Source organism: Vitis vinifera, chromosome 9 (assembly GCF_030704535.1).
Source record: "Vitis vinifera cultivar Pinot Noir 40024 chromosome 9, ASM3070453v1".
Taxonomy (NCBI): Eukaryota; Viridiplantae; Streptophyta; class Magnoliopsida; order Vitales; family Vitaceae; genus Vitis; species Vitis vinifera.
In genome coordinates this window covers 7,720,259-7,792,347 of record NC_081813.1, presented here as the reverse complement: position 1 = coordinate 7,792,347, position 72,089 = coordinate 7,720,259, and the positions used below count along the sequence as shown (strand labels likewise).

Sequence of the window (72,089 nt, the reverse complement as noted above, 5' to 3'; positions counted from 1 at the left end):
TTCGACTTGGGTTATGATTCATGAGTAAAGTTCTTTTCTTGGAGCCTTCTAGATATTAAAGTGGAAGCAATATTTGGAAGATCGGTGCTTCTTTCTTTCTTCTTAGTTTTTTTTCTTAAATTTTTTAATCATGTTATATAAGCATTCTAATTCATCATACAACCATCAAAGAAAATAAAATTAAAGAGATTTTGATCAAGTTACTCTAGATATTCAAGATTACTTACTAGTGTAAAAAACTAGTTGAAGTCCCTCAACATGTGTGCCAAATAATATTTGCACCTCGAGCAATATTATTTAAAACTTTGTATATGCTTTCAAATGTTTATGAAATTCATCGTTGTCCTTTCTTTATAAATCTTTGATATGGATTGCAGTTTAAACATTAGAACTTGTAGAGATGATGATAAAAGAAGTGTTTTCATGTACTCACTTTGCCTTATTCTTAATAAGACAAGTTTAGGATTAAAAATAAATGGATTAGGGATGAGTTTAAGACTTTTATTTTATATTTTAAAAATTCAGATTGGAAACAAAGGGGATTATTTCTTTGTCCCACTCTACCTTACCCGATTATATATATATATATATATATATATATATATATATATATATATAAAAAGATTATATTTATTTTTAACATATATAAAATAAGAAATTTACTTTTCTTAAAAAAAATTGTTTAATTTTTTTATTTTAAATTATATTTATTTTTTATATAGTTTAATTTTTTTTTAAAAGAAATTGATTTTTTAAAAAAAAATAAATAAAAAATAAGCTAGAGAGAGTTAGTGTGAGAATTTCTCATACATGTCCTACCTTGTTATTTTTTATTTTTTATTTTTTTGGGTAGGGATGAAAATAGATAAAATAAATGTAATTTAATTTCTTTTTAAGAAATTGAAAACAAAATGGGATTGTCCTAGTTTTTAAATTATTTATTTATTTTAATTTTGAGTTTATGGGGTATAACATTCAATTAATACAAGATACAAATAATTATATTTGATTTCCATTGAAGAGAATAATTTATCATCTAGTAAAGGTTTCACTCTCTGTCCATTTTTTTCAATGGTATCATGGGCATGGGCATGGGCATATATAGAACCTTTATTTAATACTCTTATCTTTCTATGCTCCAAATCTAAAAGCTATGTTTGAGTCCTGAAAAGTAACAAGGAAAGAAAAAAATGACCAAAAAAAATGTTTTTTTTTTTCATATTTGGTTTTGCTTTGAAAAATAATAAAAATCAAACCAAATATAATTAAAATTAGTTAATCTTTATTTAATAGAATAAAATAAGTAAAATAAGTTTGAAAAAACCAATAAAAATAATTTATTAACTTTAAATCTATTTTTCATTTTTCTTCATTTTTTATTTCGTTATACTTTTCTTCTCTATTTTTCTTCCCTCACATTTTCCCTCAAATTTTCCGGGAACTAAACATATCCAAAGGAAAAAAATATCAATCCCTTTTGCATATAAATCTTTTAAAGTGGCAACACATATTCTCTTAAACAATAAAATTTTGGAGCTCTTCTATGATAGCTAGATATACTAGAATTTTTTAATAAACAATAAATTTTAGCATAAAAACCAAAAATATTTTTTGTAATGAATTGAATAGGAATTAAAAGAGAAAAAATTTATTACCTTCTCACTTTTAAATCTTATTTCATAAACATTTATTCATTTTTTTTATATATATATTGGGTTTTAATTTTACTAATATTGATCTTTTTTTTCATATCTCATTTTAAAAAAAAGAAAGAAAAAGAAATTTATGTAAATAAAAATGTTATAATAAACTCAATTTCAGAAAAATAATTATAAAAATTCTTTTACAATTACTTTTTTAATTTTAGAAAATTGACATATTTTATATTGTTGCATTAAGAATATTAATAAAAGTAAATAAATTCATATCATTGAAAATAAATAATATGGATCCCTAATTGGCTGTCTAACTTCCCATCACAAATTTAGAAATATTCCAACCACATTTAAAATAGATCAATCTTCTTTTAATTCCAAATTCTTTATCACATCATATATATTGCAATTATTTATGCATTATTGAAATTATATATACAACAATTTAAAGATTATTTTTCAAGGACCTTGACCTTCATTTTAGTCAATGCTTTTATTTATTTTTCTATTTAGTATAGTTTTTTTCTCTGTATCAGCAATTTATTTCTTCAAAATGATGATACCAATAGAAGGCCTTGGCTCAGGCCCACGGGCAACTCAACGCCCAGCCTTTAAAATCTGGCCCAGGCCTCCAACTCGGGCCAACATGGTGTCTAGTCTACTTATTATAATAGATTCCATTAGTTTGATGGAGTTTAAATTTTTTATATTATATACAATTTATATTACTTGCATAATCATTCCATTAATGATCTTATATTATATTTAATATAAACGTGTATAATTTAATGACATATAAGTTGTAATAAATTATATTGACTATGTAAAAATATAAAATCAGTGTCATAAATAAGAAAAAAGATTTAATTGATCATGTCTTCCTAATAATATTAATTTTTTATTCTGTTAGCTATATATTTAAATGTAATCTACCTAAATATTTTTTTTGCAAATTTGTTAAGATTCTATTGATGCTACCAACACTTGAATTTCTTGATTTTAAAATAAATATGAATCCGAATTCTACCATTTCAAACTCAAGAAATGGCTTCTATAGTATTACATAAAACCAATTTAAGAGGATAAATTTTATTTTTTTGAATTGCTTTTCTAATTATTTATTCTTTTTTTTTTGCCTATTAAGCTCCAAATTATTTTAACATTAAAAAATTCCAAAAAAATTGAATTTGTCGTTATGTAAGTAAACACCATTCATAATAAATAGTAACCTTGAGGGTAATGTGTTTGATATTTTGAATAAAAAAATACATAAAAGAAAGAAATATTTGTGCCAAAGGAACAAAATAATTTTTACATTGGAAAAACGACCTCTAATTATTGAAAATTATAAATATAATCCCAGTTTGACATTTTTGCCCTTATTTATTATTATTATTTTTAAAAGAAGTGTTTGCATTTGAAATATGGATATAAAAAATATAGTTGGAGGGTATTTTTATAAAATAAAAAAAATATTTATTTTATGTTTTTAAAATATGAAGGTTATTCTTGTGAATATGTGATTTTTTTAATCTTTTTAATTAAATAACCAACAAAAAAAAGGAATGATACATGAAAATAAAAACAAAAGATCGGTGAAATTGACGTAAAGATAAGATTGCAATTTTTACTTTTAACTTGTATCAATAGTTAACTAATTTAAAAAAAAAAAAGGCGACAATCACATGTATAACCACTTTCTTTTCCATGTCAATTAAAACCACAACATTAGTTAGTTTAAATATAATCTAAACTAAAAATTTATAATATAAGGTTATAATATTTATAATAAGAATGATAATAACAATTACAAGAAAAAAAATAGTTAGTTGAGAAAAAGGAAAAAGACAAATTAATAATAAAAAAGGAAAAAACAAAAAGGAGGAAGGAGTAAGGTTACGAGAGAAAAAAAGTAAATAAAGAAAAAAAAACAAAAATGGTAGTTTTGTCTTTTCACCTATTATGGATTTGCTAGTAAAATTAAATTGAAACCCTTCATAGCAATTATATTTATTCACACAACCTATAAAATATTTATTTAAAAAAATGGTAATTTAACATATTGAAACGTGATTTCAAGGATCTTGACATTTGTTTTAACTAATGTTTTTATTTTGCTTTTCTATATAATATAGTTTTTGAGATGACTGCAGTTCTGGTTCAAAGTCCTACTAATACCTTATACCAATATAAATTATATTGGCTGTGTAAAAAAATAAAGTCGGTGTGATAAATAAAAAAAAATATTTAAGTGATCACATTGTCCTAATAATATTAATTTTTTATGGTGTTAGCTATATTTAAATGTGAACACCATTCATAATAAATAGTAACCTTGAGAGTAATGTGTTTAATATTTTGAATAAAACAATACATAAAAGAAAGAAGTATTTGTGCCAAAGTGACGAGATAATTTTTACATTTGGAAAATTAACCTCAATTATTGAAAATTATAAATATAATCCCAGTTTGACATTTTTACCCTTATTTATTTATTTATTTTAAAAAAAAGTGTTTGTATGTAAAATAGGGATATCGAAGATATTGTTGGAGGATATTTTTATCCAAAAAAAAGTTATATTTGTATGAATATGTGATTTTTTTTAATTCTTTTAATTAAATAACCAATAGAAGAAATGATATATGAAAATAAAAACAAAAGATCAGAGAAATTGATGTAAAGAAAAGATTGCAATTTTTACTTTTAACTCATATCAATTGTTAACTAATTGAAAAAAAAAAAAGGGTGAAAATTACATGTATCACCACTTTCTTTTCCATGTAATCAAAACCACAACAATAGTTAGTTTAAATATCATCCAAACTAAAAAATTACAATAAAAAAAATTGTTAGTTGAGAAAAAGGAAAAAGACAAATCAATAATAAAAAAGGTTTTAAGAAAAAAAATACAAAAATGGTAGTTTTGTCTTTTTATCTATCATGGATTTCCTAGTAAAATTAAATTACATGTACAACCACATTCTTCTCAATTAGCCACTGTGCAGCCCCACTTCTCCCATCTTGCTTAGAAACATGGCATATTGGAGCAAGGGGAGTTAGGTAGCAAGAACATGTAATATCCAGTTTTCTTCTTCCTTCGTCTTCTTCTTTTTTAAACTCTGGCACAGTTGTTGTTATCATTTGCCCATCCCCTGAAATTGCATTTCCAAAACAAGCTACTTACAGGTCCACCTTTGTCTGCCTCTCTGTCTTCTTCTGCCATCCATGCTTGCATAGAAACATGGTAATATTTGATTTCTCATTGTCGACTAAGAAGGGATAAAATGACATCCTTTGGATATCCAAACTACTGTTTTAGTGTTCTCCAGTATTGCTATGGGCTTGAGTCATCAGTTTGACGCATGGTCTGATTACTCGATTAACCTTCCATTACTGTTCAAGCCAATTTCCTCCGTTTTCTTCATCCTGTATCTGAAATGACTTCTTCCCAACTATGCGACACCAATATTGCCATTCAGGCACAGTATCAGTAATTGATCTGGCTCTCAACTACAGAAATCACCATTTTTTTTTCTGTAGGCGAACATAAATAGTGGTAACCTAGGTAGACAGGAGGCATACAAGGAACACTGGAGCAAAACAAAAATAAATGCAGCAAAAACCCAAACTAAGAAACAACCTGTCCTTTTTATGCTAAGCATATATATAGTGCTATCTGCATACAAAATCATATATGTGCTATCTGCACAATGGCTAATTGACTAATTGAAAAAATGGTGACAATTACATGTATAACCACATTCTTTTCCATGTCAATTAAAACCGCAACAATAGTTAGTTTAAATATCATCTAAACTAAAAATTTATAATATAAGGTTATAATATTTATAATAAGAATGATAATAACAATTACAAGAAAAAAATAGTTAGTTGAGAAAAAGGAAAAAACAAAAAATGGTAGTTTTGTCTTTTCACCTATTATGGATTTCCAGGAAAAATTAAATTGAAACCCTTTATACCAATTATATTTATTCACACAACCTATAAAATATTTATTTAAAAAAAATGGTAATTTAACATATTGAAACGTGATTTCAAGGATCTTGGTATTTATTTTAATTAATGCTTTTATTTTGGTTTTCTATATAATATAGTTTTTGACATGACTGCATTTCTGGTTCAAGTGATAATATCAACACCACTCAAGGTTGTCTTAATGTCAAGCCCATGCCTCTCTCATGGCCACTATGGTGTCCAATCCAATTATTGATAGATACTATTGTATGATGGAATTGAAAACTCCTACCAATACCTTATACAATATAATTTATTGTTACTTATATAAATATATTACATGACTATAAATATACATATATGATTTAATAAATGTGTAGCATATTATTATTATTATTAAACAAAAAGGGTCTATGTCTCAAACAATTAAGAAAATTATTTAATTGATCATATCATCTTCATGCATGTTACAAACACAAGGACTTCCCGGCTGATCATATGTATGCTTGATTTTAAAATGTATGTGACATGCAATTCAAGCTAATAAAAAATCAAAACGTGACTTCCTATATTTGATATTTCAATCAATACTATAAGGAATGTGACTAACAAATTGAAATATTATTTTGGAATTCCCATTTGTTATACTTAAGATGACAAATTATACTTACTAAAATTGTTTTTTTTTAATTATCTATTCTTTTCTTTCCTTTTTTTCCTCTAATGTGAACTCCAAATTATAATAATTCTAAAAATTCCTAAAAAAACTTGAATTTGTCTTTGTGAAAATAAATATCATGCTTTATAAATAAATAACCTTGAAAGCAATGTGTTTAGGATCTTGTATTAAACACTACATAAAAGAAATGATAATTAAGAATTGAAACAAAAGCTAAGAAAATTTAAGCAAAGATAAGGGTGCAAGTTTTAACTCATCCATCATTTACTAACGGAGGAGAGAAAAGGTGGTTGTTGCCTTCCCTGCATAACTTTCCATGTCAAGGAAGCCAATAGTAGTTAATTATATAAATATTATTGAAAACAAAATTTCTAATTATTCAAAATATGTTAATAACTTGGAAAGAGTATAGGAAATAAAATAATAGCAAAAGTATGTATATTTCTCGATAAAATTGAACTATCTTTGACACCAATAAGGGTTAATGTAAAGAATTATTGAAATTCCTAATAATATCATGATATATGATGTAGTAAAACTTGCAAAGAAAACTGCAAGATCGATATTATACCATTTTGCATCACTTTCTTCCGAAGACTCTAATGTTGGGTAAGGTGGTTCAACATTTATGCTGCATTTTCTCTTTAATGGTGGTCCACAAAGGAAATGATTATTTTCATAGTTACTTTCATCAAATGTTGCAAATTATGCATTCATATTTGAAACTCTTCAGAAGATGCTATTGTGAGTCACATTGAACTCCGCTAAAAAAGTTAGTCTAACCAATTTTGGAGTAATTTCTCCACTTAGTTTATTATTAAAAAGGTCTAAACTCTCTATTTGAGAAAGATTGTAGAAACTCTTTGAAATGGAGCCCTTTAGTTGATTGTGAGACAAGTTCAATGCATGAATCAAACTTAACATTCCAAGTTCATGAGAGATTTCACTTGTTAAGTTGTTACATGACAAGTCCAATCCAAACATGAAATTAAGGATGCCACATTTGTAGGAGTCATGTCTGTTCTTGGTGACAAACTCAACTTCATATTTTTCCTCATATTACAAACTCTGGTGGCCCAAATATGCCATTGAGTAACCTGCATATACACAATGAAAATCCTATTCATACATGGGAAAAAAAAGATGAGAATCCTCATCTTTTTCCTCCAAATTGTGAATTTTAACCTCTATCAAAAGAAAGATGAACCTAAATAAGGTTAGCAGTAAACATTTTTATTTTTAAATAATTTAAGTGATTAAATAATATGATCTGGAGAGATTTTTAATTTATTTTCCCTTTTCTTGTATTGTCATTGGAAAAATCTTTATTCAAAATTTGTATCAAATGAAGAAATCTATATAATTTATAAAATTGAGGATTTTTTATGAAATGGTAGAGTCATTTGAGTCTACAAGTTTACCTACACTCAAAATTTTTTACTTTCTTCTATATTGATCACTTTAGGTCTAAATCTATTAATAAGGAATTTCAATATTTTTCTGACCACTTTAGAGTCAAGAATTCTTTCCCCTATATTGAAATGAGAATTAATAATATTAATGAGTTCAATATAAAATTTCAAAGAAGGTTTCATCATCTTTCATCTCTATGTTTTCAAATTTTGTAATTTGAATTTACAATTTTGACAACTTCACAATGGAAGTACCTTTATGTGTTACTATAGGAACGTCCCAAGCCTTTTTTAACATATTTACATGTTACAATCCAGTAAAACTCATCACAGTGGGTATTTACATGTTACAATCCAGTAAAACTCATCCCAACAAATCCCATTGAAAATACAGATTGCTTTAGATTTGAAGGGATATGATAGAATATTGATATGTATATGTGGACCCAGCTTTTTTTTGGGAGAATTGTGTTTTGGGCCCAGTTAGGCCCAAAAATTAAGAGAAGGTCCATGTAACTTACCTAATTAATGATAAGGATATCAGATGTTAACAGACGAAAATGCCCTTTCCATTTCCAACTCAAATGGTTGTAAATTAATAGGTTTCACAGCTAGTAAACTTGAAATGCCATGTCATCAGATTGAAAATTATGAATCTTCCTACCCCTTCCTCTCCCTCCGTAAACAGCATACGCACAAACAATGACGACTGTGACTGTCCCCCAATCGCTTTCTTCAGCAGCCGAGGATTGTGAGCATTTCAAAAAAGCTTTTGTAGGTATTTTATCATCATCATTCCCAAATCCAAAGGATGGAGGGGGGGGTCTGAATTATTTTCTGACATTTTGATTTGATCAAGTTGAGGCATTTGTAGGTATTTTATCATCATCGTCCAGAGAGAATAAATGGGTTTCATCCAGACGGTGAGCTTTGGGGAAGAAGATTGTCCGGTGATGATGCAATTCATCCAAAATAGCTATCCTTTAGATCAAACATATTTTGACAGCAGAGAAGTTGGTCCACCCGACGAAACAGAGAAAATGAAGAACTCTGATGAAGGTTTAGGCCACAACTGTGGTCGTGATGATGGCAGTGGCCCAACAACCTCCTATGAAGATGGAAATATGCTAAATAGGGTATATGCCCTATTGTGGGGTAAGCATATTTTCTAGAATTCGAAGCTAGGTTGATGGAGGATTGAGTGTGTTTTAATTATGTTTAGGGATGAATTGTGACATTCATATTTATGAAAATTATTCTTCTATGATCCAAAACACAACCCTAGTAATTATATGATTGAAACTCCTTTATGTTTGAGTAGAAGATTATTAATATGATGAGTAGTAGTTAGGGAACAAAATGATACTTCAGTTTTTCCTTATTTTACGAACCAAAAGATTGCAAACATGATTAACCTATGCAGGAGTAGACATTCAGTAGTGGTTGTATGGAATTTCTGTCTGTGTATAAGGTACATGTGCTTAATGTACAAGGGTGTACAAAGGTACCTATGTTGAAGTATTTGCAATCGTTTTAAAATCATTTCCATTTTGAAAGGATGAGGAACATTCCCCCACACACATTCCTTGATCACGTACTCATCCCGTTCAATTTTATTACTTCATATATGTTCATTAGATGATCAACCACAGTAATGATGAATAGGAACCTATATTGGGTTTCACTTCCCCCTTTTCCCTTAGGCATCACATTGGAACATGGTAGCTCACCCATATGCACGCTTTTAGTTGTAGGTATGTCAAATTTTTTCCATTGTATAAGACATTTACACTAAGTGTGCTAACTGTACAAGTGTGTACAATGATACCTATGTGTAAGGATTTCAAATGGTTTTGAATAAACTGCTTGCTCATTTGTTTTTTCTAAGGGGGACATTCCTCATAGTCATTCCTCATTTCCCTTCGTACACATTCATTGGATGAGATAGCGCACTTATAATGAATAGGAACCTAAATTGGGTTTCATTTCCCCCCTTTCAACTGAGCCATGACATTGGAATGTGGTTAACTTGCCCATATGCACTAGTTCTGTTCTAGCTAGGTCGAATTTCTGCAATTGTACAAGGCAGTTACACCAAGTGTACAAGGCCAATGTACTAAATGTACACGGGTGTATAGGGGTGTCTATCTTAGGGGATTTCAAGTGATTTTGAAGAACTTTCTATCTTACTATTTCCAATTGTGGGGGACATTCCTCGCACATATTTCTTGACAACACACTCATTGCATGCATTTTATTTGATGTTTACCATGTTAATTCATTCTATTAGCTTCCCTAGTAATGATGAATATGAACCGAAATTAGGGTAAAGTTTTTATTCATTTTCCCTAATCCATGAGAATGGAAACATTGGTTACCCACCCATATGCACCCGTTCGATTGTGCCTATGTGGGATTTCATGACTGTACAAGGCATTTACACTAAGTGCATAATCCAAATGTGCTAACTATACAACTATGTGTAATGTTACCTATGTTGAAGGATTTCAAATGCTTTTGAAAAAATTGCTTGCTCATTTATTTTTTATAAGGGGGACATTCCTCATTTCCCTTTCTACACATTCATTGGATGAAATAACGCACTTATGATGAATAGGAACCTAAATTGGGTGTCATTTTCCCTCTTTTCAGTGAGCCATGACATTGGAATGTGGTTAACCCGCCCATATGCACTAGTTCTGTTGTATCTAGGTCAAATTTTTGCAACTATACAAGGCATTTACACTAAGTGTACAAGGCCAATGTACTAAATGTACAAGGGTGTACAAGAGTGTCTATCTTATTTTTTCCAATCGTGGGGAACATTCCTCAGACATATTGCTTGATAACATACTCATTGCATGCATTTTATTTGATGTCTACCATGTTAATTCATTCTATTAGCTTTCCTATTAATGATGAATATGAACCGAAATTAGGGTAAACTTTTTTCTCATTTTCCCTAATCCATGATAATGGAAACATTGGTTACCCACCCATATTCACTTGAAAATAAGTACTTATGTGGGATTTGGTAACTGTACAAGGAATTTACACTAAGTGTACAATGCAAATGTGCTAACTGTACAAGTGTGTACAAGGCTACCTATCTTGAAGGATTTGAAATGGTTTTGAAAAAATTGCTTGCTCATTTATTTTTTCTAAGGGGGACATTCCTCATTTCCCTTCGTACACATTCATTGGATGAGATAGCGCACTTATGATGAATAGGAAACTAAATTGGGTGTCATTTTCCCCCTTTTAACTGAGCCATGGCATTGGAATGTGGTTAACTTGCCCATATGCACTAGTTCAGTTGTAGGTACGTAGATCGAATTTCTACAACTGTACAAGGCATTTACACCAAGTGTACAAGGCCAATGTACTAAATGTACAAGGGTGTATAAGGGTGTTTATCTTACTTTTTCCAATCGTGGGGGACATTCCTTACACATATTGCTTGACAAGACACTCATTGCATGCATTTTATTTGATGTCTACCATGTTAATTCATTATATTAGCTTCCCTAGTAATGATGAATATGAACCGAAATTAGGGTAAAGTTTTTTCTCATTTTCCCTAATCCATAGAATGGAAACATTGGTTACCCACCCATATGCACTCATTCAATTGTGCCTATGTGGGATTTCGTGACTGTACAAGGCATTTACACTAAGTGTACAATGCAAATGTGCTAACTGTACAACTGTGTACAATGCTACCTATCTTGAAGGATTTCAAATGCTTTTGAAAAAATTGCTTGCTCATTCCTCAAATCAAATGATAATAACCTTTCATTGATTGATATCCACGTGGGCCTCCTCATGATTGTCTTCAACCTGATAAAGGGTATGTGTTTTTTTTTCCCCTAGTGAGAAAGCAAATAAAGGCATAATAGAGAGACGAGTGTGTCGGCTGCCAAGTAGGTACTGGTTGGTGTTTGATGATGTTAAAAGCCTTTGTAAAGCAGCCTCCAGTAAGCACTGATTTTGAGATTTAAGTTTTTATGAATTTGATCATTTTTTCTTTCTTTTCCAAGCTTTTTCTTTCCACCTTGGTTTTCTGAAGAAAGCTTGCATTATTGGAATGATTGTTATTTAATGTCGTTGTAGTTGCAAAGGACACAACTATTCACCAAAGCCCAACCTCTGTTCTGAATCTGATCCAAGGTTAACACTTCGTACAGTTCAAGTCCTTGAAGGCCTTTTGGAAAGTGAGCGTGCAGCACGTGCATAAACAAACAACAGGGCAAAAGCTCTTTCTGTTCAACTACAATCCACACAAGGAAAACTTGATTTACTTCAGCAACAATTAACATTAATTTCTTTAAATAAAACAGCAATGGACGGTAAGCTCAACACTACTTCCCATGGGCAACGTTCGAGAGTAGATGACTTTGACCCGACTATTGAATCTGTTCAAGATATGGATGTTAATCAAAGAATAACAAGAATAAATAAGATGTCAAGGATCACAACTATCCCTTTGAAGTTCACGCAGTCAGAAGAAGGTGTTTAAATATTCAAAGCCAACGAGAACAACAACAGCCAACATACAAACCCAAAGGACTATACAAAATTCATTGTGCTGAAACTTATGGAAGAACTCACAAAACATCAATATGGGGTTGAGCTGCTTCAGTTCAAGAATCCCAACAAGAGAGACATCATTGCTTTGTATGAGAAACACATGCTTAAAAAATTGTAATAGTTGTAAGTTAGGATTTATAGAGGTAGCTTGCCTGTAATCTAACGAGAATTGACTTGATAGATTAGCTTTTTAACCAAGTACTTAGTGTTCAAGAAGGTGTTTTGTGCTTGAACGGTGTCATTCCCATTAGTACAAAGCTTGGAATATCTTTTACTACAAATTGTCATGTTTCCTGCCACTGACATCATTAGCAACCCTTTAGGTGAGGTATATCATTTGTCTATTTTTACATTTGTGTTTTAATGTATTTCCTGCTTCTGTTAGAATGTTTCATGGTAGACCTTCCAGAGGCCATATATATTTAATGGTGTTATCACTGTGGTTGGAAGTTTCCAGAACACCATTTGCATTTATGTCCCTATTGTATTTTCTGCTCAATTGGGTAGCAATAGGAAAGCACTAGGTGAATTTTAGAAAGTAATGTATTGAGTTTAGAGTTTTATTTTATTATCATTTGTTTTCTCTTGTATGTATAGGAACTAAGTGGATGTGCAAGCAAACTTAGTACTTAATGTTGAATTATGCTTTTAAAGTTTTGAACTTCTAAAACTCACTATTTAATTCTTTTAAGTATTAAGATTATTTATAAAAAATGAACTTATTCTTTTTAATACTATTAAATTGACATGTCTGTTTCATTAATGAAATAATTAGATATATAAAAAGGGGGAAAAAAAAAAAGGAAAACCTACATGGATTATTAAGGTAAATGATATTTGGGATTTAGAAAGAGTTAATTATTTGAACTTATCACTTATTTTATTTCTAAAGTTGTTATATTATGTTGTTTTGCCAAATATCTTAATGATTTAAGATATGTTATTGAGCTTCCTATCTTAAGTGTTCGAGTGAAAAAAAAAAAAACAAATGTTGAATGTTTTTATCAGTATTATACTTGTTCGGGCCATATATGTATGTTGGATATGAGTTATAATCATTTTTTGGAATTCGCAAATGTGCAAACTGATGTATTCTTAATTTTGTATTCCTACAATCCAGTATGGGTAGAGAAACTCCGAGCTTAAAATGTGACCGAAGTTTCTGGTCTCCCAATTATGAGGGCTAAAGTTTTTCTGTTGTATTAAGAATGTCAAGCAAACACTAATTTCCAAGGCTACAATCATCACATGAAAATTCTCATACTCAAAGGCTTCAAGGTTATCCATAAATGATGTTTAAAAATCAATTTGAAAAACTCAGTTACGAAGTTGCTGTTTAAATTGTTTATTGTTGGTCTTTGTATAAAATTGTTTCTCTACAATCCAAATTAGCTTACAAATACAAGCATCATGCACCCTCTAAGAGTAACAAAGAGTAAGGTCTTTCATTCTGTTGTATAATTCCAATTACATTAGGTTCATGTAACAATGAACACACATATACAATCACAAACGAAGGCTTCAATTCTCCCTATTCACTTACAATGCAATGATAATCAACTTAAGTCAAAAAACAGTCAAACTCCTACTAATCCAATACTCCCAATGTTCATTTCCGCATGTGGCACCATAAAAAAAAACATTTAAAGAACTACGTTTGTCCACCATAAATTAGATGCAAATGTGCTAACTTTATACAGTCTCATCACAAATTACAATCCCCATTAATCCTTCCGGACACGCTATCGGTGTGTATTCTGTGGTGAAAACAACAAACTCCCCATAATCTTCAACCTATAATGTTTCAATTTCCCCTGCATTCATTCAAGTTTATAGCAACAAATAAGAAAATTAATTAATTAGGCTTTTCTAACTATTTTAACATTAATGAGATGGTAATAGATAATTCTTCATGCGTACCACATCGATTGATTTGGAGAACTCGCCCATTGACCACAACTCCATGAATTTCATTACAAACACTCCGCAATCGTGCCTACATCAATATCATGACCAAAACATTATTAAGTGTGGAATTATAAATAAGAGAGGAACTTAAAATAAGTTGCAATCCATTTTAATATCATCCCGGATTGCAAGGTCAACACTCACTCATTAGGTTGGAGGGGTACATCAGGTGTTAGGAAATTGAATGTCCTCAATTCATAAGGTGATACCTCTTTCTTGTGTGCAGCCAACCATAGGACAACCTTAGCCTGAAACATTTATTAACACAACAATTGAAATTTTTATGGGAAGACATACCTAACAAATTATTAGTTGTTTCTTGTTACTTTACCAGATTTTGTTGTATTCCACTCAAAGTTGTCTTCTTCCTACTAGGATGAGAATCTAGCAGTTGGATTCTCTTGTTTGATAGGTCATATAAGTAAAGTGTCCAATGGTTCTTTATGAGAATTGGTAAGAAGACCTGCACCAATAGACTGCCATTAAACATACATCTAAATATTAGACCTTCATGCAATAAAAAAACAATTCCAAGCATGAAACACAGGAATCCACCTCGTTAACATTCACATATGGAATATCCATCGGATACACATGTGGTTCAAATCGTCTTATAACTGCCTCCCTCACTAAGTGTTTTGCCTAGGAGTGGATTACCATTTCCTGCATATCAAATAAGGGATAGCATCAGATTTGTCATTGTAGGTAATGCATGGTTCAAGACATAAAATAAAGTTCAACAATGATTTAATGGATCAGTCATCATTACAACTATGTAGGGGGATAGAAACAATTTCATCTTTGGTTCATGTTCATACTACAACAATCTAGAGTAGGCATCGACAACCTAATTTCGTATATCATAAAAGTGTAAGCAACTAGTTATATCAGAACCACACTTTAATTTTCAAACTTAAAATAATGCATAAAGAGGGATAAGAAGTCATATGCACGTCGTTCCCTATCCAGCCATTCCCTTCGAAGCAGCCCAAATTGCCTCTGGTTAGGATAGTGTCATGCATAGACACTAGTTCTTCACTGTTACAAACACATACAATTTAGTTTTTGTTTTATCACTATCATACAATGAGAGGAGTGTCTCTAAAGTATGTTACCTAGCATCCAAATCCTCTCCAAATACCAGTGCAGCTGCTTATTTTAGGTCCATTCTGATGGCAGATTGTTTGGTTTGTGGTTGGGATATGTATGGGGACAAGAGGTTTAGAGCCATTCGACGCACTCGGCGTCTACGAACGTTCCTATTTGTGGGGACAACATCACCTTCTAGTTGTTCCTCACCATCTGCAATATGAGATTTAGCACTAGTCAGCAAAGGTATACATTATGATTGGGTACTTGGGTTGTTTACCATATGGGTGTTTGCATAAATTTTATCACTTACCACTTACTGGATTAATGGGTACACTGGGTTGCAACTCATAGTCAGGGGCGACAACGCGATCTAGTGTGTATATCACATGGTCTGCACCATGCCAAGCCATGTCCTCTTCACCAGGAAATGCATGGTCATCGGCTGTGGAAGTGTTGGCTGGTGCATAGCCAGAGTGACCAGCAACATCTGAATTTACCCCACTATGTCTTCGAGCCCCTAACTTATGCATAAGGCCACACATTATTCTCAGCTGCTGTTGAATGCCCCGTTAATATTGGTCGATTGCTCGTTCCGCATCATGATATTGATGTCATATTTCCTATCACATGTAAATTAATGTGCACACAATCATTGTCAATCTTTGAGCACAAAATGTCACAACAACATATTTCTTTGTAGTTAAGAAGTAAAAATAAATTACAATGACAATGAAATGAACATTTATTAATTTTTTAAAAAAATTAATAGCTTACATCACTATTTTTAGCCTCAACATTTGTGTCATGGTCCACATTAGTCTCTGCCTCCATAGTTGTCTCTACGGTTGAAGATCTCTGGGATGCCTATAATTAGCACTGAAGATTAGTACTTAAATAATGAGTGTTATGCTGGTAATGACAATATATTTATGCATGCATCAGTTAAAAAATCAACCTCAGCATGTCCGAATGCTCTAAACTCCTTAATCTCAGCGGCTAGTCACCGCTTAATCAAATCATCAGTCCATGCCAATGCTGGGGGCATTGTAATGGGGACTTAGACTAAAGGAATTTGGAATTTAATGACATAATGCAATTGCATAATAAATACAAACATTAGCAGGCAAATGTTACTTAGTTATGCAATAAAATTATATTAAAAAAATGGAAGACAAATACTGAATAAGTTCACTACCTGTATAAATAATACACAGCCATGTACCCAAGAGGTGTTAGACTGTTGATATCGCCCAATTCCCTCAACCAATTGGTCAAGCACAAACTGGGCCCAATTAACGTCATTTCGGAATCCATCCTCATGGATGGTATGCCATAAGTTACGACAACCATTGAGCCTAGATGTGGGAGCCAACAATGTGGCACATGCGTAGTAAATGAATGCTCTACGAAACTCCTCCCCAACAAGTAAGTTGAGGATTTTCTCCTCGCATGCCCGAACAGTCCCAAATGGATGCTCTGATTATGTAGAGGTCACTTGCAGAATCTGCCCTTCTGTTGGGAGGCTAAAAATGAGGCCAACATCGATGGCTGTAACAGGATAGTGTTTCTGGGCTGAGAACTCTATCCGTCTAAATCCAACATTGAAATGTTGGATTAGACAGATACAGATGTTATGGAGCACTTCTATGCAGTTTAAGTTCAATAGACCTCCAAATTGGAGGTCTCTTATGGCTTGTATTTTTTCCTCTAGTAAACGATTGCAAATTTTCTTAAATCTTGTAGTTGAGCATCGTGTAAACATTGATGGGCCCTGCATGCAATGTTTGACAACATGGCCATGTTAGGAATAGCAACATCATTGCAGTTGGTGATGCAAAAACCAAGTCAAAAAGTAAAGATGTCATTTCCAATAGTTACAGAATGAAGTAGTACCAAATGGATGATTAAGGAGAGCAGAGTAAGGAGAGATAGGGGGAGAGAGAGAAAACTGTAGTATCATTAGTATCATTAGAGCCATTAGTTTTATCCATGCACAGAAGATTCTGCAACCAATGGACCCTGCAAAAATACATAGTGTCAGGAGTACCAATCCCAGTTGATGATGACTGCAAATAAATGATGATGAGTGTTAGTACTTGGAACTTTAAGACAGAACATCACAACAATATCTAGTAAAGTAGGAGGATTTTGTGTCCGATTCGACATAATACTCCAGAACATATATATATATAGACCAAAAACATTGGAATTATGGAACTATAAGACATTCGATAGGAAATAATCCCCCACGTTTTATTAAGCTCTGATCTATACTTACACTAGGTAGAAAACAAATTCTCATTCTCACTCAAACCCTTAGACAATTTCTGTTGGTACTACTATATCAGACATGCCTACAAACTTATTCAAAGAGAATGGAGATATTTAAATATTAATTATAAAGCGTTGCTTTGCAAAATAATATGAAGAGATAATACCCTAAAAAATGCAACAAATATAGAATTCTCTTCTAAACTATCATGTCCTACTTTAGATGATCCATACAAAACCATAAACAATAGTTGAACACATTTAAGGTTTAAGGGTTGTAAAAACTAATAGATAAAAAGAGATAAATTTGTTACTTGTGCCTACATCTCAAACCAAGGCACCATAAGAAAAATTTAGGTTGAATTAGATTCCTTGACCATGCAGTATAAAGTGACTTGGCTGATTTCAAAAGTTTCAACTTTATAACTCTTTCCCTTGATAGCTCTGGCATAAGCTACAAACAAAGGCATACTTCCTCCTACTCGTATACAACTTGTAAATGGACTAGCACAACTTAGAATAACTCAAACTGTCTGACTACCAACTTTGGGCATTTGAGATGAGATCTATCAAAATCAAAGACTTAATTCCAATTTTGTGTTGCTATTCCACCAAGATTTTGAAGTCTTTCCAACAAAAATATTTTTCAAAATATAAATACTCCAAAAGCAAAAATTTTCTTTTTTAAAACATTACAACAAATCTATAATGTCTTATTTAGAATTACAGAGTATGGAAATCCCTTTCCAGGATATTTCTACAGCAAAGAATTCCAAATCACCTACTTTGCCTCAACTGTTCATTTAATGTCCTTAAAATAACACTCACCATTCACTTCGTAAACTAAAGGCAGAAAATAAGAATCCCTTTCCTCATACCAATGAGGATTAAACAAAATATAGGACTAAGAAAATCTAGGTCGAGATTTAGGCAATCTACTAACCTCAAATATGCAACAAGAGTCTGCACCGAGATGAACACACCGAACTGAAATCGAGAGAAAGATTACATCAATGTATTTTGGGTTGAAATAAAATGCTTGGCAAAGACGAAATCGGGAGAAAATGAAATTAGAGAACCTACTAACCTCAAATAGCCAACGACGGTCGGCACGAACGGCAACACTGATGCGGATCGATGATGAAAAAAAGACATCCAACTGAAATCGAGAGCTTGATTAAAACAATATATTTCGTCTTAATTCAAATTTTCGGGAGAGACGAATGCGAAAAAAAAAATGAAAGAGGCACGGAGATGAGATGCAAGCGATGGAGGAAATGGGAAGGAAGAGAAGAAAACGGCTGTCTAGGCTTGAAATGCTGAAGAGATAGCAAAATTAGGGCAAAATTCCAACCTAGATATTTTGGTTTATTATTATTTTTTTATCATAATCAGCAAAGGTTATTTTTGGAATTAATAAAAGTACATATCCTTCTTTTTAATTTTGACATTTCCTATAGGTTTTCAGCTTAAATGGATCAATTACATGGACCAGAACACAATTTTTGGGCCCAAAACACAATTCTCCTTTTTTTTTCATCACTTTTTGCCACGTGTAATAGTTTTTTTTTTTTTTTTTTTTGTAGGATAAGTGAGCTGTTAGAGAGAACATTCTCTATAGTGAAGGTTAGTTAGAGACCACCTTTTCAGAGAGTGGAGCAGTGATTTTCTAAGGGGGGATCCAGGGAAGAAGACATAGCACAGGCTGTTTGGAGCTGCAGAATGTCTTGAGGCTAAAAGAAAAAAGTTGTGAGGAGGAGCTATGGGAGGGACAATGGGGAATGATGAAAGCAGGAGTATTTTGGGATTTTTTTAATGGAGGTTTTGGGGGGCACTAGGACTGTGAGAGAGAAGTCGAGAAAGACACATTAGAGAGCAGAGAATGGAGAATTATGATATTATAAGATAGTAGGTTTTGAGAGAGAACAACAGAGAAAAGTTGTGCTATGGAGGAGGAGGCAAGAAAACACTTGAAGCTGAGCAAGCTGTGCTTGGAGAGAAGACTTCCAGGTATGGTCACTGTGAACTTTGCGCTCTATCATTTTCACATTATTCTGTTCCATTTTTCTGCAAATGTCAGGAAGTCATCTTGTTGATTGATGTGGCCATCACGAGCTATTTGGTCTATTTTACCGAATATGTTTATTTGCATACGTGCTCTCTTTGATCTTATCTTGGTTTTCTTGACTCCTGTAAGTAGCTAATGCACGACTTCCTCCCTGAACTTGATATTTATAAGAATCATACTTGTGTACTTTGTTAATTCCACCAGTTATTAGCCTAAATATGTCACCTGAAATGAGGCTATGTACATGTTTTGCTTGATTTCCTATTCTCTCAATTTTTACTTTGGCTCCTATCCTTGCTTTTTATTCCTTTATTTTTGGTAAGTTTGGGGAACTGAGCATCTAAGCTAGGTTGATCATCTTGATTGGGATGTTTTCTATGCGAGCCCCATAAGAGCAACTTTTATACAGATCGATATTTCTGGATACTTGTAAGCCATGTGAATCACATTGAAACGCCTAGGGATGTAATGGAGGAATACAGATGAGGATGAGGATTTTGTTGAGAGTACTCGAGCCTAGAACAATCTAGACAACGAGTTGCTTTGCTAATACCAGTCCCCTCATCTCTTTGTGGTGTTTTTATTGGAGAAGAAACAATTGTTTATTGCAGTGCCAGTGCATTCAAAGCAATCCCAATCCGACCTTCAAATATAAAGGCCTATGAGAGGGTTGATGTTCATGGTTTTGGATACTTACTTGGGTCTCAACAAGGGCAAGGTTGTTGGCTAGTCAGCAGATACGAGATGTTGGCACTTTGGGAACATAGGTTGGATGTTCAACTAAGACTATTAGCAGAGAAGGAGAAGAATGTTACAGAGAATTTGAACTCACTTGAGGAGAGAGAAATATCTAAATGCAGAATCAATCTCTATAAAGATGTTTATGGGGATGGCCAACATGTCAGCGTTGATGTTATCTCATTAACTTTTGAGGGGTAGTATGTTGTTAATAGGCAAAGGAGTTTATGGACAAGATGCCAATGGAACTTGATTCAGTGATCTAGAGTGCTTTTCTTGGAAGTTGTAGGAAACATAATGAAACCAAGTCGGCCAAGTTAGCTGAAGTGAAACTAAGGGAGCTCCAGAACAGAAATTTGTCAAAAGATATTCAACGCAAGCTGGAGATGAATAATCATAAATCCTTGAAGAAGCTACTCCTTTCCTCTCCACGTGCATGAAATAATAGCTCCTCATATGACCACCCTTTAGTTGTTGCATAGCCACCCACTCCACTAATTGGTTCACCTAAAGAAAACCTAGATAGCAATTCTGGTCCAAACCCATCCTCGGCCACTCTGATCTTCTAGAAGAAACAGTGACATGTTCCTCTGCCCCCTCTCACAAGGTGTTAAGCAAGATCGTTTTCCAGAAAGAGATGGTGGAATATTAGGTCAATCCTCATCCAAGATTCGAGCATGAAGTCATCGATAATCTACATAGATGGGTGATTGAAGTCAATGAAGCTCCAGGAACTCTGTACGCCAACGAATTGTACCAGCTTCAGGTGGATTTTCCCAAGAATTACCCCATTAAAGCATTACAACATACTCTCCATGTTATCTGGTTCGACTGTGAAACAACTGGTCCTATAGAAATGGACCTTGATGCTCTGAGGGGTCGGGTACACTAAGCAATCTTTGTTGTTTAGAATTTTCTTACAAGAAGATTAAAAAAAACTCACTTCAATACATGTTCAATTCTGTTGCAGACACAAGGTGCCAGTTATGGGAAGAGGCCTATGAATATTTTGTGCATCGACCAGGCTTCAACCCAAGCAAAGGGGTTCACGCAATTCTTAGTCATGAGCCCTAGTTACAGAGGCAGTGGTCTCTCATTTAGAGGTATTGGTTCACTAGATGATATTATCAAATCATTTTGATTGCATGCTACAGGCGGTGGTAAGGATATGTATGACACAACTAAGCATAGAAGGTTCAACCCTTGCTAAGGTTGGTTATATATGGACCAAGAATGGCAAAGCTACCTACTATTGATTTTCTTCAGATGAGAAGTCTCTAATTAGTGCCAGACATGACAAGAGAGTTGTTCTCTAGAACATGGATAGCCTGCAAAGAGAGAGCACCACGGAAGAACACCAGTTTGTAATAACGGATATCTTTTTTAGGCCAAATTCAACTCAACTGAGAACAATTTTGTATGATAATTCTTTGCAATTGTGGAATGCAGCCAAACCAACCTATCGTTTGATTGTTTTTATTGTGCACAATTCATATGTTATATCCATGGATCTCCATTGGCCAATCATTTGAGAAAACTGATGGATTTGGAATGAAAGCTCTAGAATTTGACAAAAACAGTTAATCAGAAAGAAGGCCATACTGCTACTCGACACTTTCAAGCAATGCATCTAGCTCACGATATGTCTCAGTTTTTGTTCATCTCAGGGACCCAAGAAGATGGTTCACATCGGGAAAACGCTTTATACAGATGTTTCAGGCGAAGAGCTATGGATAAATATTTTGCATTAAGTCTCCTAAACATGGCCTTGCATCCAAATCTTAGGCAGATTATCTTCCTTTAACAGAGAGAGTCGGGAAGGGATCCCGAACAAAAAGAAAATTTGAAAAACAAAAGAAAGAAAGAATAAGTCTACTTTTGTATACGTGAACATGGCTGGAGATGTAACCCCATTTTTTTATTTTCATAATGCAACACACGGAGGACCACATCCTCTATTTAAACACAAAAAAACCTGGGATAACAAAATTACATTTTTTCCAAAAACAGATTACATAGAATCCGTATAATTGGTAGCAAAAAATCCAAGACTATATGAGAGTAATTTGATTTATTCTGTCTTTGAGATATGCTGCGTCAACATTCCAAGATATGCTTTGCAAGAATACTCAAGATATGCTCTGTTTTGAATCCAGGATTTGCTCCATCAATTTGTTGAGATTTCTTTAACTAGTTGAACTACCATTTCGGGTTGAAGTTGTTGCCATTGATACTCCTTCATCTTTCAACGTCTCTATGCTATTGTAGCATGAATTGTGGGAGTTTTCAACCTTATCACTTCCATAGTTATGCTCAACCTTATCACTCCTTTGAGTCCCACAATTCACGCCAAGATGTTGGATTGTTCCAATACCCTCCCTCAAACTGTGTCGAGATTAGAGGCAGAGTTTGGTTCAAAAGTTACTAAGTATAGCTTTTGACATTGGTTTGGTGAAGAAGTTTGCTACTTGTTTTTCAGTGAAGATATGTTGAGTGACGAGAAGTCCAAGTGCAACTCGTTCGCACACAAAATGGTAATCCAACTCGATGTGTTTGCTACGAGCATGAAACACCGGATTTATTGTCATGTGAAGAGCACTTATGTTATCACAGTAGAGAGTTGGTGTAGATGCCAAAGGAATGTGAAGATCTTTAAGAATAAATGGCATTCATGTGAGTTCAGCTGCTATATTTTTTATGGCTCGATATTCCGCTTCGATGCTCGACCGAGAGATTGTATGCTATTTTTTTGCACACCAGGAGATGAGATTTCCTCCAAGAAACGTACAGTATCCAGTGACAGATCGTCATGTGGTTGGACACCCCGCCCAATTTACATCAGAGAAAACACAAAGATCAAGTGTTGTATTGGAAGTAAAATGCAAACCGATGTTAATTATGCTTTTGACATATCTTAAGATCGTCCAAACCATTTTTAAATGCACGACGGTGGGAGCATGCATGAATTGTGATGCATAATTCACACTGTATGAAAAATCTAGTCTCGTGAGAGAACAAGTCCTCTAAAATAACTCAGATCTTTTAGCAAGACATTATTTGATGATGTCTTAGTTTTGGCTTCAAGAGGTGTGCTCATAGTCTTGCAATCGACCATGTTGGCTCTCTCAAGGATGGTAAGATCATAGTGAGATTGGGACATGTGAAGACCATTAGATGTTTGAGAGATCTCGATGCCAAGGAAGTGATGAATTTGGCCCAAGTCCTTCATCGCGAATTCAGAGCTCAAGAGTTGAATGAAGGTTGATACTAGAGTTGTGGAGGAACCTATGAGGAGTATATCATCTACATAAAGTAGGAGAATTAGCGTTCCAAGGTTAGAGTGAAAAATAAACAAAGATGGGTCGGCTAGGCTACAAAAAATCCATATTTAAGAAGAAAAGCACTAAATCGATCAAACCAAGCAAGAGGTGATTACCATAGAGTGAAACTTGCACACATGTGTTGGATGTTTGAGATCAGCCATTCCTGGAGATTGTTCCATGTGTATGTCTTCTAAAATTAAACCATGAAGGAATGCATTTTTTACGTCAAGTTGACGTATGGGCCATTTTTTAACAAGAGTTATAGTGATGACCATTTGAATAGTTCCAGGTTTGATGACTGGAGAGAAGGTTTCGGTGTAGTCCAGACCATCCACTTGATGATACCCTTTGGCCACAACACGAGCTTTAAGGCGATCTAATGAACCATCGGGTTTAAGTTTTGGTTTGAATACCCATTTTGATCCAATAACATGCATGTCTGAGGTGTGTGAAACAAGCACCCAAGTTTTATTTTTATGCAAGGCTTCGAGTTCTTCATCCATTGCTGCTTTCCATCCCGGATGAGCTAGAGCAGCTCATATGTTGTGAGGTTCATGAGGGATACTGGTTGAGTTTGTGGTGGAAGTCAAGGCATATTTTGGATTGGGTTTAATGATTCCTCTTTGAGATCGAGTGATAATAGAAGGTGAGGGTTGTGTTTATGGTGGTTGTTGTTAATGAGTTTGTGACTGAATGATCATAGAAGGTGAGAGTTGTGTTTGTGGTGGTTGCTTTTGATGAGTTTGGGATTGCAAGTCGAGTTGATTTGGTTCAATATCATTATGTGGAGTGTTGAAGGATTGCTCAAACAATTCAACCTACAAGGAAGATAACACATCGGTCTCAGGTTGTAATGTTTCGTTTGTAGAGGGTTACAACACATCGGTCTCAAGTGTAGTCCTGAGTTGCTGACTTTCATGCATGTTTGAGAAGGAACCTGTGACAATGTTAGAAACCGAAGTGATTAATGGTATCGCAAGTAGAGGACTTGTACATGGTGGGGTTAATGTTTGGGATTCAATTTCAACATTGTGAGTGGAGTTAGTGTGAGGCAACCATGAGTAAAAAATGCTTATGACATGAGATGTAGGTGGTACAATGCTTTGGTTCTAAGTGTTTTTATAAGGAAAAAAAGTTCATCAAAGCATTGAACTTGTGTTGTCTTGTATCCCAAGTATAAGGAAAGCATTTGGAACCAAATACATGAAGTGAAGTGTAATCGAGATGAGTGCCATGAAGTGCAAAGTATGAAGTTTCAAAGTTAAGAGCAGATGAAGGCAAGCGATTTATTAGGTAGATAGCAGTGGAAAAAGCTTCTACCCATAGAAACAGAGGAGCTCCACTATGAAATAACATGGTCATTCCAAGTTCTCGTATTATCCTATGTTACCTTTCAACCATACCTGTTTGCTCTGGAGTGTATGGACATGATACCTGATGCATAATTCCGGTGGAGAGGAAGTGAGATGATAACTTGAAGTTTATGAATTCTCCTCCTCCATCCGAGTGAAAAACCTTGATCTTTTTGTTAAATTGTCTATTGACATATTGTTCAAAAGCTAAGTAAGCATTTACAAAATTAGATTTATGTTGTAAGGGAATTATCCAAGTATACTTAGAAAAATCATCAACTAAACATGCATAATATCTTAATTTTCCAATAGATAAAATAGGAGCAGGTCCCCACAAATCACAATGGATTTTTTCAAAAATGCTAGAACTTAGATGTTTAAAACAAGAAAAATGTAATCTACTAAGCTTCCTTAATTGACAACTATCACAAATATGTTCGGATTTAACATTGCCAATAACATCAATCAACCCTTTATTTTTTTAAAACTGTAAAGCAGAAAACTGGGGATGTCCTAAACATTGATGCCAAATGTTTGCGGAACTGGATTTGAAACGATGAGAAAAATAGAGCTCCGACGAGTTGGGAAGCACATAGAGATCACCCTTGCGTCTCTTTGTGATCATTGGTTGTCCTGTTTGTCGTTCCTTTACATAAAAATCAACATTAGTGAATTCACAATTAACTGGAAACTGAGTTGTTAGTTGACTTACGGAGAGCAGATTTTTTTCGAATGAGGGACTAGCAAGACATCATGAAGCGATAAGAATTTATTCTTTTGCTTAATGCTAGAATCTCCAATACCAAGAATTGGTAGAGAAGATCCATCACCAATAAGAACTAAATCTGAACCAGAATAATTTTGAATATTAGTTAACATACCTTGCTTACCTATCATGTGATTTGAGGCTCTTGTGTCTAAAGTCCATTCCATTTCAGCAATTGTGTTATCCAAGGTAAGTGTTGCCAGTGCTTGTGGTATGTCATCTTGTTGTGTTGGCCTTTTGGGCACTCACCAACATATTTTTGCAATATGTCCTACCATGCCACAGTATTGACATTTTTCTTCACGATAGAGGTCTCTTTCAGTAGGTGTCATACGTCGCTCTCCAAGTGGGGAAGGATCATCTTTGTTTAGTGTTGGACTTGGGCTAAGGGAGTAGTCACGATTTTGGTCCTTTGATTGTTGTGCCTGAAATCCTCTTCCTGTTGAAGGGAATTTTTGTTTGTTGCCTCGATATCTTGTGGAGGATTATGGATATCTTTGTTGTTGTTGTCCGTAGAAGGCCATTTGAGGGGTGAGTGCATGGGTGGCATTTGCATGGTTTAAGAACCAATTTCGTCTTTGATCAAGGCTTTGAAGTTGTGAGACAAGCTCAGAGTATGATGGTCTTGGTGGTTTGAGCATGGTAGTAGTAAAAGTTTCATATTGAGGACCAAGACTAGTAAGAAGATAAAATACATTTTCTTTGTCTGGGATTGGTTTCCCAATTGCCGCAAGACTGTCGCATAGGCTTTTGAAGGTTCGAATATGTTCTCCAATTGTTTTGTCATCTTCTTTTCGAAGATATGTTACTTGTTGCCTGAGTGTGAATTCTCGTTCTTGTGAATCTTCAGCGTAGGCATTTTTCAATGCTTCCCATACGGCATTTGTTGTATTTAAGCCCATGACGAGGCTAAGTGTTTCTTCAGAGAGTATTCCAATTATCTACCCTCGAAGAAGACGATCGACTTTTCGCCATGCGATGTATGCTTCGGTTATTCTTGGTGTAGAAGTTTCTGCAGTTGGGGGATTACTGGAATCCGGTATGGTGTATTGAGATGGAACAGGATCTTCATTAGTAAGGTGACCGAGCAATTCTTGGCTTTCTACAAGGCCCATCCAATCATGATATGTCTTGGTTCAAGGCATGATAATGAGGAATTCTGCAGAAGAAATTTTCCAAATCAAAGGAATGCACAAAGGGTGAAGCTGTGCATGTCTTGGGAGGTCCTCAAAACCTGATTTTATGATCTCCAAGTTGTTTGGGATGAGTACAGATTCTCGTTTGGTGTTGGGGATATGAACCATGGTTTAATATGGTGGTTTATGGATATGACAACCTATCAGATGTATCCCATTACCCATGCTATAAGCCACCTTTCAGTGAGTGATGCCGCTCAACTTTCTAGATTATCTCAATCATGACGATAACCTAAAAAATCTTCCCAAAGAGAGGAGTGAATTGGTAGCAGGTAGAAAAATGGGAAATATGAAGTTGGTGGTGTTTTCAATGGTAGAAATGATGGTCGGCCCAACCAAGTACAGTTGCAGCAGAGTCAACTTCTGGGAATGCATAAAATGGGTCCGACTCCGGAAAGTAACAAGGGCAGAAATTTGTGGTAAGTGATGAATATCTTCATAGGATTATTGCCCAAGACTCTTTCCACTTTTTCCTCCCGGGCCCCATGTGTGCATGGCCACCTTGGTGCACACTCTCCTCCTCCGGAGGCTTCTTTTTCGTAACTTACAATTTTTGAATTAGATACCCAAACCTGTTTTCAACTGAATAATCCCAACTTTCAAAGATCCATCCTTAGATTTTCCTTAAGCAATAAAATGTTGATTTCAATAAATTTTTGCTGCCAAATTGATCTTCCGCCATGCATTTTCATATTTTCTTTAGAATTAATTCATGTAAATAAATTGGGTTTTGGTGGGGCCCAACATTTGTGATTAAATATTAATTGACTTTGATCTATTTTGTGATTTACATGTGATTACTCTATACTTGTGCACTAACCCTGTTTCCATGTAAGCGCTCTTGTTTGTCACTCAGGTATGCTCTCATCTCCATATTGCTTGTTTATTCATTCTTGTGCATACTTTGCTTTATTCTATATCCCAATCTTTGGTATCCACCATTAATCAATCAATTGCTACACTTGCCTTAGCCAATTAGTAGAAACCTAATTTTTAGGGCTTAGAGGGAAACTACTATGACTTACTACTGTACATTTTCAATAAGTAACCTGACCTTTAAACCCCAACTCGATTTTTTCAAACCTGTTTTTCCTTTTTAGGAGTCACACTTACGATTTTTCTTTTTTATTTTGTTTTTTTCTTTAAAAATAAAACAAAAATAAGTGGTGATTCTAAAAATAATTTTCAAAAAGTAGTTTTTCAAATAAAAAATGAGTTTTGCCATTGAATGGGAACACATGCAAAAAAATTCGGGTCCACAATATATCCAAGACTATTTTTTCTAAAGGGATGTGATATCTTTGTATATTATATCTAATGGATATGATATTCTGAGGTAGTATACATAATAAAATATGCTATGTTATGTTAATATTTAGTTTGTAAAATGAATAAAAAAATGAAATGGAATATATATTTTTTCCAATGTTCAATATTTGTTTAAAATAAAAATTATATTGCATTCCAATATTCACTATTAAAAAAATGGAAATTTTCTTTTGTTTAACAATATTTAAGACTAAAAGATTTAAAATTTATAAATCATTTTTTCTATATTATGTTATTCAATATATAACAATAATTTAATATATATTAAATTAGGGTTACAACTTAGGCCGGTTAGTTGGGTTAATGGCTAACTCGATCCTAACCCAAATTAAAAAACAATCAACCCAAACTCAATTCAACCCGATCTCTAACTCAAGGTACTCAACCCAACGTCATTTTTCTAAGCGAATTGGGTTAGTCAAGTTAAAGTTGGGTTGTTAAACTCAGGTTGATTGTGCTAAACATGTTAAACTTAGGTTAATTGGGATGATTAGGTTGCATGATTCAAAATCTATCCATATTATTTATAAAAAAAAATTATATATATTTATACCAAAATATAAATAGTAAATAATACAAATTTTCAAAATAACAATAAAAAAAATAAAAGTAAACTTATGTATCTCTCTTAAAAAAAAAGGTATATGATATAATTATAATTTTTATTTTTTCTTTAGAATCTAAAATGAAAATGAATATTATTTCAAAGGATATAAACACTATAAAAATGTTAAATCAGGTTCAGGTTAGACTTAGGTTGTTCAAACCTGGGCCAAACCCAACCCAAATTGAACTCGGGTTTAGAGAACTTGAGTCAAGTGCAACCCAAGTATTGAAAATGTTTGCCCAAACCCATCCAAACATTGGATTAGGTTTGGGTTGGGTCGGACCAACCCTTCCAAGTTGCACCCTTATATTAAATAATACATATAGTGGCATTATTTTACAATATATCTTATAAATATTTTTTAGTTCTTTTATTTTAACCACGAATTTAATTTTTTAATCATTTTTTATTTTGAAAAATAAATAATATAAAAAATAAATTTATGATACATAATATATGTATACCCTACATACATAGGTGATCTCTATATTATTTTTCAAATTAAATTCTTTATTACCTACTTTTGCTTTATCCATCTATATTAATTATTTAGTGAAAGTAACAATCTCATGTACAAATAAACAAAACTATTTCCACACAAAACATAGGGTGTAACATATAAAAACCACCTATCAACCTAGTAGGATTAAAAACCCACATGTAGTCACTCAATTATAGTACACAGTTTTACCTTACTAGATGCACCTACTCCATAAGGTCTTATATTATCAGCACCTACACTCTTTTTTTATAACCTTAATGTAACACTCCCTTGTAATCCTTAGAGGATCCCTCAAACTTTTTACGATGAGATTTCTCACCTTTGTTTAAAGTAAATGTACTTTCATGGTAGATTTTTGAAAGGTTTGAGAAACGGAGGTTCAAGTTTTTTATGATCAATAGGTATACTCTCTTAGGTTCATGAAAGTTCAATTATTTTTAATAAAATATTTATATTTATACTTATAAAACTCTAGTATCTAATTATAAAGATTTTACTAATTTTAAAACATTCCAAAAAAAAAATAACTTTTTAGATAAAACACCAATTTTAGAGATAAACATAATTTTAAAACTTATGCAAAAAATTTGAAATTAAAATATAGTATAACCTGAATTAGGAAATACCCATTATGAAAGCTTTAGTAACCATAATTACATACTTACCTTAAATTTTACGAATTCGAACAACTCAAATTTGAATATAAAGAAGAAGTTGGAAGTTATCATGAGATAGATAAGACCCATCAAAATAAGTTACATCCAATATGTAAGAAAGGAAAAGAATTACTCACCATCAATGGTAAAAATTTGAAGTTGGGCAGAGTGGATACCATAACATCTTGTGTGAACATGTTTTCTAAAATATGTTACTTATGAAGAGTAATAAATTTTATATCTTCGGATATGAATCATGTCAACCAAAGACATCATTATTGATGGTGCATGTTTATATGGTCAATCCAAGAAATAAATATTTGAAAAAAAAAAAACACTTTCCTTGAGTGCACGATTGGATTGGATCATCCCCCAAGAAAACCCACATGAAACAACAAACAGAACTCCCAAGAAATAAGAAATACGCAAGATTAAATTGTAAAGCAATCATACTTTTGTCTGCAAAATATTATTAGTATTCTCGTTTTATGTTTCATTGTTCCATTCGTTATTCATAGCCAGTTCATTTCTTATGCTATTTCTCCTCTTTTTGCAAATTTCAAACCCACTTCTTCATTTGTTAAACAACCTTTTGATGCAAATTGAGGTTTCTGTTTTTGATGCAAATTGATACATTTTATAAGTTTTGTCAAATGGTAAGAAAAAGATCAAATCCTTATTTTTATTTATTTTTAATTAAAATTACTAATTCCATTATAGGTATTAAGGCACATGTTTGGAAATTTAATTGGAGAAATTTTATTTGAATGGAAGATAATTAATTTATTTCAATTTTTGTGGACATGAATTTTGAACTAATATAGTAAATAATTTCTTATCCAAATTTTATGATTTTAGTGAAAACTTTTGTTTTTTAAATAAGATATCTACACAAATCTATGGAGTTTAAATTCATTGAAATTTTGGATGAGTTATGAGAGAAAAACAATAGTTACATTTAGTTGAATTTCTATTTTAATTAAAAAAATATTAATTTATTTTAATTTTATTTATTACCAATATTAGGTGATGTACTTTTTCTCTAGTTTGTTTTTAATCTTTTTTTCTCTTTGATTTAATGTACATTTTTGTAAACATTTAACTACAATTGGTTAGTATGGATGGTGGGTAAGGGTTTGGTAAATTGTTATGCTTGACTATCTAGATGGTAAACTATTTTTAATCTCCACACTTGGTTAGATCTAATTTCCTATTTCCTTTTTTAATTCATATTTATATATTTTTGTATTATTTTACTTATTTATCTATTTTCTGTTGACGGTATAGTTTTGTTACATAAATCAACCACGATTTAAGGATGTGTAAAATTAGGTCATGGACATGATTATGATGAATTCAAATATGTTAAATTCATATTATTTTTTAATTGTGTTATCAATTGGTCATATCAAATTGGTAATTTCTTTGCCCTTATCTAGATTGACATAATCCATTCAAAAAATAGTTTTAATAATTTACTAATTCATGGTTCAATGGTTGAACCGGTAATTGAATTATAGTTGAACCAGTAATATCATAAATATACAATTTATATATTATTAAAATAAAAAATAATTATATAACTTTAAATATATTAATATTTTAACATTTTATTAAATAAAAGATATGTAATGTTTAAATGTGAAGATATTTAATAAAATTTAATTAATTTTACCTATATATTAAAATTTATATAACCTATTATTTTATAATTTTTAAAAATATTACATTATTTTTACTTATATTATTTACACTTCTATTATTATAAAAATTTTGAAACGAATCATGTCTATTATTATTTTGGTTTGCAATATTAAATACAAGGCATAAAGTAATTGAGTGTAGGGATGGCAACGGGGCGGGTTCGGGACGAGTCGCCCCCATCCCAACCCTGCCCTGTTTATTAGAAACAATTTCCATCCCTGTTCCATTTAAAAAATTAAACGGGACGGATGGGTATGATAAATTCTCATACCCATCCTGTTTAACTTTTAAAAAAAATTTTTTTTTAAATTACTTTTAAAATTTTTAATTATATTAAAATAAATATATTTTATAAATAATTAAATTATTATATTTTTTATAACTTGTTTTATTAAAAATATTTATTATTATCTATATATTAAAAATAATAAAATAAAAATTAATTAATTTTAATTTTAAAATTAAATTTTATTTTAATTTAAAATTAAATTTTATATATAATTGGGACGGGACAGGCGGGGTGGCAATACCCGAACCCACCCACCCCGGGTTTAAAAAAAAATTCTTAAACCCATTTATTAAAATTAAACCCCGTTCCATTAAGGACGAGACGAAGTGGGTACCCGAAAAGACCCGCACCATTGTCATTAGTGGAGTTAAAACCCTTTGAGCCTTAGGTCCAAATGTCAAATCCTCATCTCTCCCATTCCCACATCAAAATCAGATGAGGACAAAATGAAGTTTATAATGGCCATTCACCCGGATCAAGTTACAATGCGTGAGATCCAGTAGATAGCCCGCATGGAGGTTAGGTTGTTGGGCTTGAGGCCCAATTTGCCACAAAATTTAGGGATCCAAACATGGTCCGGTAGACCAATTAGTGGTTAAACCATTGATTGATCGGTTCAGTGGCGGTTTGATAGCCATTCTGACTTAGATGATAACTCGGACCGGATAGGCTCTATTGGTCGAATCTTAAATTGACATGAGTTCTATACAAACAAAAGATATATAATTTTGCTTTCGAACTAAATAAAGGAAATAAATGATTTTAGTAATTATGATATATTACAAAAATAAATAGAAATAGTGAATTTGATAATTAAAAGGTAATTATCAATTTTCATTAAAAATAACTTAAGATATTATCCAATTATGTTCTTCGAAATTTTATAAATGTTAATTTAATAAAAGAGTAATATTTCAAGGTTTAAAACTCTAAACATGTTTACAAAATCTCAATATGTTTCTTCAACCTATAAATAAAGAACAAAATTGGAGATACAATTCAAGCTTCAAGAACTCTTCAAGCCCAAATTTGAAGATGCTTCAATCTCACATTTCAAAATTCTAAGTCAAAATTCAAATGTTTGAAGATTCTACTATTCAAATTTCGAAGGTTTCAACATTATTTAAGATCAAGTTGAAAATTTGAAGATTCTTCAAATAAAAGTTTGAATGTTCCAACTTTATCAAAAATACATGTGAAGTCATTCAAAAATTATTTCAAGCACTTTCAATCTAAAATTAAGCATTCAAACCCTCATACTAATGTTATTTCCTTTTGTATACAAGAGTTGGGGGACAAGATAGAGGTTTTACCAAAATCTATGAATGAAAAATTTTCAATTTGACCCTAAATTTTCTAAGGGAAAATTATGTATATGAAATTCTATATGTCTGATAAGACAATCTCTATATCTTATTTCTTCTTTACCTAGAATCCGACAAACATTTTAATCTTATAATTTCTTCTTTACTTGTATAAATATTTTATACGACTACAATTTATATTTGAAAATATAGTTGTGTGATATTATTGTATTGCGTATGTTGTAATTATTTATGCATTGTTGAAATTATATATGCAACAAATTTAAAGATTATTTTTCAAGGATCTTGGCCTTTACTTTAGTTGATGCTTTTATTTGTTTTTTTTTACGTCACACCAATGTGCTTCTTCAAAATGATGATACAAAGAGAAGGCCCTGGCCTAGGCCCAAGGGGAACTCAAGGCCTAGTCTTTAAAATCTGGCCCAGGCCTAACACGGGCCAACATGGTGTTCACTCCAATTATTATAATAGAGATTCTATTAGTTTGGTGGAGATTAAAATTTTTAACTATAATTTATACAATATGATTTGTATTACTTGTATAATTAATACACATCTATAATTTGTTTACTTTAATGATCTTATATTTATATTTTATATTAGACACATATAATTTAATGGCATATATCAACACCAGTCAAGGCCTTGACCAAAGGAAACTCAAGGCCCAATCTCAAAGTCAAGGCCCAATATATTATTATTATTATTATTATTATTAAACAAAGAGAGTGGGTGTCCCACATAATGAATGTGAAAACAAACCCATGTTAGGGATCAGTTGGATGGTGTCTACATTTTGTTTTTACAGGAAATTGGAGAAAGAATTTCCTGAGGGAAGAAAGCATTTTGTGGAAACGTGGTTTGCCCGTAAGCACATACTTCAGTGCATTGAAGCTTCTCTGGAGTATGACAGGAGGCTTGAATGGTGGGGGTTCATGTCACTGATGTCTCAAATGCATCTGGAACAATGCTCGTGAATCTCAAAACCCTTGATTGGGATAAACCCACATCAGATACCAACTATGTTTTAGAGGGCTCTATTGTAATTGCAGGAGCTCGGAGACGGCCTTGGTTGATTCTTCGGGTGGGGTTTATTTTGTGCCAGCATTCAATGGATTGTTTGCTCCATGGTGCCGTGATGATGCACGTGGGGTTTGCATTGGGATCACAAGATTTACAAACAAGTCTCACATTGCTCGAGCTGTGCTTGAGAGTATGTGTTTTCAGGTAAAGGATGTCCTAGATTCAATGCACAAGGATGCAGGGGAGAAGGGTGAGGTCAAGAATGAGAAGGGGGAGTTCTTGCTTAGAGTTGATGGTGGTGCAACCATTAACAATCTTTTGATGCAAATTCAGGTTCGTATTTTCTGCTATTCTTTGATCCAATATCTGCTTTGTTGCTGTAACACGTAACAGTAATGGTTTCTGTTTTCTGCATTGCTAAACTTCTCTTGTTTCAATTCTCCCCTTTTTGATGGGAATTACAAAACTTAAACCTATACATTACCTGTAAGCCTTCTATACTGCAATCATGATAATAATGTAAGATTTTGGTTCTGGATTTGGTATCGTCTAATCATGAAATGCACTAATTTCCTCGAATTGTTCCACTCCGTTCCAATCTTTTGTTCTATAATTTTGTGTACATCTAGCAAAAGCTGCAACAAGAATTATGTTTTTGAAGGTGTGATCACTTTTTTTGCATTCCTATTTTTTCCTCCACATTTTTTTTTTCATTTGTTTGAACTGATGTTAGCCATTTTCCCAAATGAAAGTAAACAACAATTTTGTCATCACTTCAGGCCCATATGAAGTTTTAACAAATTGATATGAGTTTGAACTTATCTTCTTTTTATTTTTGTTCATGTCAATGGCTGGTGATCATGTGGTACAATCCTATTCTGTCTTCATGCTTGTGGTATCTTATATCAGACTGCCCATAATCCCATACTGTCCTTGTTTGAACTGTTTTATTTGACAATTTGCTGTCTAATGATTTGCAGGCTGATCTGCTGGGGAACCCGGTGGTTAGACCAGCTGATATAGAGACAACAGCTCTTGGAGCCGCTTATGCAGCTGGATTAGCAGTGGGGATTTGGACAGAAGACGAGATTTTTGATTCTGGAGAAAAGGTGAAGCTTGCTACCACATTTTATCCTGCATTAGACGAGGAACGGAGGAATAAGAAGGTGGAGTCTTGGTGCAAAGCTGTTTCAAGGACTTTCGACTTGGCGGATCTTTCTCTTTAACCAACTCCTATTTCATCCCTTTAAAGTTCATGTTTATATACTTCTATTATTTCAAATAATGAAATCATCCCTTGTGTAGATTTTGTGTATGACACACACTATTTCATGATTATATTGGAGAGAATTCGCATTCTACAGAATTACAGAGAGAGCAGAAGAAGCCATTCAAGCTTTTCTGCAGGATGGCAAAGTTGGTTGAAGTAAATGTTGGTTAAAGAGGAGTTGATATATGATGCTTCTTCCAACCATAAAAGTCCAAGGGATTTTGAAATAAATATTGCAGTTTAAAAAAATATTTCTTAAAATATGGCACTTTTCAAACTTTCAAAAAATTCAATTGAAAGTTCATATATATATATATATGAGAATTTTTTAAAAAAAAATTTATATTACTTATTTTGAAAAAAAAATGATTAAAAAATTAAATTTGTTGTTAAAAAAACTAAAAAATAACTACAAAATATATGATAAAATAATACTAATATTTATATTACTTAATAAATATTTATTGAAAGAAATAATATCACTTTTTTTATGTGTAAATGTTACACATTTCAATTATGAATATTATTGACAAAAAGAAAAATTACTTATTAAATATGAGAGAGATTTCAGTTCTTTTTTTAAATTCCAAATATTGAAATAGAATATATTTTTATTTGAAATAAATATCAAACATTAAGAATGCTGCAGAAGAAAATGTAGCTATGAGCAAATTGGTCATAACCTTTTATTATTTTTATTAATACATGATTTTTACAACTTTATTTACCTAAACTAATAAATAAACAATAAAAAGTTTTCAATTTTATTTTTTTATAGAAAAGAAGTTTTAAGATTTGATTAAAAAAATGCATTCTAGATTTTAGTTATTTTAAAAAAATGATTTTTCACAATTTTACAATAATAAAAAATATTTACAACTTTATTTTTATTAAGAAAAAAATAATTTTTCAATTGTATTTACAACTTTAAGAACATTATGTTTTTCACTTGAAATTTTTTACTCTTTTTATCTAAAAATTGATTTCATGGTTTTCTTTTCTTTCTTTTTTTTTTTTTTGAAAATGATTCTACAATTTTTATTTTAAAAGAAAAAGACTTTGCAATTTTATTTTAAAAAAATAAAAAAATAAAATCTTGCAGTTTTATAAAAAAAAAAAAAATCACTTTGTTGGAGAAAAAAAACCATTCAGTTTAAAAAAAAAAAAAAGGGATTTTTGCAGTTTGTTTAAAAAGAAAAAATTGCTCGCAATAATTTTTTTTTTTTTTTTTTTGCAATTTATTAAAATTGCAATAACACAAACTGGCCAAGAAGTGTGTGCGCACGTGTCAGAAGCTGATCCTCCACCTGGAGATTCTTGGCAACCAAACTTGGAGTTCATGTCCCAAAACCCTCAAGTTCGATTGACCTGTGAACAAGCTTTGGAACTCCAAGAGGGCATTGTGGCACATTCGACCCAGGGAATTGTTATGCCAATGTTTTGTCAGTTGTTGAACAGGTAAGAAAGACTTTTTCTTGCTCATATTCGATTTGAAACTAGCAACTTACACTCTCATCTTCCCTGCATTTGCATTAAAATTATTATAGGAAATTTTATACTTAACTCGAGAAGATCCTCGACTTTGTCTCTCAGGAGCAAGGATGAAAATATCGGTAATCACGAATATATCGGTAACTTGATTTTACGGATATATCGGAGAAATATCGGTGGATATTTTGGAAAAAAATTTCGGTATGCCAAAAGGTGATCAAAACTCATGGAAATGTAAGAAAAACCTCATAACAATGTAATTAGAAATATAATAGACAATTTAAAGTTATTTTGTTGAAAAATTTGATATATGTATGATATAATTTGCGATATTAAATGTAATTATATCATGTCGGTGGATAAGAAATGTGAATTTTGTAATTGTACACTCATTATGAAGCTTCATGAAAGATTTGATTTCATTAAATATCAATAATTTGTACATATTACATTGCAATGACCCTTTAGTACCAAAATGAGGATTGATGTGGTTCAATGGAATTGGTAGGTGAAGGAACCCTATCTTGCTGTTGGAGACAATATTGGTACAAACTTGAAGTTCATGTCCCAAAACCCTCAAGTTCGATTGACCTGTGAACAAGCTTTGGAACTCCAAGAGGGCATTGTGGCACATTCGACCCAGGGAATTGTTATGCCAATGTATTGTCAGTTGTTGAACAGGTAAGAAAGACTTTTTCTTGCTCATATTCGATTTGAAACTAGCAACTTACACTCTCATCTTCCCTGCATTTGCATTAAAATTATTATAGGAAATTTTATACTTAACTCGAGAAGATCCTCGACTTTGTCTCTCAGGAGCAAGGATGAAAATATCGGTAATCACGAATATATCGGTAACTTGATTTTACGGATATATCGGAGAAATATCGGTGGATATTTTGGAAAAAAATTTCGGTATGCCAAAAGGTGATCAAAACTCATGGAAATGTAAGAAAAACCTCATAACAATGTAATTAGAAATATAATAGACAATTTAAAGTTATTTTGTTGAAAATTTTGATATATGTATGATATAATTTGCGATATTAAATGTAATTATATCATGTTGGTGGATAAGAAATGTGAATTTTGTAATTGTACACTCATTATGAAGTTTCATGAAAGATTTGATTTCATTAAATATCAATAATTTGTACATATTACATTGCAATGACCCTTTAGTACCAAAATGAGGATTGATGTGGTTCAATGGAATTGGTAGGTGAAGGAACCCTATCTTGCTGTTGGAGACAATATTGGTACCAACTCATTGAGCCTCGATAATATTGGTTAAAAATTCTAACATGCCATGCATATATCTCTTGAGTCCTACCCACTGCCTTTACATGATAAAATAATACTAATATTTATATTACTTAATAAATATTTTTTGAAAGAAATAATATCACTTTTTTTATGTGTAAATGTTACACATTTCAATTATGAATATTATTGACAAAAAGAAAAATTACTTATTAAATATGAGAGAGATTTCATTTCTTTTTTTAAATTCCAAATATTGAAATAGAATATATTTTTATTTTAAATAAATATCAAACATTAAGAATGCTGCAGAAGAAAATGTAACTATGAGCAAATTGGTCATAACCTTTTATTATTTTTATTAATACATGATTTTTACAACTTTATTTACCTAAACTAATAAATAAACAATAAAAGGTTTTCAATTTTATTTCTTTTTAGAAAAGAAGTTTTAAGATTTGATTAAAAAAAAGTTCATTCTAGATTTTAGTTATTTTTTTTTTAAATTATTTGTTTCGTGGTATATAACTATGAGATATAAGATGAAATTTATTCATTTCTTTCGTGGTATATAACTACTTTTTGTGTTAGTTCCAATTTGTTTCATACTTTAAAATCAGCACTATAAGCATAAACCATTCTGGCAACTTAAGTTCTAACTTCAAATAAGCAATATATGCTTTTTTCCTTTTTCAAATCAAGCAATTTAATGGAAACCACTTCATGGACAAATTCAGTGAAGAACCTCTCCATTCATCCACCCATGCTGGTTTCAAATTGATAGGCATTCTGCATTTGCTGTTCTGGATCTTCAAATTTTCATGCTCAAACTACAATCAACTACAATCAACTCAAGATAGTAGATACTCATTAAGAGTTTTAAAATCATGTCATCCCTCTGAGGCATAAGATCATTCATAACCATAACATAATTGAATGCACGGTATCTTCCCAACATGCTTGCTGCTTTCCATGAGCTGGTGAGCCTCTGCTGCTCCCGTCAATGGAAAATACTTGTACGCCTGTGATTGCAGGCCAAACATTCTTCTCCGCCTCACTCACAATTACAGCTTTGTTTTCCAGACTTCTGTTTCGCAAACCTGCCGCTGCAGAAACAATTGCCATTTAGTACAAACTCATCCACCGTATTTACAAATTATTTAATACAACCTAATAACCACAGTTACTGACACATGGAGTTTTGTGCATAATTTACTAGTTTGGGTAGTGATAACAGGGCTGACAAAGCAAGGTGCATGATCCAAAACCAATAACGAAAGTATGATATAAAAGCAACTTGTCAAGAGATCTATCGAAAAGCAAGACAGACCCGATTAAAAGCTGTGTCAAGAGAGAACAAACACCTAAAAAATACTTTGGGATGATACAAGAAAATCAAATGTTGTAATTAGAAAACCATTGCTATTTCATAGGAAAATATTAAATTCCTGAGTGTTTCCAATTATGGAAAATGTAAAACATATTTTCCTTGGAATTTCCATATACCTGACCAGATCGAGAAACAGGATTTCCAAGAAGTAAAACAATCCAGAAAAAAAAAGAATTTATGGTAATTTGGTTTTTCCTTGGCTTGCCAGAATCCACCTTAGTTCTGAACTTGGATGAGATTAATCAAATTGATTCAACTCCAAAACTACAGAAAAATCTTCTATAGAGAAAGTGGTACCTTGCACTGTAAGGCACCTTGCAAGTAAACCTGAAAGATTTACTTCTGCAACTGTTCCACCCTGAAAACCAATAATAAAAAGCGTTCCATCAACATTTAAACTATCGATGTCTCCCTCAAAGTAGGCCCGTCCAATATTATCCAGTATAACATCAACACCTGTCATTCAACATTTTTGGAGTTAGATCTTCACAATCGGAATCAAGTGGAAGATGACTATTTATCTTTTCAAACATACCAGACTAGTGGATTTGGTGCACTAAAAAATAAAAAGCAATTCCATCTTCAACTGAAATTATTGTTAGGATACAATAGAATATACCTTTCCCTCCTGTTTCCTCCACCCAAGCAACAAAGTCTTCAGTCTTGTAATTGATGCACACATCTGCTCAAAGATCCTTACAAACAGCTAATTTTTCCTCGTTTTCAGCTGTAAAAAATGGTCGAAAACATGTGAAGACAAGGAATTGGTGCCATGAGATGAGGTAGAATAGTGATGGCAAACCTGCTGTAACAAATACCCTTGCTCCTCGGTATTTCGCTATTTGAATAGCAAACGTACCAATTCCAATTGAACCCCCATGAACCTGAAATATTATCAGTCCTCATTTCACAATTCATCCATGCATAAAAATTCCATCTGGATAAAGGGGGAAATTTTTTTTACCATTTGGATTGTGCATCAATCACCCATTTGATGATAGGAACAACCAAAAGTAACTCTTTGTGGTACTCATCTTACTTCAACATAAAATTTCTTCTTTTGGGGTAATTAATATCAGCCATCCAACATAATTTTCCAGAGAAGGGTTGAGAAATTATCATGACAAACCATACAATGAAAAACAACATGGCCTTGGATGCAATGAAATCGTGACACGATGTATCTAAATAAGAATATGATGATGTAATGCTTTAATTAAAACCATGGCTCTTCTGCCTCCCTAATCCAATATTGATGCACACATATTAAACACCAACAGTGTAAATTTGTGTGCATTGGACGTTTTTAAACCATTGGAATATGCACAACCCCATCAGGCTAAGTTATGTACTGGTAAATATATCAGGCATCAGAAAAAAAAAAAACAAAAATTCACCTGGAATGTTTCTCCTGCCGACAGACAGCTCATCATTAAAACAGTTGACCAAACAGGACATGCAACCTCGGGAATACCGGCAGCATCCTTCAGAGAAACACCAGATGGGACAAGAAGAACTTGCCCAGCTGGAACAGCCACTTTTTCAGCATACCCTCCACCAGAAAGAAGAGCACACACCTGTATACCACAAACTGTCATACAGACATGTACCATGTACCATGTATATTATGAACTTGTACTCAGGAGGAAGCAAAATCACATACAGGATAGCATTAAAATCGGTGCTTTCTCTCCTAATCACTAATCGAGAGTAATGGAGTGGATTCCAGTATTGCCATGATTCACAAAACATGACAAAGGAGATGGCCAATAGATCCGTTACAATATAAAGCCTGTTTGCTTAGTAGAATGGAAAATGGTTTTTTCATAAAAGTTTCAGAACCTTTTAAATTGATAAAGTGCTTGCAGTTTTTAAAAACAAGTTCTGAAATAATTCATTATCAGGAAATATTTTCAGACACAAGTTCTGAAAGTAGGCTACCAAACAAGTTTTCTGCATCTATTTCCGTTTTGGAAAAGAAAACACAGTTCTTATTTCTGCTACCAAACCAGCCCACAATATCTGGAAAAATTTTCAGTAAGCAAATTGGTAATGAACCCATAACCTTACACTGACCAATTTTCTTACAACCATAAATTTGAAAAACCAATAAGCTCAATAATTAACCTATATTGATACACAAAATTAATCATAAAATCACAAACTAATCATAAAATTCTCAACAAAGACTCCTTAACACAAACACAAACAAAAAATTCCCGTTTTCGCAATCAACTAACCTCCTTATTTACACGTTCCTAGTGTTTGATAGCCGAGAAAAATACAGGAACAGAAACGAAATCAAAATATTAGGCAATTGAAATACCTGATCGCCAACCTTCCATCGAACGACGGCTTTTCCAACAGCTTCGATGATTCCAGAACATTCGAGACCCGGGTAGGGACTGCCGCCTTTGAGGAAGGGTGCAAGCCCTTCCTCTGAAGCGTATCTGCTCGGTTAATGGCAGCGGCGTCCACTCTAATTAGAACTTCATCATCTCCAATTTCAGGGTTTTCGACTTCTTGCACTTGGAGAACTTGGGGATCACCGGAAGTAGTGATCACTACGGCTTTCATGGCTACAGGCCTGACTGTTGAAGCTACTTTTGGGATATGAATGAGAGGAAGATGAGGCACTTAGGGTTTGGCTTCGAGGTGAAAATTAATTCTGAAGAATTATGAATCTTCCGATTCCAGAGGGTTTTCGGAAAGAAGAAAACGAAAACGGGGGCAGCAGTTAGGGCTTGGGTTGGAGGTGAAAATTAATTTGGAGGATTAATTTTGATTTGGGTTCAGTGTCTCAAAATGTGAAGACTCGAGAAAGAGGATCGCACACTTCTGTTTTTTTCCTTTTTTTTTTTTTTAATTAAAGGAAAAAAACCCAATCAGCACATAAAAATTAGGTTATGAGATTCTTATTATTTTCTTTTTAGATTAGCATATTAACCTGGAATTTGGAAAAATTAGATTATGAGATTCTTATTATTTTGAAATGGGCAGCCCATAATTAAATTTAAATATTTTTAAATTTAATTATTTTACAAAATATTAAAAAGAAAACTCATTAACAATATTATATCTATGTTTTTTTATTTTTTTAAATAAATGTTAAATATAATTCCAAAAAGAAAATAATTAAAACTAATTTTATTTAAACAAAAGTTTAAATGAACAAATAATCTAGGGGGAATGATGTAATCATGCGTCATTTAAAAAAAATTATATTTTTTTAAAACTTTTATTTTTTATTTTCAAAGAATATGTGTTTCGGAAAAAATAACCTTCAAAATATCTACCTAGTGAAAATAATTAATATTCCTAACTTACCCTCAATTATTAATTGTGTCATCCCTAACTTTTTTTTAAAACAAATAATTGTGTAATACATTTATCAATTATTACAATAAAAGAAAAAGTGTTATTGCCCTTAAAAAGAAAAGAAAACATTACTTTGTGATTGATATTTCAATCATTGTTACAATAAATAAATAAATGCTTCTAACAAATTGAAAAATTATTTTAGAATTCCCATACTATGCCAAACAATTTTAAAATGATAATTTAATATTTTGTTGAATTGTTTTTCCAATTATTTATTATTTTCTTTCTTCTTTATTTTCTAAAATCTGAATGTGAAATTCTTTTAATGCTAAAAGTTCCTAAAAATTTGAATTTGTCTTTATAAGAGTAACATAATATGGTTAAATCTTGAAATAAACAATAAATAAAAAATAACAAAACTTGAAAATAAAAGCAAAGGATGCCGAAATTTGAGCAAAGTACATAAGTTTCAACTCATAGCAATTATACATCCCATTTCTTTCTATCCTCTGGAAACAAATAGTAGTTAATTATGCAAACATCATCCAACTAAAAGCATCTAATTATACAAATATGTTGATAACTTGGAAAGACTATCAGAAGCAAAATAATAGTAGGAATATATACATTCCTCGATAAAATTGAACCATCTATGACGCCAATAAGGATTGATGTAAAGCATGGTAACAAATCCTAACAAGATCATGATATATGAAGTAGTAAAACTTGCAAAGAAAACAACATGATTGATATCATACCATTTGGCCTCACTTTTAAAAGATTGTGATGGTGCGCATGGTGACTCAATACTTGTGTTGCATTTCCTCTTTAATAGTTCCCCACAAAGGAAAGGATTACCTTCATAGTTGCTTTCATCAAATGTCCCAAATTGTGCTTTGGTGTTTGGAACTCTACCAGAGATGTTGTTGTAAGCGACACTAAACACCTCTAAAAAATTGAGTTCAACTAGCTCTAGAGGAATTTCTCCACCCAGTTTATTATAAGAAAGGTCTAAGCTCTCTATTTGAGAAAGATTGGAGAAACTCTTTGGAATGGAGCCATTCAATTGATTGTGAGACAAGTTCAATGCATGAATCGAACTTAGCATTCCAAGTTCGTGAGGTATTTCGCCTGTCAAGTTGTTACATGATAAATCCAATCCAGACATGAATTCAAGGATGCCACCTTTGTAGGAGTCACGCCTGTTCTTGGTGACAAACTCAACTTCATCAGTTTCTTTATATATTGGACTTGAGAACCCCCAATGTTTCACCAAGTAACCTGCATATACAAGATGAGGATTCATTTCATACCAAGATTCAATGAACTGTCCAAACACGTTGTCCTCCTTTTTCATCTCCCCAAATCGGATATGGCCAAAGCATCTAGGAATTGGCCCTGAAAAAGAGTTGTTTGAAAGATCCATCAAGCTTATTTCAGTCAAATGACAAAGATGATTTGGAATAAAACCACTTAAAAGGTTTCCTCCCAGCAAAAGAATCCTTAGCTTCAAAAGTGCAGAGATTGAATTGGGAATACTTCCAAATAACCTGTTTTCTCTAATATCCAAAGTCAATAGATTTGAGGAATTGAGAAAATCTCTGGGTATTAATCTTGTAAACATGTTCCCTTGCAAATGTAGATGCTTTAAATTCAGCAAGTTCTTCAAAGAAGGAAGAGATCCCGAAAGAGCGTTTTGAGAAACGTCAAGAAACTCTAACCCCTGCAATTGAGAAATCTCAGGTGGTAATTTGCCTTTAAAACTATTGTTGCCCAACACCAGTGTAGTCAAATCGGTCATGTTACCTATCTGGCTTGGAATTTCACCTGACATGTAGTTGTTGCTCACATCCAACACCGATAACCAAGAGTTTTTGGAGATTACATTTGACAGAGTTCCCGTGAACTGATTATTGCCCAAACACAAAACTTCCACCCAAGTCAAGTTAAAGTCCCTCGAAAATATTTCACCATGAAATTTATTATTTGATAATTTTAGAATCTCCAAACGTTTTGTTGCAAGCAACTGCTTTGGTACTTCTCCTGAGAAATTATTGGCAGACAAATCCAACACCCTTAAGGAAATCATTTCAGCTATCGAGGATGGGAGAATACCTTCAAAACCATTGTTGGACAAATTTAGAGACATAATATGTGGAATCATATGGGCCACATTTTCTTGAAGTTGTCCATCCAACTGATTGTGTGAGATATCTAATGAACTGATACGGGTAGTAGGTCTCAGGGGAAGTAGTTGACCCATTAAAGAGTTATTCCTCAGGACTAGAAATTCTAGTCTCGTATTGTTTGCAAGCAGCCAATTGGGGAAACTTCCTGTCAAGTTATTATGGGAGAGATCAACCCTCACTAACCTGAATTGGTATTGAAGAAAACCAGGAAGGTCACCGGTGAGCTTACAGCTGGATAGAGAGAGAACCTTCAACTGAAACAGGGGAACCCAACCAACTGGATATTCAGTTTCTACCTCAAATTTGTTGTTATCACTTCCAAGTATGACCACTTGAAGCTTGGAGTGATTAGCAAAAGAGCTGAAAGAGAATGAACCCTCAAACTGATTGTAACTGAGATCGATGTACTCCAGGGATGTGAGATTAGGTAATAAAGGGGAAGAAAGATTTCCGGAGAATAGGTTGGCAGAGAGATCCAATAACCTCAGAGATGTGAAATTATTCAAACATGGAGGAAGGATCCCTTGGAATAAGTTGTAAGAAAGATCTAACTCTTGAAGCTTATTCAATTGGCAGAAACCTACAAAAGAGAATAAGACATGTAACTAATCATCTCCTTGACATGTCTTTGACTCCAAACTTACAGCCAGCTATTACTCACCATTAATGAGGTCTTCATGAATTAAGAGCTCTAGATGAATTAAAATAATGTTTTTCATTAAATATTAAAAATTACAAGACATCAATTAATTACCATAAAAAACAACATATTAAAAAAATTGTTGAATATGATCTTCTTAGACATCAACAATGATGGTAATATTTATGATCTTAAATAATAATCTTTAAATCTAAAAATTATTCTTCATTGAATAAGTTTATTCCAAATTGTTGAAATTTTCAAATCTACAAAAAGAAATATGAATATAAATGATATTAAGAGATTTTTTACATGATTTAGTATTATAATCTAGAGACAAAAATGTTTTTTCCTTTCCTTGAATTTTCATTGAAAGAATTTTTATTCAAATTTTGTATCAAATGAAGCAATTTGATTATACTTCCTTCCAAAAATTCAATTTCCTTAATTTTTTGTTTTTCGTGATTCATTGTTTCTCCTTAAATTTATCTTAACTCCTAATTAAAAATTAATTTTCTTTTAAAGTGTGATTCATGTTTGAAAAGGAGCAAGAAAAAAAAAAATAATTTTCCTATATTTGCATAAAATACAAAAAAGTAAGAAAACATTCTAAAAAAATTAAAAAAAAAAATAAAAAACTGAAAATTTTCTTCCCCATTTATATTAGGTTGTGTTTACTACCAAGAAAGTTCGAGGGAAAAGAAATAGAGTAGGGAAAAAAAGAGAGAGAGAATGAAAAAAATAAAAAAGGAATTATAAAATAATTTTCTTGTTTGGTTGTCCATAGCAAAATTAAAGGAAAGAGAAATAAATTTTTGAAAAATATACTTTTTTTTAACTTTCTTTTACCTTTTTCTTCCTTAGCATTTTTTAATGGGAACAAAATAATTTCCTAATTACTTGCTTTTCCCTCATTTTGTTTTCCTTAACTTTTTCCACAATTACTTACAATTAGTTGTTACTCACTCTTAATGAGGTCTTTATGAATTAGAAGCATTGGTAACTCTAAATGTTGTAAAGATTCATTAAGAACAAACACATGCTTATATAATTTATAAGGCAAGATACTTATTTCAAGCTTACATTAACTACAACTTTTTTTTTTTTTACAATATTTATCTTCTCTAATCTATATGAAACAAACAAATCATAACATATGTACCTTGATTTTGTAAAGAACCATTGAGGTGATTTCCGGCCAGTGATAAAGACTTGAGATGAGGCATCAATCTTATAGATAATGGAATAATCCCACTTAAGGAATTATAACTCAAATCTAGCATTTCCAAATTGCTTAAGCTTGCAAAATCTGTCAAAAGAAAATTAAAATAACTAGTATAAGAAAAAACATTGTTCTTAAATACAAATAAAATAAAACGTTTGTTACTTCAAAAAAAATTACCAATACCTATCGTTTCATTTTTTTTATACCAAACTAAAGAAATGCATTGTTTTTATAAATTAGAATACTTGTATATTGTCCTATAAAAATATCTAAATTCCCAACAAATATTTTTATCTACTCTGTAGGAGCTATACCTATTCTTGGTAACAAACTCAACTTCATCTACTTCATCAGGGAGTTCACTAGAGAAAAATAAATATTTTATTAAGTAACCCGTATATATAGAAGGATTGCTTTCTGAATATGAATCCAACATCGGTATATACACATTGTGCTCAGTTTTGAAATCTCCAAATCCGATATGACCAAAGCATCCGGGAATTGACCCAGAAAAATTGTTGTTTGAAAGATCCATGAAGCTTATTTTAGTCAAATGACAAAGCCGATATGGAATGAAACCACTTAAAAGGTTTCCTCTTAGCTCTAAAAGTCTAGAGATTGAATTGGAAATACTTCCAAATAACCTGTTGTCTCTGATATCCGAAGTCAATAGATATGAGGAATTGAGAAAATCTCTGGGTATCAATCTTGTAAACATGTTCCTTTGCAAATGTAGATGCTCTAAATACTCCATGCTCTTGAGCGTTTTGAGAAACGTCAAGAAATATCATCCCCGACAATTGAGAAATCTCAAGTGGTAATTTGTCTTTAAAACTATTGTTGTCCAACACCAATGTAGTCAAATCGGTCATGTTACCTATCCAGCTTGGAATTTCACCTGACATGTTGTTGCTCACATCCAACACCCACAACCTAGAGATTCTGGAGATTACATTTGACAGTGCTCCCCTGAACTGATTATTGTCCAAATGCAAAAACCCTAACTGAGTCAAGTTAAAGTCCCTTGAAAATATTTCACCATGAAATTTATAATTTGATAATTTCAGAAGCCACAAATATTTTGCCGCAAGCGATTGTTTTGGTACTTCCGCTGAGAAACTATTAGCAGACAAATCTAATGACGGTAAGGAACTCATTTCGGCTATTGAGGATGGGAGAATACCTTCAAAACCATTGTTGGATAAATTTAGAAACTTAATATTTGGAATCATGTTGGCCACATTTTGTTGAAGTTCCCCATGAACTCGGTTGTCTGAGATATCCAATAAAGTGATACGACTATTAGGTCTCAGGGGAAGTAGTTGACCCATTAAAGAGTTATTCCTCAGAACTAGAGATCCTAGTCTTGTATTGTTATCAAGCAGCCAAATGGGGAAACTTCCAGTCTAATTATTATGGGAGAGATCAACCACGGTTAATCTTAATTGGTGTCGAAGGAAACCAGGATCACCGATGAGCTTACAGTTGGATAGGACAAGAGCTTTCAATAGAAACAGGGGAACCCAACCAACTGGATATTCAGTTTGTACCTCAAATTTGTTGTTATCCCTTCCAAGTATGACCACTTGAAGCTTGGAGTAATTAGCAAAAGAGCTGAAAGAGAATGAACCCTCAAACTGATTGTAACTGAGATCGATGTACTCCAGGGATGTGAGATTAGGTAACAAAGGGGAAGAAAGATTTCCGGAGAATAGGTTGGAAGAGAGATCCAATAACCTCAGAGATGTGAAATTATTCAAACATGGAGGAAGGATCCCTTGGAATAAGTTGTAAGAAAGATCTAACTCTTGAAACTTATTGAATTGGCAGAAGCCTACAAAAGAGGATAAGACATGTAACCAATCATCTCCTCGTCTTGTCAATGCCCCCAAACTTACAATTAGTTGTTACTTACGATTGATGAGGTCTTTATGAATTAAAAATAAAGTTTTTCATTGCATACCAAAAATTAATAGACATGTATGACTTAATTGGCATAAAGAACAAACAAGATATTAAAAAAGAAAACAAAAAAGCCTGTAATCACAATATATGTACCTTGATTTGGTAAGGAACCATTGAGGTGATTTCCAGCCAGATATAAAGACTTGAGAGAAGACAACAATCTTATAGACGATGGAAGGATCCCACTAAATGAATTATCACTCAAATCCAATACCTCCAAATTGCTTAAGCTTGCAAAATCTATCAAAAGAAAATCAAAATAACCAGTGTAATAAAAGTTATTGTTCTTAAATCAAAATAAATTAAAATGATTTAAACAAACTACCTTAAAAAATGATCAAAGCCTATCATTTTACCTTTTTTCATACCATACTAGAAAAATGCATTTGTCTTATAAAAGTATCTAAATTTCCAACTACCTTTTTTTTTTAATCATTTATCATATTCAACAATGACTATAATATTTATGATCTTCTTAAATAATAATCTTTTATTCTAAAAATTATTCTTCCTAGAATCAGTTTTCTCCAAATTATTGGGTTTTTCAAATCCTTAAAAAGAAAGATGAACATAAACGATGTTAGGAGTTTTTTTTAAGTGATTTAGTATTATAGTCTAGAGATAAAACTCTTAATTAGAGTTTAAAGTATGCTTGATTCTTGAAAAGCAACAAGGAAAATAAAAAAAATAAAGAAAAATAGTTTTCTTATATTTGGATAAAATACAAAAAAAGGTAAGAAAAATACTAAATAAATAAATGATAAAATATTTTCTTCCTTATTTATCTTAGGTAATGTTTACTACCTAGAAAGTTTGAGGGAAAGGAAATAGAGTAAGGAAAAAAAAAATGATAGAAAAAGGTCAAAAAAGAATTTAAAAATCATTTTCTTGTTTGGTTGTCCATACCAACTTTAAGGGAAAGAAAATTCAATTTTTGAAAAATATACTTTCTTTAAACTTTCTTCACCTTTTTCTTCCTTAGCATTTTTTATGGGGATGAAAAAATTTGCCACTTTCCTTGATTTTCCTTTATTTTTCTCCTTACTTTTTTCATGGTTACTTACAATTAGTTGTTACTTGTTGTTAATGAGGTCTCTATGTATTATTCTTTTTCCAAAATTTTATGACTTCCAAATTATTCTTTTTTCAACTTTTATGATCCTCCATCTTTCTCTACTTCTAGAAGTAAATGTTTCGATCTACTTATTATTTATCAGAATCTCTTTTTCTATTAATTTTAAAAACCTTTATATATTTTTTGCATAATTAAAACTTGAATTCTATAGTTAATTACCATTATAGACTTTTTAAGAACAATTGAGATGTAAAATGAGTTAGTAGAAGTAAATAGTATCTTGAGGTCAATTGAGATATAATTTATTATTTTATATTGTGGATCTTTATTAACACTTATTTTTAAGACCAATTAAAAAAATCAAATAAAAGAATTTGCAAAAATGTTACCTATCATTGGATAAATATAAGAGTTCTCATCTATCTAGAGGATGAAAGTAAATTAAATTGCTGGCTTTTAAAACCTCTTAACAAGAAATGAAGGCTAAATTTAGAGGGAATCATATATGGGTTGTATGCAATAGAGATTTAAAGGTAGATCCAAATATGGATGAAATGAAGGGGAGGATTGCTGGATAAATTTAGAAACTCAATATTTGGAATCATATTGGCCACATTTTGTTGAAGTTCCCCATCAAGTCGGTTGTCTGAGATATCCAATAAAGTGATACGACTATTAGGTCTCAGGGGAAGTAGTTGACCCATTAAAGAGTTATTCCTCAGAACTAGAGATCCTAGTCTTGTATTGTTTTCAAGTAGCCAAATGGGGAAACTTCCAATCAAGTTATTATGGGAGAGATCAACCACGGTTAATCTTAATTGGTGTCGAAGAAAACCAGGAAGGTCACCGATGAGCTTACAGTTGGATAGCATAAGAGCTTTCAACTGAAATAGGGGAACCCAACCAACTGGATATTCAGTTTCTACCTCAAATTTGTTGTTATTCCTTCCAAGTTTGACCACTTGAAAGTTGGAGTGATTAGCAAAAGAGCCGAAAGAGAATGAACCCTCAAAATGATTGTAACTGAGATCGATGTACTCCAAGGATGTGAGATTAGGTAACAGAGGGGAAGAAAGATTTCCGGAGAATAGGTTATTTTAAAGTAGACTTCTCATAAATGTATAGAGATATTTTAAAGTAGGCCTTGACCCAAAGTGAATAACATCTATATAGGAGCAAGTGAGCCCTTACACTTAGGCTAAAACTTTTACTTGACACGTGTTGACCAACATTGAATATAGTACGAATTTAATTAATTATGACCTACCATTCATTTTGTAGTTTCGTATATTGCATAGTTATTTGAAGTCTAATTTCAAAATTTGATTATCTGTGTGTGTGGGATTATAATACTAGTCTATGAACATCTATTAATAAAAGAGTTTAATTATGCTAGTCACAACTTTATGTAGTTATGGTAATTTAAATTGAAGTTCTTTTGATCAAATTTAGGAAACCCTATCTTCAAAAAATATTGACCATTAAATCCAAAAGTAGTCTAACCTCTTCAATCAATATAAGGTATAAGTTAAATTATGTTATTTATAACTTTTCTCTTTGATTAAATTGGGAAGACAAATATACTTCTAGCCCAATGCTTAAACACTAACCATGAGTTGATTTTTTCCATTTCATTTTTCTATGTAAAATGCTAAACAATATCAAGAAAATCCAAATAACCAAGTAATGATAATAGATAAAATAATTTAATTAATTTATTATATGCCCTAAATATAATGATAATTCTGATTAGAATTTACCTTGGATTGATAGGGAGCCATTGAATCTATTCCAGCTTAAATCCAGTGTCATCAAGTTTCCAAAAATAGATAATTCTATAAGATGGTTCAAGTAAGAAAAAAAAATTGAAAAAAAAAAATCATGGTAGAGTGGTTACTAAGGATATTAAAAGAATAAGCAATACCTTGGGAAGGAAAAAATCCCTCAATATGGTTGTTGCTTACAACTAGTGTTTTAAGGGATGTGAGTCCACTCAACTGTTTTATAATGGTCTTGTTGAACCAATTATAACGAAGGTTTAAGATTTCCAGCTTTTTCAGCTCAGGCAAACTTTTAAAACCTACAAGAAGATAAAAAAAAGTAAAGATATTAATATTTCATATTTTTAAAAATAAAAAGCTCGTAGTTGATCATAACCTTGGTAGTTGCTAAACCTTTAAAAATATTTTCAATATATATTGTTTAAACTCTCAAGAAATAATATAATTACCATTAGTACAACTATTGTCTCAATGTTAAGTAGATATAATTATCACTAACACGTTTGATTACTTTTGTTTGTTTCTTCTCTAATTTAGTAGAAGACCTAAACAAGATCATTAACTTAATGCTATTACAATCCTATCACTTCTACTTAGCCTATTTATTCTCTTTCCCAATTAATTAATATAAATTCATAGGTTCATCTAAGCCTTAAACTTGATTGAATAGAGGAACTATGTTGTCTTACATCACTTTTGGTATCAAATGTTTCTTAATAAGAATGTATTTGATCACTTCTATCTTTATTGTCTAAGATAGGAATTGAATAGATACCTAATGCTAGCTATTTTAACAAACCAATTTATTCTTTTACCTAGATAACAAAATCTAAACTCACAAGTTCTTGACTGTATAAAGTACATGCTCTCTTGCATAAATTTTGGTATCTAAGTTTGGTTATTGATAGTCATAAAAAAGAAGCTTTAGAGCAAGACCAACTAATGATGAACAAAACATAATACTCTTGAATCATGGAGGAACATAGGTCTGCTTGTTAATAGACAATAAGGTTCTATATTCAAGAACAAGTAATGATAATAGTGACAAGGATGTGAATCAAGAACAAGTACACCAGGTTTTACATTTACTTGAAAGGCATCGATTAAAGGCTAATTGAGTTCAAGAATTTATGCAAGATCCCATGCTTTGGACTGATTATAGACTTGTAAGAGAGGGATAAGTACTGCATAGTCTTACCATAAAAATAAAAATTTGTTTTAAACTTTCAAAGAAAGGTAGATTTCACTCTATATTTAGATTGGTTTGCAACTATACTCAGGTGTTTTGATTTTTATTTATTTTTCCAACATGTGGTGCTAGTAAATGAGTTTGGATGGAAGTTTATGTCTTCAACCTACTAAGTTCTGAGACTCAGTCAACTTGTTAAGTTAAAAAGTTGTTTTTATTCTAGTGTATATGCAAATTTATTTAGAAATGAAGGAATTGATCAATTTCTTCATTGAGCTAATTTGTTGTACCTAGCAAGCTTTCCAAAGTGCACAAATAGTGACAAAAAATGAAAAATTATACTTTCTAGTGATGAGTAATATTATTGATAACACCTATTATATATTTTTTTCTTATTGATATGCCAAATGGTGAGTGAATACAAAAAAATTGCATTTACCATCTTTTTTTATATTAGTAATACTATTTATATGCATGAATTATCATCTTGATAATCCCTTGTCGTGTAAAAAACTAACATCTGAATTTGACCCAAATTGAAGGACAAAAAGACGCACTTGCGACTATGCATATAAAGTTGAATTTAGTTTAAGTTCGACAATGGATTTGGATATGTTTTTTATAATGTCATACACTATTGGTTGATTTTTATGTAATATCTTAAGTTTTAAAACATCGAGGGCACTTTGAAAACAACATGATTTATGTGATTTGATAGTTGTTGTTGTTCATAGAGCTTTTGATAAATGGACTTAGTTGTGCTATTGAAAAGTTTTGGGTTTTTTTTTTCTTTTGTAGGTGAAGTTGTATTGTATTAATTAAATTTTTTTAGCCATTTTAGGTTTGAGGACTAAAATACTTATTTTCCTTTTTAGCAATGTTATTTTTACTTGAATATGCAATTATTGTTTATCCAATCTTTAAAATTAATCAAATCATCCTTTGTATAAGATGAACCCTCCTTCACCTCTTAGTCATACACACCCAATAACCTAGTGTCCAATAATTTTGTTGCCTTACAAATTTTTAGGAATTATAATTACAAAACCTGATGAATTTTAAATCCAAGACTAGTTTGTTCTTGTTTGATGTATAAATTAAATTCAATTACTATGTACTTTTAAGGAGTTTTTATCATTTTTGTCTTTGTTTAAGCACAAAAAATAAAAAATAAAAATTAACAACTAAATCCTAATGCTTAAACATTGTTTTGATGATTGATCAACTACATTTCGCTATCTTGTAAAACAAGTTTCAAAGAGAGACTTATTTGTTATCAAGTTAACATTGATTAGTGACTTAAATTCAAGTAACTTTCAACCTACTTGTAATTGGTAAATACTCAATAAGGAGATTAGTATGTGAGTGAAAAGATAATGAGATATGGATGACTACTTAAATATACCCAACAACTAGAAGGTATTTTGAAAAATTTATGTGTTTTTTACTATGTTCAGTTGATTAACTACATCCATTATAAACAAATATCAATAATAACTTTAAATTCAAATCAAGTTATTCTTTAGAAGTATTGCTTTTATAAAAGTTTTAAATTGGACATTATATTTATTGATCACTTAAAATCTAACAAGTGATTCCTTAGAAAAGTTCTTACTTTCTATCTAGAACTTCTATTGTCCCTCTAATAGGCATTTAAAAAATCAATAAATTTTAGTTAAAGTTTTACTTGACAATCTTAACCCTTGGGTTTGTTCTTTTATTTAATTATGATTTCAACTTGCTCAAAAGTAAGTTCATCAATATTTTCTACATCTTCATGAATGCTATACATAGCTTGAGTACAATTCTCTTCTTGAATTGGTTTCTCTCCATTTATTAGAAGCAAATTAACATGCAATTTAAAATACTCCTTTAAAACAATTTGAACAATTAGAATCATGATACCAAACTCTATTGGTGAAATTTCTTACTAACTATGCCCAAGGTTATGAATTTGTTCTTCTTAAATTTATCAACCTAAGTTATCACGAACATATGTAGAGGTGCATGAATATTTCCACAAATAATGTTCTATGGGCTACCTTATAAGTAAATACTCATTTATTTAGTCAACTCATATTAGCATTATCAAGATCAAGTATGCAATTATTACATCAATCTCTTGATGCAATCACTCGATGTATTTTATTTTCAAACAAAGTTGTTTATAAGCATCAATTGACTCTAAAAAAAGGAGCATTCTATGTTTATGACCATCATAGTGGTAGTAGCAGATATAGTATTCACTATTTGGTATTTGAATTTAATATAGTAAGGCCGGTTTAAATACCAATTAATATGAATATAAAAATATTACAGAGACTCTTGAATTAACATTTATTAGAGAGAAAATTTTCACCTAAAAGTTTATGAACCTACTTTATTTAGTTGGTCAATTTATAGGCTCTATAAAATCCTAATATTAATCAATGAATTGGGAGAAAAATTACAAAGATGGACTCAAGGTTGGTTTAAACGTGGAGCTGAACAAGGCCCAAGGACCTAGGTGCAGCCCAAGCTTGGCCCTAAACTTGAAACCACTTTTTAGACTTGAACAAACCAGAAAATTTCTTTAGCTTGCCTACAAGTAGCCAAGAAAAGTCATAAAAGTCATAAAATAGTCGGGAATAAGTTCTTGGTCAAATTGCATATCACTGATAAGACTTTGTGATTATAATGCTTTGCTACTCATAGAAACTCCATTAATCCTCAAAGATTTCTTTAACTTAGTAGCCAAAAGTGCATGAGAACATTGAAGCTCATGCTTTAGTAGGTAGAAATGTGAAATATCTTATAATATTTGATTCAAAATTTTGATGGGCAATGGATCCTACGAGTTACATTCTAATTTGAAAAGAAAAAGTTGCAAAATTGAATGAAGGAAACATGGTTCTGGTATATATAAGGTTAGAACATTATGGTTATGGTTATGTTATATTTCTCTATTTGCCACTAGATCAAATAAATGCTAGTATTGTCTCTATATTTTTTATCCTATGACTCATATACATGTGAGACCTTATAATCTTCCTAGTGCTTTCTCACCCACATATACATTTGAGAGAGAAAAATTGAAGGTTAGAAATTCAATTTTTGATAATTAAGTAGTTTCAACTATCAACATGCTTGCGGATGAGTAATGATAATCTCCATAAAGATCAAGAACCTCATTTTTTTCTAAATGTACAATAAAAGGTATTAAGTGCCGTCACCGTTATCATCACTATTATTATTCTTCATAGTATTCTTAACTACATTTTTTATACCACTACACTCAGAATACATTTAATACACAAAATAATAATTCCAGGGAATAAAAAATGTTAAAAATTAATAATTACTCTTTATTCATTTGGTTATTTTAATCCAATATTTAGCATCTAATTAGTTTTTATTTCTTTGATTTTTTTTTTTAATTTTTTTTAATATCCATCTAATTCAAGTCTAACTAAGTCTATCTCAAAAAACCTCATTTGGTGTTCATATTAATCTATGTATTTTTTTAAAAATTTTAATTTTAATTTATGTATTTTTTTGTATTTTGTTTACTTCTCTATTTGTATTCTTGACCTTTTTATTATTATTTTTACTTCTTAATTTTTTTTTCATTTAGTTTTTATTTTAAAAAATTTAAGAAGATTAAAATTTTCTATTTTGTTGTATATTGTTTCTTATTGATATTTTTATTTAAATAATTATATGTACATTTATGGGTGTCTACCCTTGTCTCCATAGAATATTTTTTTTATTCTTCCTATATATATATGGGTGACCCATAAATGCTTAAATTCTTAAGAAACCCAAAAGCCCATATAACCGCCTGAAATTTTTTGTTCTAGCGATAAGATGAAATAATTATTTTAAAATGGAATAATTATTCCATATAACAAAAGAGATATCAAACTAACTAATACCATGGAATTGTTATTTTGTTTCTTCACCTATTAATATATCAAACATGATTCTAGGTTTTTTCCAATCAAAGTATTACTGGATTTCTTTTATTGATAAATGAGCTTAGCAATGCTCCTAATACATTTTGTATAGCCTTTTGCAGCATAAGTTGTAGCTTTATTGATCATCAAAAAATTGCAAACCTAACCATGGATTCAAAGCCTAAAGTACTTTTATTATCTTTTATTAATAGTTGCAGTTGCAATTATAGTTATAGAGAACATTATTTCATTAATTTTTATATTTCAAAATTATATTACTAATATTAATCATCTTCACTTTTCAGGTTGTAAACCTTATAGCCCAAAATAAAAAACTCCTTGTTATCTAGAAAATTTTAGGATAAGTTAAGGAACTAATCTTTTTTTTTTCTTTCTTTTTTGTCTATTGATATATAAAGTCTAACTAATATAGATTTTCATGATTTTCTCTTTGATTACTATACACAAACATAAAATTACAAGAAAATTCTTTTTCAACTATTAGAATTTTATTGCATACATTGATTACCATGTTTTTCATTGTGCCATGTAAAATTCTTAAATGTTGTACACCTAGACATTCTTTCAATTATGTTACGAAGAATAACTAAATAATAGTCATGCACAAATTGATAGGCAAAGAATGTTGATTTTAGTTATGTTCTTACATGATATATATATAACCAAAACTTCACTTTGTATTTACCTTGCATGCCAATAAAGAAATTCCCCCTTAGGTCCAACATCACCAAGTTTTCTAGAGTGCATAATTCTGCAACACCATTGAGGGGAAAAAAGATAAAAGATGTTGGCAATTATAATATTTTATCATTAAAAGTAATAATAATAATTACACATACCTTGGATCGGAAAAAATCCTCCAACATAGTTCCCTCTTAGAGAAAGATTTTTAAGGGATGTAAATATATTCAATTGTTGTAGGCTAGTGTTTTTGAACTTGTTGTAATTGAGGTTCAAGGTCTCGAGCTTTTTGAATATGGACAAGCTTTTTGAATCTACAAGAAAATTATAAAAAATTATAAAATTTCAAATTTCACATTTGCATATGTAAACAATTCAAACTTTTAACCTTCATAGAACAATTGAACCTTTAGCAAAAATAATTTGTGCTCAATATAGACAACAGAAAATTATCATAATTAACTTGCTTTTGAACTTCCTCATGTTGAAAACTACATGCACTTCTAAATAGTTTATTTATATTTTTATATTATATTTCAATAAGGGAGCTACAAGATTCTTAATCACATAGGTACAAGAAATAGAGAAAATGTTGATTATCTTATAACCGATATTGATATTTTATTACAAGATTTTCACCTCCTATCATCGACTATTCTTCTCTACATATCTATTATAAAGGAAGTCTTATTCATATCCTCAATCATTTATTTGTTTCTTACAAACCAGAACCTGTCATTTTATGTTATGTAGGAAGGTATTTTCTTTTATCTTCAAAAAGTAATTGCAAAGGTTGAGTAATGCAAACTCTCTACAACTTTCATTATCTCTTGATCTGAGAAACATTCTTAATTTAACAATTAATTTGTAATTTGGATACACTTCTATTTTTTTAAACAAAAACTTTTATACAAAATATAGGAATTATTATACTAAAAATACAAATTCTTAAAAATACTTCTCGAAAATTTTCAAATTTGAAGAATTTTTTTGTTTAAGTCTTTACTTTTTATACATATAAGATTTCTTATATTTCATTAAAGAGTTTTTTTTTTCAAAATAAAAAAATAGAAGAAAGGAAGTGTATTCAAACCATATCTAAACTATCACTTGTTAGTTTAACAAAAACTGATAGTTAATTTCTTTTGCATTATCACTAAAGAATAGCTTTCTTCTCATGTAAGTACTGTAGTTCAAAGTGGTAACATAAATTTAGCTATACAAGTAGAAAACACTAGTAGATGTGTTCAAGTTGCAGATCATTAATCATTACAATAGCACCCTTGCTACTAAACTAAATTACATAGTTTTTTTTAATCTCCATATGAATTATTTCTAACCCAACTAGTCTTAATCATAATATAAATGGTTAATTAGCTTTCTAGCAACCTTTTCCATAATTCCAAAAGTATGAGTTTTGCCCTGTTAGCTCTATGAAATATAATTCATTCCCCCTATGCATATAGAAGTGATGCAAAATGGGTATTTGTTGCCAATTTCTAACAATTAATAATGGTAGCAATCAAATAAAATCAAAAGCAATCACTTCAAATCATCAAGTATTTTCATTAGAATAGTTTAATTTATTTTTCTTTCTAGTGAATCAGATAAAAGACTTCTATGACTATTTTAAAATATTTATGAAACTACATCAATATCATGTATGAAAGTATTCATTGATAATCAAGTTAATTGATTTATAGAAAAAAAAATTCAATTACTTATAAAAATATTAGTTATATCAAATATGTTGCACATGCTTGATGCATCCAATTGGAACCTAAAAGTTGAAATGATGACCAATACTACTTTACATCAAATTTGATGACATTACAAAAGAAAAATAAGTAATGAGAAGAATTTGTTGGTTAATTTGATAATTAAGAGTAAAATAATGTTACAAATAAAATGGTCCATAGAGCTTGAAGGAGCTTTCATGATATTTGTGAATTTAAACATGAAAATTCGTGCTTTGTGCCTTTTTAATATGAATCCTAACTAAATAAGGAAAATTATCTTTTGAACTTAAAATTTTGTATACAGTTATAATAGGTTTAATTGACCAAAGTTTGCCCATGCCAATAGGTTGTGGATGGATGGAAATGCACAAAAGCTCAAAAGTTGGGCTTTACTCAATCTAGTGTCAAACCAGTTGGACTACATCTTAAAATAATAAGGCATGGGCCCTACCTAAGGCCGGGTTATTTAGACTCCAACAAACAGATGGGTTTTTATTAGTTGGGTCTAACATTTAGTCTTGGGTCAACCCAATTACATTTAATAAGGATTGGTCCTTATTAGAGTCAAAATTTATGATATTTCATTAATCGAACACTATCAATCAGAAATATTGGAAACCAAGATAGAAACAACCACTAGAATCCCACTAACTGGATTAAGTATTACATGATTGTATAAATAATAAAGGTGTGTGTATATGTTAGGGCAATGTGTTTTCGGTCAATAGGCTATTTAAGAAGGTATTTCCTTTTTCAATTTCAGCAAGAATATTTTCCTTCACCTTGAAAAGTCATTGCAAAGCTTGAATAACACAAACTTCTCTACAATTTCCATTATTATTTATTAGAAATGAGTTTAAATAATTTAAAATAAGTGAAATAAGTTTAAAGTAGCATATAAAAATAATTTATTAAATTTAAATTTATTTTTATTTTACTTCATTTTTTCTTTCCTTCTAATTTTCTTTTCTATTTTCTATTCCTCATATTTTCTGCAAACCAAACATAACTTAAGGGTTCGTGAAAAGTATTAAGAAAAGAAAAAAAAAATTAAAGAAAATGATTTTATTATGTTTGGTTGTATTGTAAAAACTATAAAATAAAATAAAATATAATAAAAAATAATTAGAAACTTTTGCATTTTCAAATCTTTCATCTTTACATTGAAGAATTAAAATAAGTGAAACAAGTTTAAAGTAACATATAAAAATAATGTATTTACTTTAATCAATTTTATATTTTTCTTCACTTTTTTTCTTTTCTTTTATTTTTCCTCTCTACTTTTTTCTCCTTTCATTTTCCCTCAATTTTTTTGGGAACCAAACATAGCATAAAGGTATCACATACCTTTCATTTTCCCTGTGTGTGTGTGTGTGTGTTGTAAGACAATTTTAAAATACTTATGAAACTATATTAATCTTATACATGTAAGTATTTATTGATAATCAAGTTAATTAATTCATAAAAAAAATTCAATTACTTATGAAAATATTAGTTATATTAAACATCTTGTGCATGCTTGATGCGTTTTAATTAAAACTTATAAATTGAAAGGATGATTTAGACTACTTTATATCAAATTTAATGATATTACAAAGAAAAGTAACTAATGGGAAGAAATTGTTTGTTAATCTTACCTTTAATTTAATAACAAAATATTATAAGTTTTTTTAGCAAGTTAATGAAGTACCTTGCAATAGTTGAAAGCTTTCCAAATCATTATAGCTTAGATCCAACCCTTCCAAATTTCTCAAACTAGCTAATTCTGCAACAAACATGAATCAAAAGAGAGATTAACTAAGGAACATTAAAAGTTAGAAATATATTTTACTTAATTTCAAAGAAACAATGTGGACATATAACATGCCTCGAATGGAAAAAGATCCATACAGTCCCATGCTGCAAATAGCCAATGTCTTGAGTGATGTTATTGTGCCCAAAGATTTTAAGGCACTTTTGTCAAACTCATTACCACTTATGTCCAAGATCTCCAATTTCTTTAAACTTGATAACCCTTTAAATCCTGTAAAATAGAGTAATATAACTTTAATTAGAAGCATGTAATTACAAGTTGAGATCTTCATATTTAAATATGTAAGCTTACATGTCTTTAATATAAGAATATGCATCCAAGTTTCTAATTCAATTTGGTGATTTTTGTGTTTAACTGTTAGAAATAAAATAGTCCATAGAGCTTCAAAGAGCTTTTGTGATCTTTGTGAATTTTAAACATGAAAATTTTCATGTTTTGTGCCCCTATAATTTGAATCCTAACTAAATAAAGGAAATTATTTTTTGAATTAAAGTTTTTATATTCATTTTAACATTGTATGGAGAATCCATCTAATAGGTTTAATTGATTAAATTTTGTCCCTGAAAATGTCATATTAATGGGTTGTGGATGGGTGGAATTTGGAAATGCGTAGATGGTCATGGGTTAGGATTTACTCTGTTCATTATTAAACCAACCCGACATCAGCTTAAAACAATAAGGCTTGGACCTTACCCGAGGCTAGTTTTTTTTTTTTTTTTTTTTTGTAAATGTGAAATTTTGAAGATGGTGATTCCTCATTTGAAAGCAATAGTCAAATTTTGTGATCACCTTTCTTTAACCAATCTCTATCAATTTGGAATATAGAAATCAAGCTTTTTAGGAATGGAAGATAAAGAAAGACAATTCAGCAAAAAGGATAAGGATATGGGAGCCTAAGTGTTCCTGTTAATTAATAATTGTGAAATTGCTCACTCTTAGTTGAATCCCACTTATTGGGTTGAGTGTGAAATGATGGCATAAATAAAAAGTATGCTTATATATATAAGGCTAATGTAATCTATAGTTTTCTAAAATAATAATTTTTTTATTGTTCTGTTTAAATGTTAATTTACATTATAAATTTTAATAATATGTAATTGTTCTTATATTAAATTCAATAGTTACTAGTGACCATTTGGTCTCCACCTGAACACTTTTAAGAACATATGCTAGTAGTTCCTTTAGAATGTTTGGAGTATAAGTGAAAAGAAATTTTAAAGGTGAGAAGTAACATACCTTCATTCTCAATAAACCCATCAAATGAGTTTGCAGACAAGTTTAGATGGTGAAGTTCTTCAAAAGGAAGGAATAGGGAGACATTTAGTAACCAAAATTTAACATTTTCATAATCGTACCAATCGTCTTCCAAGAAATTTTGTTGTCGCGTTATATCATTGAGGAAAAGCTTCTTAACTCGACCTGTGGTGGGATTGCAAATAACCCGCTCCCAATTACAACATTCACTAGTGTTGTTATCTATCCATGAAGGGAGAAGAAAATCTGCATGCTCATTATTCAATTCAAGAAAAGCCTTGAATTCAAGCAAACCCATCTTCTCTTCTTCGATGCAACCTTTGCATCCACATATTTGAACCAAGAGTAGTATAAAAACCCACATCAAATATTTAGATGACAAACTCTCCATTGAAAGTTCAAACATGAAGTACAAAAGAAAGACAATATTAAGTTGCTCTTGATATGAAAATAGACGAAGAGTATTTAATATAGTTGGTCCATCGTTCTTACCTACAAATTATCTTGACTAGTAGTTTGACAGGGCCCATCTTGCATGCTAAAGTCTATATTAATTCTATTCAAAAAGGCTATTTATGAGGAAAGAAATTGTGATAGATACAAATTATAGGGAAGACTTGGTCTCACTTTAATATGTGCCACATGTTTAAAAGATGAAGTCTTTCAAACTAAAATTTCCTTGTGAGAGATTCAATGAAGTCATGATGTACATGTTAGTATCAAATCTAAGAGTCTTCATTTACCAATTTAACAATGGTAAAGTTCACCTAACTTTATATTCAACTAACTTCAATGGTAAACCTTTTAAGAAAATGATCAACTTCCAATACCACAACTACAAATATACTAGTTATAAATATTTGTAAAAGGGCTAATTTTAGTCCACACTCCCTAAGATTTAGTACAAATACATTAAATCATCATTGGTTTTAAATTTCATTAGTTGGAACTTCCATGAACGTATTTCATTTATATAAATTGTTTTTAGAGAATTGTTGAACATATATAGCTAAAATATTTTTACCTACAATTCTTCTCAAAAATAAAATTTAAAAACAAACTACATCTATAAGAGTGCTACAAATTGGAAACCATTGGTGGTTAAGTATATTTACCGAGTGAAATTAACTTATTTGTAAAATGATTGGTAATATGAAATACCAATGAATAGGGAATTGTAGGACCACTAGACATAAAGGATTTGAAAGTTCTTTGAATAAAAAAAAACTATCCTATCAAAAAAGACATGATTTTTTCAATCAATTAATATCTTGTATAGTTGTCGCAACGGAGAAGGCTAGATAGAAATAATTGTAAATGACTTGACTTTAAGAAAATGATATAAAGCTTATGAGTAGCTAATGAGTTGTGGGACCACTAATATATATATTCTTTTTAAATTTTTTATTTTGTTTATTTATATATATAAAGTATTTAGTTGCTTGGTAAAATATTAGTTATATCAAATATGTTGCACATGTTTGATGCATCTAATTTGAACTTGAAAATTTGTAAGATGACTTAGCCTACTTCTCTTCTTCGATGCAACCTTTGCATTCACATATCTGAACCAAGACTTGTATGAAAACCCACGTCAAATTTTAAGATAAATAACTCTCCATTGAAAGTCTAGAAATGAGGTACACAAGAAAGATACTACTAAATTACTCTTGATATGCAAATAGATGGAGAATACTTAATCTAGTTGGTACATCATTCTTGCCCATGAGTTGTTTTGACTAGTAGTTTGATAGCTAGGCCCCACCATGCATGCTAAAGTCTATATTCTATTCAAAAAGGCTATTCATTAGGAAAGAAATTGTGATAGATACAAATTATAGGGAAGACTTGGTCTCACTTTAATATGTGCCACATGATTAAAGGATAAAATCTTTCAAACTAAAATTTTCTTGTGAGATTCAATGAAGTCATGATGTTCATGTTAATATCAAATATAAGAGTCTTCATTTACCTAACGGTGGCAAAATTAAACTAACTTAATTCAATTGTTTAATTTGTTGATTTTATTTCTATTTCTTTTACAAAATAAAAATATTGAATTGAAAAATAAACAATAAAATTTTTTTAATGGATGTAAAAATTTATTTAAATAGAAAAAATAAATTAATTGATTTCATATCAAATACTCTCTTGATTTTGAATGTCTTTTTTAAATATGTTAACTTCTTTTAATATTAAAATATCTTACAAATATCAATTATTAATTCAAATAAAATACCAAATTAAATAAAAAAATTAAATTTTTTTCAACTGCATATATTTTATAATTTTCTTTTAACAAATAAGTTCTTATTTATTGAAATGATAATTTAGTAAAAAAATAAAACTCCATTAATAATTTTGCATCTATAATAATATATTTTACAAAATTTTATCATATAATAAATATATTATTTATATTTTTTAGTAAACCAAAAAAAATTCACCTAATATTGTCACCTAGCTACAACTTCATACAATATGAAGAAACTATACTTTCAAGCGAAGAGTATATATATTAAATTAATGATATTTTTTTTAGGTGAAACAAAAAGTTCAAAACTTTGGCGATATTTCTAATATCATAGAGGCCTTTAAGAAAACGATCAACTTCCAACACTATAACTACAAATATACTAGCTACAAATATTTGTAAAAGGGCTAGTTTTAGTACACCTCGCCTAAGATTTAGTGCAAATACATTAAATCGTCATTGGTTTTAAATTTCATTAGTTGGAACTTCCATGAATGTATTCCATCTATATAAATTGTTTTTAGAGAATTATTGAACACATATTCCTAAAATATTTTTACCTACAATTCTTCTAAAAAAATAAAATTTAAAAACAAATTACATCTATAAGTGTGTTAATCAATTAAATTTGAAACCATTAGTAGTTAAGTATATTTACTGAGTGAAATAAACTTATTTGTAAAATGATTGGTAATATGAAATACCAATGAATAGGGAATTGTAGGACCACTAGACATAAAGGATTTGAAAGTAATAATAAAAGCAAATTCTTTGAATAATAATAATAATAATAAAACTATCTTATAAAAAAAGACATGAAGATTTTTCCAACCAATCAATATCTTATACAGTTGTCGTAATGGAGAAGGCTAGATAGAAATAATTACAAAATGACTTGACTTTGAGAAAGTGATATAAAGCTTATGAGTAGCTAATGAGTTGTGGGAACATGCACACATATTTACCTATTTAATGATACAAAAACTAAACTAACCTAATTCAATTGTTTAATTTGTTGATTTTATTTCCATTTATTTTTCTGTTTTGTTTTTTTTTTTAAATATCATTAAAAGTCCTAGATCAAAATCACAAGGATAAAGTAACTTTTTTTATATTTTCTTTTAATGCTCTTAAATTAATAACTAGAATGTGCTAAGTGACTTTTAAGTTTCAAACTGATGTCAAAATGATAAGGTTTTCATGGTGTATTCTATGACACAAGAGAGGTATCATACCATTGCCTTATATAGAGTAGAATATGAGAAAGCTTATATTGATTTTTGAAATCTAGTCATTGACTTTGATTTTTAAACATTATGTAGTCTAGATGAATGGAGCTAAGGTACCTCTATGGTACCTTCTAGCTAGTCATTGAATTTGATCTTTAAACATTATGTAGTCTAGATGAATGGAGCTAAGGTACCTCTATGGTACCTTCTAGGATGACTTTGCTCCTCATCATGTCTCTTAAGATGTTAATGGAAAGTTCGGATATCTGTTGTTACATAAAGTCTAGTCCATCGTACCCAAAACTCCAAGAGAACTATTGTTTCAAAAATATTATCTTTTTATATTATTGTTACCTAAATTACAATTTTAGAAGTATTTCTACTTTAATTGGTCTATTTTATGTATATAGCACTTGCTAATAGTCCTACAGTGTAAACTTTAATTTTATTACAATATTTCTTTTTTAGGAGTGTTCAAATTTTTTTTTTTTACATGTAGGAAAAAATCTTTTCAAATGTCTATTACAAAATAAAAATATTGAAGTGAAAAATAAACAACAAAAATTTTGTAATGAACGTGAAAATTTATTAAAATAGAGAAAATAAGGAAATTAATCCAATATCAAACACTCCCGATCTTGAATATCTTTCTTAAGTATGCTAACTTTTTTAAATATTAAAAAATCTTACAAATATCAATTATTAATCCAAATAAAATTCTAAATTAAATAAAAAAACTAAATGTTTTTCAATTTCATATAGTTTATAATTGTCTTTTTACAAATAAGTTTTATATATTGAAATGACAATTTAGTAAAAATAAAATAAAACCCAATTAATAATTTTACATCTATAAAAATATATTACATAAAATTTTATCATACAATAATAAATTATTATATTTTTTAATAAACGAAAGAAAAACTTCACCTAATATTGTCACCCAAGGGCTCATACAATATGGAGAGACTTTACTTTTAAGTCAAGAATATATATGTTAAATTAATAATATTTTTTATTAGGTGTAATAAAAAAAAGTCTAAAACTATGGCAATATTTCCAATATCTTAGAGGCCTTCAAGAAAATGATCAATTTCCAACACTACAACTTCAAACATATAAGCTACAAGTGCTTGTAAAAGAGTTAATTTCAATCATACCCCATAAGGTTTAATGTAAATACACTAAACAACCATTGATTTTAAATTTCATTAGTTAGGACTTCTATAGATATATTTTGTCTATATAAACTTTTAGATAAGAAAATTTATTTTTTAGAGAATTGTTGAACACATATACCTAAGATATTTTTACCTGAATAAAAAATAAAATTTAAACACAAATTACATCTATAGGGTTGTGGCTAAGTATATCTACCCTAAGTGAAATTAACTCACTTGTAAAATGATTGGTAATATATATAAAAGATTTGAAAGTTTCAATGATAGAAGCAAATTTTTGGAATAAAAAAAATAAAAAAAATAAAAAAAATAAAAACAACTATCCTATCAAAAAAGACGTGTAGATTCTTCCAATCAACGACTATCATATAAAAGTTGTCATAACGGAGAAGGCTAGATAGAAATAATTGTAAATGACTTGACTTTGAGAAAATGATATAAAGTTTATAAGTAACTTTATATTATTTTCTAATATAATTGAGAAAAAACAAAGTTATTCTAATATTATTTTAAAATATTTATCAAACTATGTAAATATATGTAAGTATTCATCGATAATCAAGTAAATTTATAGAAAAAGAAGTGTTTAGTTACTTAAGAAACTATTAGTTATATCAAATATGTTGCTCATGTTTGATGCATCTAAGTTACAATTTCTAGATGCATGCTTGCTTTAATTGGCCTTTCTAAACATAAACACTCGTTAAAAGTCTGATAATGTAACTCCAATTTTACTACAAGATTTCATTTTTATAGGTGTTCAAATTTCTTTTTGTTAACATATGGAAAAACAATTCATTTTCAATGTTTAAATGCAAACATTAAATGAAAAATAAACAATAAAAATTTTGGTAAACATATATACCTAGAGGGTTAATTTCAGTCACCCTTCCTAATGTTTAGTTTAAATACACTGAGGAATAGGAGAGGATAGAAGAACGCTTTAAATTAATTAGTTCTTCACCTGCAACAGCCTATCATGCGTGTAAGGCTGAGGCAGCCCATAAATCCAAACTCGAACCGGTTCACCGGCCGGTCCATCTTTCTATTTTCATGAGACTGGAGCTTTTTATAGAATGCACTCCATGAATATCTATTTATGTAGTAAGTAGTAACATGCTTCTCCAAATGCAAGAATACTTTATGCAACAACAAATTATTTTTTTTTTTATTATTTTTTTAAAAAAATAAAGTAATTATTATAAAAATAATTATATTTGATTTCCATTGAAAAAAATAATTTATCATTTAATAAAGGTTTTTTCTCTCTCGCATATTTTTTCTATGGTATCATGGCCATATACAAAACCTTCTTTCAATACTCAGTATCCTTCCATACTCCAAGTCTAAAGGCTAAATCTAAAGGTTATATATGGTTATTGGAAAGTAATAAGAAAAGAAAAAAAGATGCTAAAAAATGGATTTTTTCATGTGTTGGATCCCGTCTAAAAAATATAAAAGAAAAATTAAATATAATTAAAATTAGTTAGAAATTTATGCATTTTAAAATTATTTGATCTTTATATAATGAAAGAAAATAAGTAGAATAAGTTTGAAAAAGCATATAAAAATAATTTATTAACTTTAAAACTATTTTTTATTTTCCTTCATTTTTTCTTTTTTACTATTTTTTTATTTATTTTCTTTCCCTCAAATTTATGGGAACCAAACATAGTCAAAGGAGAAACATCAATCCTTTTTGTATATATATCTTCTAAAGTGGCAACACATATTCTCTTAAACACGAAAATTTTGGAGCTCTTCTATAATAGCAAGATATATATATATATTTTTATATTTTTATACTTTAATTTTTTGATTAAACAATAAATTTTAGCATAAAAACCAAAAATATTTTTTGTAATGAATTGAAAAAGAAAAAATTTATTCCCTTCTCACTTTTAAATCTTAATATATAAAAATTGATGATGGAAATTAATAGAAAGCTATGGGACCCTTAGACCCACGACGACTTGGAAGTTTCAATAATTCAAGCTTACTCCACCTACAAACCTAATATACTATTTTAGTTTAACTATATTTATATATGTTTTCCCAATTTGCATTCACTAGTAAAAAAATCAAAGTTGAACTTGGAAAATGGGTTCAATTTATTTTAGACTTGGGTTGTGATTCATGAACATAACTATCAATGACTTGACTTTTAAGGCCAAATTAATATAGGGTTTAGGAATGGCTTGACTTTATTGTAGAAAATTGATGGTGAAAATTAATAAAGAGCTATGGGACCACTAGACCCATGACGACTTGGAAGATTCACAAATTCAAGTAGACTCCACCTACAAACCTAATCTACTATTCTAGTTTAATTGTATTTATATACATTTTCCCAATTAAAAGAATTCAAAGTTGATCTTAGAAAATGGGTTCAATTTATTTTTGGCTTGGGTTGGGATTCATGAACGTAGCTATCAATGACGGGACTTTTAAGGCCAAATTAATATAGGGGTTAGGAATGACTTGACTTTATTGCAGAAAATTGATGGTGGAAATTAATAGAAAGCTATGGGACCATTAGACCCACGACGACTTGGAAGTTTCACAAATTCAAGCAGACTTCACCTACAAACCTAATCTACTATTCTAGTTTAATTTTATTTATATACATTTTTCCAATTAAAAAAATTCAAAGTTGAACTTAGAAAATGGGTTCAATTTATTTTTGACTTGGGTTGGGATTTAGCTATCAATGACTGGACTTTTAAGGCCAAATTAATATAAGGGTTAGGAATGACTTGACTTTATTGCAAAAAATTGATGGTGGACATTAATAGAGAGCTATGGGACCACTGGGCCCACGATGACTTGGAAGTTTCAACAATTCAAGCAGACTCCACCTACAAACCTAATCTACTATTTTAGTTTAATTATATTTATATATGTTTTCCCAATTTGCATTCACTAGTAAAAAAATTCAAAGTTGAACTTGGAAAATGGGTTCAATTTATTTTCGACTTGGGTTGTGATTCATGAATGTAACTATGATCAATGACTTGACTTTTAAGGCCAACTTAATATAGGGGTTAGAAATGACTTGACTTTATTGCAGAAAATTGATGGTGGAAATTAATAGAGAGCTATGGGACCACTAGACCCACGACCACTTGGAAGTTTCACAAATTCATGCAAACTCCACCTACAAACCTAATCTACTATTCTAGTATAATTGTATTTATATACATTTTTCCAATTAAAAAAATTCAAAGTTGAACTTAGAAAATGGGTTCAATTTATTTTTGACTTGGGTTGGGATTTAGCTATCAATGACTGGACTTTTAAGGCCAAATTAATATAGGGGTTAGGAATGACTTGACTTTATTGCAAAAAATTGATGGTGGAAATTAATAGAGAGCTATGGGACCACTGGGCCCACGATGACTTGGAAGTTTCAACAATTCAAGCAGACTCCACCTACAAACCTAATCTACTATTTTAGTTTAATTATACTTATATATGTTTTCCCAATTTGGATTCACTTGTAAAAAATTCAAAGTTGAACTTGGAAAATGGGTTCAATTTATTTTCGACTTGGGTTGTGATTCATGAATGTAACTATGATCAATGACTTGACTTTTAAGGCCAACTTAATATAGGGGTTATGAATGACTTGACTTTATTGCAGAAAATTGATGGTGGAAATTAATAGAGAGCTATGGGACCACTAGACCCACGACCACTTGGAAGTTTCACAAATTCAAGCAGACTCCACCTACAAACCTAATCTACTATTCTAGTTTAATTGTATTTATATACATTTTCCCAATTAAAAAAAATTCAAAGTTGAACTTAGAAAATGGGTTCAATTTATTTTTGACTTGGGTTGGGATTTAGCTATCAATGACTGGACTTTTAAGGCCAAATTAATATAGGGGTTAGGAATGACTTGACTTTATTGCAAAAAATTGATGGTGGAAATTAATAGAGAGCTATGGGACCACTGGGCCCACGATGACTTGGAAGTTTCAACAATTCAAGCAGACTCCACCTACAAACCTAATCTACTATTTTAGTTTAATTATACTTATATATGTTTTCCCAATTTGCATTCACTAGTAAAAAATTCAAAGTTGAACTTGGAAAATGGGTTCAATTTATTTTCGACTTGGGTTGTGATTCATGAATGTAACTATGATCAATGACTTGACTTTTAAGGCCAACTTAATATAGGGGTTATGAATGACTTGACTTTATTGCAGAAAATTGATGGTGGAAATTAATAGAGAGCTATGGGACCACTAGACCCACGACCACTTGGAAGTTTCACAAATTCAAGCAGACTCCACCTACAAACCTAATCTACTATTCTAATTTAATTGAATTTATATACATTTTCCCAATTAAAAAAAATTCAAAGTTGAACTTAGAAAATGGGTTCAATTTATTTTTTACTTGGGTTGGGATTCATGAATGTAGCTATCAATGACTGGACTTTTAAGGCCAAATTAATATAGGGGTTAGGAATGACTTGACTTTATTGCAAAAAATTGATGGTGGAAACTAATAGAGAGCTAGGGACCACTGGACCCACGATGACTTGGAAGTTTCAACAATTCAAGCAGACTCCACCTACAAACCTAATCTACTATTTTAGTTTAATTATATTTATATATGTTTTCCCACTTTGCATTCACTAGTAAAAAA

At 30.8% G+C, this 72,089-nt stretch overlaps 2 protein-coding genes and 1 pseudogene across 3 annotated transcripts; 1 reads left to right on the top strand and 2 right to left on the bottom strand.

Moving 5' to 3' along the window:
• Positions 1-26,790: 26,790 nt before the first annotated feature.
• LOC132254263 (glycerol kinase-like) lies at positions 26,791-35,887 on the top strand. Its single transcript, XM_059739553.1, has 5 exons — positions 26,791-26,929; positions 27,529-27,625; positions 34,307-34,423; positions 34,551-34,854; positions 35,502-35,887. The coding sequence occupies exons 1-5, from the start codon at positions 26,791-26,793 to the stop codon at positions 35,745-35,747; spliced, it is 903 nt and encodes a 300-aa protein (XP_059595536.1). The 3' UTR covers positions 35,748-35,887.
• A 3,452-nt stretch (positions 35,888-39,339) lies between these two features.
• Positions 39,340-42,888, bottom strand: LOC100250015 (uncharacterized; annotated as a pseudogene).
• A 225-nt stretch (positions 42,889-43,113) lies between these two features.
• On the bottom strand, positions 43,114-63,208 carry LOC132252585 (receptor-like protein 15). 2 transcript variants are annotated; one of them, XM_059739622.1, is made up of 10 exons: positions 62,746-63,208; positions 61,564-61,719; positions 61,387-61,461; positions 58,116-58,271; positions 57,962-58,027; positions 52,275-52,430; positions 52,111-52,185; positions 49,369-49,515; positions 47,248-47,394; positions 43,114-46,025 (listed from the first exon to the last, which is right to left on the bottom strand). In XM_059739622.1, the coding sequence occupies exons 1-10, from the start codon at positions 63,167-63,169 to the stop codon at positions 43,816-43,818; spliced, it is 3,612 nt and encodes a 1,203-aa protein (XP_059595605.1). In that variant the 5' UTR covers positions 63,170-63,208; the 3' UTR covers positions 43,114-43,815. The 2 variants fall into 2 exon arrangements, with proteins under 2 accessions (XP_059595605.1, XP_059595606.1); XM_059739623.1 differs by lacking the exon at positions 52,111-52,185.
• Between the last annotated feature and the right edge of the window lie 8,881 nt (positions 63,209-72,089).

Bases quoted from the DNA above. Each gene is read 5' to 3' on its own strand.
- LOC132254263 (XM_059739553.1), top strand. From the start codon at position 26,791: ATGACGAGGCTAAGTGTTTCTTCAGAGAGTATTCCAATTATCTACCCT. The intron at 26,930-27,528 runs GTATGGTGTATT...ATATCTTCATAG, and splicing joins TGGGGGATTACTGGAATCCG to GATTATTGCCCAAGACTCTT. The intron at 34,424-34,550 runs GTGGGGGTTCAT...TTGTAATTGCAG, and splicing joins TATGACAGGAGGCTTGAATG to GAGCTCGGAGACGGCCTTGG.
- LOC132252585 (XM_059739622.1), bottom strand. From the start codon at position 63,169: ATGTTTGAACTTTCAATGGAGAGTTTGTCATCTAAATATTTGATGTGG. The intron at 61,720-62,745 runs GTATGTTACTTC...TCTATTTTACAG, and splicing joins TGGGTTTATTGAGAATGAAG to GATTTAAAGGGTTATCAAGT. The intron at 46,026-47,247 runs GTACATATGTTA...TCTCTTTTGTAG, and splicing joins TGGTTCTTTACAAAATCAAG to GTTTCTGCCAATTGAATAAG.